Source organism: Orcinus orca, chromosome 1 (genome assembly GCF_937001465.1).
Source record: "Orcinus orca chromosome 1, mOrcOrc1.1, whole genome shotgun sequence".
Taxonomy (NCBI): Eukaryota; Metazoa; Chordata; class Mammalia; order Artiodactyla; family Delphinidae; genus Orcinus; species Orcinus orca.
Window position 1 is genome coordinate 19,823,247 of NC_064559.1, and position 72,089 is coordinate 19,895,335.

At 37.3% G+C, this 72,089-nt stretch overlaps 1 non-coding gene across 1 annotated transcript; it reads left to right on the top strand.

The window, feature by feature from the left end:
• The first annotated feature begins 26,091 nt into the window (after window positions 1-26,091).
• Window positions 26,092-26,197, top strand: LOC117198044 (U6 spliceosomal RNA). The gene has a single exon (XR_004478970.1). It is a non-coding gene; the product is annotated as a U6 spliceosomal RNA (small nuclear RNA).
• The last annotated feature ends 45,892 nt before the right edge of the window (window positions 26,198-72,089 follow it).

Below are 72,089 nucleotides of genomic sequence, written 5' to 3' on the forward strand. Positions count from 1 at the left end.
TTTATTGAGAGGTTAACTTTTGAGTGGAGGCTTAGAGAGGTGCGAAATGAATTTTGAAGTATTTGTGAAAAGACCACTCCAGGCAAAGGGAATAGCAAACAATAATCCTGAAGAAATATCACGAGTGGTGAATAACTACGCAAAGGCCATGGGCCTGGGGCAGAGTGAGCAAAGAGGCACATTGTAGGTGACATGGTCAGAGAGGTAATAGGGAGGCCAGATCAGGTAGGATATTATAGGGTATCAAGATGGTGGGAAGTTTAAGAACTTTTAAGAGAGGAGAGACATGATATGGCTTATATTTAAAAGGAACACTCTGGTTCGTGTGTTTGAAAAGACTATGGGGGTAAATATATGGGGATCATGAATGTATTTATAGCCGTTGAACTTGTGGGTCCACCAAGGGAGTAGGTATAACTATAAAGGGGACAGGGTCTGGGAAAGGAATAACCTTTGGATATTCTAATATACTCAGGCAGATGAGGGAGACAGCAACAGAGCCTTGGAAGGAATGGCCATTAAGCAGGAGGAAAACCAAGAAAAGGGTTATCTCATATAAAGAACGTGATCAAGAAGGCTCAGGGCATCAGCTGTGTTAAATGCCTACAATAAGTCAGATGAGGGCTGAGAATCATCCCTAAACTTAACAAAACAGAGGTTATAGGTGATCATGAACTAGTGAATCAGTGGACTAGTAAGGAAAGAATAAGCACAGACAATTCTCAAGGAGTTTTGTCACTAAAAAATAAACAAAACATAGATAAGAATGATAGATGAAGGGTGACGTAAGGTTTACAAAAAGTGTTTCTTATTAGAAAAATTTCAGCATATTTGCATGTTGATAAGACAGTTGGTAAAAAGTAAAAAAATAACAATGCAGGTGCAGAGAGCTCTTGAGAGAGAGTCAGGGAGAGTGCATGAGATGAGAGTTTGGCTTCAGATGGGAATGGGGGCAGTTTATAGGAATTAGAAACACAAGTGTAGAGATAGATTGGAAGGTGTCCTGGGAGTATGGAGGTTTCCTTCTGATAGTTTTTAATTTTCAGGGAAATATGAAAAGGGTCTTCATCTGAAAATGAAGATGGATAAGAGATAGGGAGGTTCACAGAAACAGAAGGTATAAAGTATTATCGAAGACAGTGAGAAGTTAATAAATCAGGCAGATGTAGGGCTAAGGAATTATTGGAATCAAGGTAGTGGAGAATGAGGATGTATGCTGGAAAGTTAGGAGATAGAGAGTGGAATGCATGAAATTGACTTTAATGAGGAGGATCCTTTATTTTTTTAAATTGAAGTATAGGGGACTTCTCTGGTGGCGCAGTGGGTAAGACTCCATGCTCCCAATGCAGGGGGCCTGGGTTTGATGCCTGGTCAGGGAACTAGATCCCACGTGCATGCTGCAACTAAGAGCCTGCATGCCACAGGGAAGATCCCATGTGCTGCAACTAAGCCCCGGAGCAGCCTAAATAAATAAATAAATGTTTTGAAGTATAGTTAATTTACAATGTTGTGTTAGTTTCAGGTGTACAGCAAAGTGATTCTGTTTATATATATATCTCAATATTATATATATATTTCTTCCTTTTCAGATTTTTTTTCCCTTATGGGTTATTACAAGATATTGAAAATAGTTCCCTGTGCTATACAGTAAGTCCTTGTTGGTTATCTATTTTATATACAGTATTATGTATATGTTAATCCCAAACTCCTAATTTATCCCTTCCCCCCTTTTCCCCGTTAATAACCATAAGTTTGTTTTCTATGTCTGTGAGTCTATTTCTGTTTTGTAAATAAGCTCATTTGTATCATTTTTTTAGATTCCATATGTAAGTAATATCTTATGATATTTGCCTTTCTGTCTGGCTTAGTGTGATAATCTCTAGGTCCATACATACTGCTGCAGATGGCATTATTTCATTCTTTTTAATGGATGTGTAATATTCCACTGTGTATGTATGTGTATATGTATATATGTGTCTGTGTATATACATATATACCACGTCTTTATCCATTCATCTGTTGATGGACATTTAGGTTGCTTCCATGTCTTGGCTATTGTAAATAGTGCTGCAGTGAACATTGGGGTGCATGTATCTTTTCAAATTATGGTTTTCTCCAGATACAGGCCCAGGAGTGGGATTGCTGGGTCATATGGTAGTTCTACTTTGAGTTTTTAAAGGAACCTCCACTCTGTTCTCTATAGTGGTTGTAGCAATTTACATTCCCACCAACAGTGTAGGAGGGTTCCTTTTTCTGCACACTCTCTCCAGCATTTATTATACGTAGACTTTTTTTTTTTTACACAGATTGCTTTATTTTTTATTGGTTGATTTACAATGTTAATTTCTGCTGTAAGAAAAGTGATTCAGTTATACATATATATATATATTCATTTTTTAAATATTCTTTCCCATTATGGTTTATCATAGATTATTGATTATAGTTCTCTGTGCTATATAGTAGGACCTTGTTGTTTATTCATTTATAAAAGCTTACATCTGCTAACGCCAACCTCCCACTCCATCCCTCTCCCAACCCCCTCCCCCTTGGCAACCAATAGTCTGTTCTCTATGTCCGTGATTCTGTTGGTTTCATAGATAGGTTCATTTGTGTCATATTTTAGATTCCACATATGTGAAATCATATGGTATTTGTCTTTCTCTTTCTGACTTACTTCACTTAGTATGATAATCTCTAGGTCCATCCATGTTGCTGCAAATGGCATTTCTTTGTTCTTTTTTATGGCTGAGTAATATTCCACTGTGTATATGAACCATGTCTTCTTTATCTATTCATCTGTCAATGGACATTTAGGTTGTTTCCATGTCTTGGCTATTATGAATTGTGCTGCTATGAACATAGAGGTGCATGAATCTTTTTTTTTAAATAGATCTTTATTGGAGTATAATTGCTTCACAATACTGTGTAAGTTTCTGTTGCACAACAAAGTGAATCAGACATATACATACACATGTCCCCGTATCCACTCACTCTTGAGCCTCCCTCCCATCCTCCCTATCCCACCCCTCTAGGTGGTCACAAAGCACCGAGCTGATCTCCCTGTGCTATCCTGCTGCATCCCACCAGCCAACTATTTTACATTCAGTAGTGTATATATGTTGATGCTACTCTCACTTCGCCCCAGCCTCGCCCTCCCACCCCATGTCCTCAAATCCATTCTCTATGTCTACCTCTTTATTCCTGCCCTGCAACTAGGTTCATCAGTACCTTTTTTTGTTCTTAGTTTCCATATATATGCATTAGCATACAGTATTTATTTTTCTCTTTCTGACTTGCTTCACTCTGTATGACAGACTCTAGGTCCATCCACCTCACTACAAATAACTCAGTTTTGTTTCTTTTTATGGCTGAGTAATATTCCATTGTATATATGTGCCACGTCTTCTTTATCCATTAATCTGTCAGTGGACACTTTGGTTGCTTCCATGTCCTGCCTGCTGTAAATAGTGCTGCAGTGAACATTGTGGTACATGTCTCCTTTTGAATTATGGTTTTCTCAGAATCCTTGCATCCCTGGGAGAAATCCCACTTGATAATGGTGTATGATCCTTTTAATGTATTGTTAGATTCTGTTTGCTAGTGTTCAGGATTTTTGCATCTATGTTCATCAGTGATATTGGTATATAATTTTCTTTCTCTTTTTTTTTTTTTTGCGGTACACGGGCCTCTCACTGTTGTGGCCTCTCCCGTTGCAGAGCACAGGCTCCGGACGCGCAGGCTCAGCGGCCATGGCTCACGGGCCCAGCCGCTCCGCGGCATGTGGGATCTTCCCAGACCAGGGCACGAACCCGTGTCCCCTGCATCGGCAGGCAGACTCTCAACCACTGTGCCACCAGGGAAGCCCCTATAATTTTCTTTTTTTGTGTGATATCTTTTTCTAGTTTTGGTATCAGGGTGATGGTGGCTTCGTAGAATGAATTTGGGAGTGTTTCTCTCTCTGAAATTTTTTGGAAGAGTTTGAGAAGGATGGGTGTTAGCTCTTCTCTAAATGTTTGATAGAATTTACCTGTGAAGCCCTCTGTTCCTGGACTTTTGTTTGTTGGAAGATTTTTAATTACAGTTTCAATTTCATTACTTGTAATAGGTCTGTTTATATTTTCTAATTCTTCCTGGTTCAGTCTTGGAAAATTGTACCTTTCTGAGAATTTGTCCATTTCTTCGTGGCTGTCCATTTTACTGGAATATAGTTGTTTGTAGTAGTCTCTTATAATCTTTTGTATTTCTGCAGTGTCAGTTGTGAGTTCTCCTTTTTTTCATTTCTAATTTTATTGATGTGCATCCTCTCCCTTTTTTTCTTGATGAGTTTGGCTAAGGGTTTATCAATTTTGTTTATCTTCCCAAAGAACCAGCTTTTAGTTTTATTGATCTTTGCTATTTTCTTCATTTCTATTTCATTTATTTCTGCTCTGATCTTTATGATTTCTTTCCTTCTACTGACTTTGAGTTTTCTTTGTTCTTCTTTCTCTGATTGTTTTAAGTGTAGGGTTAGATTGTTTATTTGAGATTTTCCTTGTTTCTTGAGGTGAGATTGAATTGCTATAAAATTCCCTCTTAGAACTGCTTTTGCTGCGTCCCATAGGTTTTGGGTCATCGGGTTTTCATTGTCATTTGTTTCTATGTATTTTTAATTTCTTCTTTGATTTCTTCAGTGATCTCTTGGTTATTTAGTAGCACACTGTTTAGTTTACATGTATTTGTGTTTTTTACATTTTTTTTCCTGTAATTGATTTCCAATCTCATAGTGTTGTGGTCAGAAAAGATGCTTGATATGATTATAATATTCTTAAATTTTCCAAGCCTTGATTTGTGACCCAAGATGTGATCTATCCTGGAGAATGTTCCATGTGCACTTGAGAAGAAAGTGTATTCTGCCACTTTTGGGTGGAATGTTCTATAAATATCAATTAGATCTATCTGGTCTATAGTGTCATTTAAAGCTTGTGTTTCCTTATTTATTTTCTGTTTGGATGATATGTCCATTGGTGTAAGTGGGGTGTTAAAGTACCCTACTATTTATGTGTTACTGTGGATTTCTCCTTTCATGGTTGTTAGCATTTGCCTTATGTATTGAGGTGCTCCTATGTTGGGTGCATATTCATTTATAATTGTTATATCTTCTTCTTGGATTGATCCTTTGATCATTATGTAGTGTCCCTCCTTATGTAAAACTGTTACTGTTTGCCGATGACATGATACTGTACATAGAAAATCCTAAAGATGGCACCAGAAAATTACTAGAACTAATTGATGAATTTGGTAAAGTTGCAGGATACAGTATTAATGCACAGAAATCTCTAGCATTCCTATACACCAACAACGAAAAATCAGAAAGAGAAATTAAGGAAACACTCCCATTTACCATTGCAACAAAAAGAATAACATACCTAGGAATAAACCTGCCTAAGTTGGGAGAGTGGGATTGACATATATACACTAATATGTATAAAATAGATAGCTAATAACATGCTGTATAAAAAATAAAATAAAATTCAAAAATGCAATAAAAAAGAAAACCTGCCTAAGGAGGTGAAAGACTTGTACTCAGAAAACTATAAAACACTGATGAAAGAAATCAAAGATGACATAAACAGATGGAGAAATATACCATGTTGTTGAATTGGAAGAATCAATATTGTGAAAATGACTGTACTACTGAAAGCACTCTACAGATTCAATGCAATCCCTATCAAACTACTAATGGCATTCTTCACAGAATTAGAACAAAAATTTTACAGTTTGTATGGAAACACAAAAGACCCCGAATAGCCAAAGCAATCTTTTTTTTTTGCGGTACATGGGCCTCTCACTGTTGTGGCCTCTCCCATTGCGGAGCACAGACTCTGGACATGCAGGCTTAACGGCCATGGCTCACAGGCCCAGCCGCTCCGTGGCATGTGGGATCTTCCCGGACCGGGGCACGAACCCATGTCCCCTGCATTGGCAGGCAGACTCTCAACCACTGCGCCACCAGGGAAGCCCTACCAAAGCAATCTTGAGAAAGAAAAACAGAGCTGGAGGAATCAGGTGTCCTGACTTCAAACTATACCACACAGATACAGTCATCAAGAGAGTATGGTACTGACACAGAAACAGAAATATAGATCAATGGTATAGGATAGAATGCTCAGAGATAAACCCATGCACATATGGGCACCTAATTTACAACAAAGGAGGCAAGAACATACAATGGAGAAAAGACAGTCTCTTCAATAAGTGGTGCTGGGAAAACTGGACAGCTACACGTAAAAGAATGAAATTAGAACACTACCTAACACCATACACAAAAATAAACTCCAGATCGATTACAGACTTAAATGCAAGACTGGACACTATAAAACTCTTAGAGGAAAACATAGGAAAAACAGTCTTTCACATAAACCACAGCAAGATCTTTTTTGATCCACCTCCTAGAGTAACGGAAATAAAAACAAAAATAAAGAAATGGGACTTAATGAAACTTAAAAGCTTTTGCACAGCAAAGGAAACCATAAATAAGACAAAAGGATAACCCTCAGAATGGGAGAAAATATTTGCAAATGAAACAACAAAGAATTAATCTCCAAAATATACAAACAGCTCATGGAGCTCAATACCAAAAAAACAACCCACTCCAAAAATGGGCAGAAAACCTAAATAGACATTTCATCAAGGAAGACATACACATGGCCAAGAGGCATGTGAAAAGATGCTCAACATCACTAATTATTAGAGAAATGCAAATCAGAACTACAGTGAGGTGTCACCTCACACCGGTCAGAATGAGCATTATCAAAAAATGTAGAAACAATAAGTGCTAGAAAGGGTGTGCTGAAAGGGAACCCTCCTGCACTGTTGGTGGGAATGTAAGTTGATACAACCACTATAGAGAATGGTATGGAAGTTCCTTAAAATCTAAAAATAGGGTTTCCCTGGTTGCACAGTGGTTAAGAATCTGCCTGCCAATGCAGGGGACACGGGTTAAAGCCCGGGGTCGGGAAGATCCCACATGCTGTGCAGCAAGTAAGCTGTGTGCCACAACTACTGAGCCTGCACTCTAGAGCCCACGAGCCACAACTACTGAAGCCCGTGTCCCACAGCTACTGAAGCCCGCGCACCTAGAGCCTGTGCTCTGCAACAAGAGAAGCCACCACAGTGTGAAGCCTGCGCACTGCAACGAAGAGTAGCCCCCGCTCACCGCAACTAGAGAAAGCATGCACGCAGCAATGAAGACCCAACGCAGCCCCCCAAAAAAACCCCTAAAAATAGAACTACCACATATATCTTTTTGAATTATAGTTTTGTCTGGATATGTGCCCAGGAGTGGGATTGCTGGATCATATGGTTATTCTGTTTTTAGTTTTCTGAAGAATCTCCATACTGTTTTCCACAGTGGCTGCACCAACTTACATTCCCACCAACAGTGTAGGGGGGTTCCCTTTTCTCTGTACCCTCTCCAGCATTTATTATTTGTAGACTTTTTAATGATGGCCATTCTGACTGGTGTGAAGTGGTACCTAATTGTAGTTTTGAGGCGATACCTCATTGTAGTTTTGATTTGCATTTCTCTCATAATTAGCAGTGTTGAGCATCTTTTCATGTACCTATTGGCCGTATTTCTTCTTTGGAGAAATATATATTTAGGTCTTCTGCCCATTTTTCTATAGGGTTGTTTGTTTTTTGTTGTTGTTGAGTTGTATGAACTGCTTATATATTTTGGAAATTAAGCCCTTGTTAGTCACATCATTTGCAAATATTTTCTCCCATTCTGTAGCTTGTCTTTTTGTTTTGTTTATGGTTTCCTTTGCGATACAAAAGCTTGTAAGTTTCATTAGGTCCCATTTGTTTATTTTTGTTTTTATTTCTATTGCCTTGGGAGACTGACCTAAGTAAACAATGCTATGATTTATGTCCGAGAATGTTTTGCCTATGATCTCTTCTAGGAGTTTTATGGTGTCATGTCTTACATTTAAGTCTTCAAGCCATTATGAGTTTATTTTTGTGTATTATGAGAGGGTGTGTTCTAACCTCACTGACTTACATGTGGCTGTCCAGCTTTCCCAACACCACTTGCTGAAGAGACTGTCTTTTTCCCATTGTATATTCTTGCCTCCTTTGTCGAAGACTAATTGACTGTGGGTGTGTGGGTTTATTTTTAGACTCTATTCTGTTCTGTTGATCCATACATCTGTTTTTGCGCCAATGTCGTATTGTTTTGACTACTGTAGCTTTGTGGTATTTCCTGAAGTCTGGGAGGATTATGCCTCCTGCTTTGTTCTTTTTCCTCAGGATTGGTTTGGTAATTCTGGGTCTTTTATGGTTCCATATAAATTTTAGGGTTATTTGTTCTAGTTTTGTTTAGAATGTCATGAGTAATTTGATAGGGATAGCATTAAATCTGTAGACTGCTTTGGGTAGTATGGCCATTTTAACAATATTAATTCTTCCAATCCAAGAGCAGGGGATATCTTTCTGTTTCTTGAGTTGTCTTCAATTTCTATTATTAATGTTTTACAGTTCTCAGCATATAAAGCTTTCACGTCCTTGGTCAGGTTTATTCCTAAGTATTTTATTTTGGGGGGTGCAATTTTAAAAGATAATGTTTTTTTACATTTCCTTTCTGATATTTCATTGTTGGTGTAAAGAAATGCAACCAATTTCTGTATGTTAATCTCGTATCCGGCTACCTTGCTGAATTCATTTATCAGTTCTAGTAGTTTTTGTGTAGAGTCATCAGGGCTTTCTATATATAGTATCATATCATCTGCATATAATGACAATTTTAACTCTTCCTTTCCAATTTGGATACCTTTTATTTCTTTTTCTTTTCTTTTTGCTGTAGCTGGGACTTCTAATAATATGTTGAATAGAAGAGGTGAGTGTGGGCATCCTTGTCTTCTTCCAGAGTTTAGTGGGAAGGCTTTCAGCTTTTTACCATTTAGTATTATATTGGCTATGGGTTTGTCATAAATAGCTTTTATTATATTGGGATATGTTCCCTCTATACCCACTTAGGTAAGAGTTTTTTTTTTTTTATCATGAATGGATGTTGAATTTTGTCAAATGCTTTTTCTGCATCTTTTGAGAAGATCCTGTGGTTTTTGTCTTTTCTTTTGTTTATGTGGTGTATCACTTTGATTGATTTGCCTATGTTGAATCATCCTTGTGAACTTGGGATGAATCCTACTTGGTCTGGTGTATGATCTTTTTTATGTATATTCATCAAAGATATTGGCTGCAATTTTTATTTTTTGGTGGTATCTTTGGCTGGCTTTTGGTATCAGGGTGATGGTGGCTTCATAGAAGGTCTTTAGGTTGTTCCCTCCTCTTCAATTTTTGAAAGAGTTTGAGAAGAATCAGTATAAGTTCTTCTTTGTATGTTTTATAGAATTTGCCTGTGGAGCCATCTGGTCCTGGACTTTTGTTTGTAGGGATTTTTTAAATTATAGAGTCTATTTCACTTCTAGTGATTGGTCTGTTCAAATTATCTATTTCTTCTTGATTTAGTTTTGGTGGGCTGTATGTTTCTAGAAACTTGTCCATTTCTTCTAGGTTGTCCAATTTTTTAGCATATAATTGTTCATAATTCCCTTATGGGTTTTTTTGTGTTTCTGCAGTATCAGTTATGTATCTTTTTTCATTTTGTTTATTTGGGTTCTCTGTCTTTTCTTCTTGGTGTATTTGTAGACTCTTTGATAATGGCCATTCTGACCAGTGTGAGGTGAGGCTAGAGTATAACCATGAGTGTGATGGGTAGAGATACTGTGAATAATAAGGTAATCATTGGAGTGGAGGTCGAAGTATTCAGAGACAGGGGTTCTGGAAAAATTATCTATATGATGATTGAAAACTTACCAAAGTTATGAGAGTGATTGTGGAGATTAAATTAGAAGCTACAGTCTTGAAGGAACAAAGGGAGTGAACTGAAGTCTGCAGAGGACTGCAACAAGGAAGGATAGTGGGTGAGATAATCTAATGGTTAGAGCTTCAAACCTCCAGTTTTTAAAGGGAAAACCACCTCCAGGCCTAGTAGGATAAGGGGTGTAGAAGAGAAAACAGCCTCTGATTGAGAGAGCTGCAAGGGAAGCCCTGTCTTCAGGGAAGAGCCAGGTATTAGGAGAAGTGAATACTCACAGAAGCAATAGAAGATCTGGGAGATTTTTCTAATAATGACCTGTAAGATCCAGAGTGCACAGTGAAAGGGTTTGGGGATCAGGAGATAAAAATCTGATAAGAGATGAGGGTTACTGGGGACAATTGTATTTCTGGTGACGACTGATACAGTCAGGAATTGATTTGAGTGTGTGATGAAATCAGTGTTCAGAGTCTTTAAGGGAGGTTGCATGGAAGAGGCTGTGAATATTGATGGGGTAAACAGGAAAGGGGGGAATGGGGGTGCAGACTGCACAAAGGCACGGATATGAAGACATGGGGATCTTTGGAAACCATTTCAGAGGCTCTGTACCCCAGCTACAACCACAGTGCATAGCTCATTTCAAGATCATTGTTCTTTCCATTACCCTGTGCTGAATTGTAATGGGTAACATTGGGAGCCTTGACACTTCTCAGAAGCCAATGCAGGTATGGAAGTTGGAAGAAGAGCAGTCTTAGCAGGGGCACTTGAGCTTTGGGGGTCTCCTCTTCACTCCTGCTTTTGAAGGCATGGAAGTTTAGAGAGCGGATGGGGCAATGATACTAAGACAAGTGAAGTCCCGGAGCCATTTCTTTTCATTATTTTCCCAGCTGTTCCCTATTGTACACATTATCTTCATCCTCTCCTCTGTTTCCATTGTATCACTTCCTTTTTAGTTTTTACTTACATTATTTTCTCTATCTGTAATGATATCTATCCACTTCTGAAAACCTGACTTTCTCTATCACACTTTTCTTCATGTCCTGTCAGTATCAGTTTTTCTCTTCTGCCTTTCTACAGTATTGTATGGCATTATCACCCTCCCAGAGATCACCAGGAAGCGTGGTTTATTTGAAAGGAAAGGAAACAAGAAGGTAGAAGAGAATTAGAAATTCCAGTGATGTTAGGGATTTCCCTTATGAGACTCATTTCTCTTATCAGTATTTAATTACAGTTTTGCTGAGAATCTTAGTAGATGTTGCACACATAGGACACAGCTGAGGTTTATCAACTAGCAAGCACATAGGCATTCTTATCTGTTGTCTTGTGAGCTTTTCCCCTCTGACCCAGGCACTCTGCATTATCAGTACATAATACTTTCTCACTTTGCAGCTGCACACCTGCATTATGGCTATGCTCTTATCTTGAGATGAGCTATCAGAATAGGTATCACTGTGTGTCACTGCATATAGTATTTTATTTATACCTCTGTGATCTCCATGAAGGTGGGGATACAAATCTTCTTCATACACTCTGTATAATTACACCCAATACATTCCCCATGTATTTGATAAATATTCATGAATGAATGAATAAATGAATGAATGCTGATTTTTAAAAGATTGGTAAAATTGTTACATAAAAGAGTGAACATATCTTAAGAACAATGTAGGTAACTGAAATATTTTTATATTGGTGAAATTTCTGAACTCCAGAGATAAAGCTGAAATTCTAAATGAGTCCAGAAAGAAAAACAGCAATAACTGTTACGTAACATAGTATAAAAATCAGAGACATCAGATTTCCCATTACTAAAATGGGTTCTTACAAACTCATTAAAAAGACTTTAAAATTATTAAAAATATTTTAAAGCTAGAGTTCTATATCCTGCCAGTGCTGTTTGTAGTGATTTCCTGTCAACTGAGTATAAAAGTATAAATAAAGAAATGGAAGGAAAAGAATATGTCCAGGCTAATCACAAACAAATATATTGGACTATTCTTCAAATAAAAGGAAAGATTCTCAAACTATTAGACAGACAAAGTAACAATAAAATATCATTTTGTACCATTTGAGATAAGATACAGAGCTTTTCTCAAACATTGATAGAGAAAATGTACATGTTTTTTAATTTTTTTTTTTGGAAAGCAAGATGAAAATATCTCAAAATGTTTAAAATACATAAACCTTTCAAGGATTAAGAATATACATACAAGGATATAAATTGAAAGATTCTTGATAGGAACATAAAATGGGAAAAAATAGTGGCTGAATAAATGATCGTATACCTATACTGTTGTAGAATCATTAAAAAATGAATCAAATTTTTATACTAGTAGACTTGGAGGGATTTTCATGAGGCGTATTAAATAAGAAATGCAAGATGAAAAAGTTTATAATATAATGGATTTTTATAAGGGGGAAAGTAAAACATATGCACTTGTATGTGTACATATGCATATGAATAAGATGTACCTTTCTATATATTGCTACATACAAGTAGTGGCTTGTAGTTGCTTTTGTATTTGTATATAAACTTTGAAAGACTATAGGGGAATAAACACCATTTTGTTACACTTAATGAATAAATTGATTAATAGATTTAGGCAAGGGACATCAGTGGTTACTAAAATTATTAGATGGAAGACTAATGGTAAACTGGATATTTTCAGGGCACTGAAGCATCACTCCACAAATAGCTGCCTGTCCTTAAGGGGGAAAAATATAACATTATAGAGGAAAGTTAAGGCCGTCACAGCTCTAGTGTGATCATTTTAGAAATGCTATTAGGATAACCAAGCATTAGGTACATAATGATATGATGCTATAGATTAGAAGAATATGTGATATTCTTTTTTTTTAAAAAAATTAATTTTAAATTGCACATTTTAAAATTAAAAGTTCACAGCTTGATTAATATGAACTTGATTAATGTTCCCAAAGTTGAACAGTCATGTATAACAAACATCTAGAAACAAAATAGACCACTGTCTGCCCCACAGAATCTGCCCCCTCTCTCCAGTGTTGCCAATTCCGTAGTTCCTCCTCCCCTAAATTATCACCCTTCTGGCTTCCACCACCAACTATAAAGTCAGATTTCCATATGTGTTTAACCTGAATCTTATTTATCTTATAGGTCTAAATTCCCTTCTAAAGAGAACTTCTCTAAGTTCTAAAAAATGGAAGAACATGCTAAATGACAACATGAGTTAACTATCTAACAACTCCAGAAAGTGGTACCTTCTAAAGGACAACTTGCCATATCTCTGCAGTCACAGCTGGAAGTGGAGAAAAGGAAACAATTGTTAAAAATTTAAAAAGACATAAAAATGACAGTACATTGAATTCATGGTCTTGATTGGATCCCAACTAAAACCAGCTGTAAAATACTATTAAGACAATGGGGGAAATTTGAATTTGGATTGGGTATTTATGATAGTAAGGAACTATTTTTAACTTTGTGGGTTGTGAAAATTACAGTTTGGCCATGTAATTTTTTTGTTACACATTGAAATAGGGATGAAATGTTATGATATCTATAATATGTTTTAAAATATTTAAGAAAATATAGAGGAATAAGTATAACAAACTGTAACCGTTGCCCAATCTAGACTAGATTATAGGTATATGAGTCTTTACCATATTATTCTCTCTTCTTTATTATGTGATTGAAAATTTCTATACTGTAACATTTAGAAAAGACACATCGGGGCACCCATATATCACATAGATTATATCTACTGTAGAATGAGAAGGTATAATTTAAGTAGTGACTCCAGATTTGCCTGCATTATATATTTAAAACATTGTATGTGTTAATCAGAGACATTTTCTTCTTCACCTGACTTTATATGTCTATTTTATTGATGTTGTTAACAGTCTAAACTTTCTAGAGTTTAATCCAAATTTCCTTACAAAGGATTTCACACTAATAGATATATTTGAACTTGTTTCAATTTCAGTATTACTGGAACCACTTAATAGGTTTTTCCTTCAAACTTCAATTTTCTTGTGCTCTGTAGAAAACCAATATGAAGTTAAGAAGGGCTTGTTAGGTAAAATTATAAGGGTTAAATCTTCCTTATTTTTTTTATAGTGGTGCTAAGTAGACTTCTTACTCTTTAATTTCAAAATGGAAGTTTTTGAAAAGATTGCTTTATATCTGAATCTTTTTTGCGGTACACGGGCCTCTCACTGTTGTGGCCTCTCCCGTTGTGGAGCACAGGCTCCGGATGTGCAGGCTCAGCGGCCATGGCCCAGCCGCTCCACGGCATGTGGGATCCTCCTGGACTGGGGCACGAACCCGTGTTCCCTGCATCGGCAGGTGGACTCTCAACCACTGCACCACCAGGGAAGCCCTGAATCTTTCTTTTATTACACAGGTTCTTTTTCATGTTTAAAATGGCATTTTAACAGAAAAATATCTCCTTTAACAAGAATGTCTAACAAAAAATATGATTAAATACCAAATATAATTACAAACAATAAAGCCAAAAACTGGTAAAGGCCAGAAGCACTGTCAGCTTAATTTATGCTGTACTTTCAAATGTCTAGGATATTACTGAACTAGATCTGAGATTACTGTAAAATCTGTACTTTGATAGTGTAGGTCATCTGTGGACTGTAGATGGTATAAATGTTATTTAGTTGTTTCCTTATAGTAAAATCCTTAAAGTGAAAGCACATTTAGGGCTTTATTATGATGATTTTCATAATCTGTTGGGCCTCCAGTCTAAGTTAAACTAAATATTCTTGATAGTTCACTAGTTAATACAGTATATATACTGAGCTTTCTGTTATAAAAATATTACAAAGATTTTATATAGATCCGTAGCTCAGTTTGAACTAGAGAAATGAAATGATTTAAAAGATATAGTTAAGCAATTTGGTATCTTAGATCATTTCAGCTCAGTTAGAACCAATTCATACTTACAGAATAAGTACCATTTATTGATTTGTTTATTTAAAGATACACATAGTTCCCTTGAAATTTCCATGATCTTAATTGCACCCAGTGACTTTTATTTGGTTGCCTGTTACAGAGAGGTCTCATTGACCTGGTGCTTGTTCTTCTCAGCAAGTGGTGAATTTCAATTAACTCTTTCTCTGCAAAAAAGGAGGAAATTGGTTTCTCTGCACTTCTATATCTGGGATCAAAAAAGAAGTCCTGGCACTTACAAAGCCTACTGACAAAATTATGTTTTAATTTTCTCTCAATGTTTCATTCAGAATCTGTATTCATGGATTTATTTAAATATAAGAATCAATTTATGTGATAATGTGACAAATTATTGATGATAAAAATGCATATATTATGAAACATTTCATCCCAGGTAATAGAATCAAATGTAGTCCTGCGATGGCTATAATAGAACATTGCTATGAATCATTTTCCTAGACCTTGGTTTGCACAGTTTGCTACAAAGATTTCATTAACAATGAATGTGTTTTCCATGTAGAATCATAAGTTATGTGCAACCAAGTATTTTCTTTGTTTTGTTTGGATTTAGAAAAATGCCATTAAGAAAAGATCATAGAACCTCTTCTTCCACGCATAAAAGCAATAGATGATTTTGGTGAAAGAATTCATTCCATTCTACATTTTGTTGATACTACTAGGTAGTAAGAGTTTCTGTTTAGTGCTATAGTGCATAATGTAATGAAATGATATTCCTGCCTACAAGAAACTACAGTCTAATACAGAAATATTAGAATTAGTCTGAAAATAACAAGAAGCCATGCTAAGACGAGAACAAGATTAGTGCCCTAAGACATATAAAAAGAAATAGTTTCAGACTTAAAAGAGAACAAAAGTATAAACTGTTCCTTCTTGATGAGGATACATGTAGCTGTAGAAAACCTGTAGTTTTAAATGGAAGCCGCTACAGAGGCCAAGACTGTACTAAAAGTACTCTGAGAAATTTATACCTAAAATAGCTCAGAATTTTAAACTAAGTTTGGCACCTGAGAATGAAAAATAAGATATATAAGAAAAATGTAGTTCTTTATAGCCCTAGACCTTTATGACAGTGCAAAAAGAATAGTCTCGCAGTAAGGCATTAACCCTAATTAATACTAATTAATTGCTTAACATATATAAAAAGAGAGGGGTGGGATAACCTGCCAAAATCCTTAAACAGTCAAAGAGCTAGAGTTCAAAGCTACTTCCAGCCTTTGTCTTGCCGAATGGCAAGGGAGGAAAATAATGGTCAATAAATAAGTATGCTTTCCTTTTGGAGTCAAGGGAAACTAGCTCTTCTTTTTTTCTGTCATGGCAAACTATTCCAATCCTACCTAAACTCCAATAGTTTGGCTTCCTTTTTATAGTAGTACAGTATAAATGTATATTTAGTTAAATGGACATGATCAGCATTGAGTGAAATACAACTAGTTGACATTATGACTTACGGATATATCTTTTGAAATTAATTATTTCAAATAGGTTTCTAAGAGCTGGATATAATCTGGAATCATTGAAAAAAAGAAGTGTTGGGATTTCTAATCTTGAGTACCAGCCTCCAAACTTGGTTCTTAAAGTAGTTCTTTTAAAAAAAATTTATTTTATATTGGAGCATAGTTGATTAACAATGTTGTGTTAGTTTCAGCAAATCAATCAGTTACACATATACATGGACCTATTATTTTTCAAATTCTCTTCCCATTTAGGTTATTACAGAATATTGAGCAGAGTTCCCTGTGCTATACTGTAGATCCTTGTTGGTTTTCTATTTTAAATACAGTAGTGTGTATATGTCAGTTACAAACTCTGAATTTATCCCTCCCTACCACCTTTCCCCTTTGGTAACCATAAGTTTGTTTTCTAAGTCTGTGAGTCTGTTTCTGTTTTGTAAATAAGGTCATTTGTTATTTTTTTAAGATTCTGTATATAAGCAATATCATATTTGTCTTTCTCTTTCTGACTTACTTCATTTAGTATGAAAATCTCCAGGTCCATTCATGTTGCTGCAAATGGCATTATTTCATTCTTTTTAATGCCTGAGTAATAACACATTGTATATATGGACCACATATTTTTAAAATTTTTATTGGAGTATAGTTGATTTACAATCTTGTGTTACTTTCTGCTGTCAGCAAAGTGAATCAGTTATACATATACATATATCCAGTCTTTTTTAGATTATTTTCCCATATAGGTCATTACAGTGTATTGAGCTCCCTGTGCTATATAGTAGGTCCTTATTAGTTGTTTGTTTTATATATAGTAGTGTGTATATGTCAATCCCAATCTCCCAATTTATCCCTCTCCCCCTTTCCCCCCTGGTAACGATAAGATTGTTTTCTACATATGTAACTCCATTTCTGTTTTGTAAATAAGTTCACTTGTCTCATTTTTTTTAGATTCCACATATAAGCAATATCATATATTTGTCTTTGTCTGACTTACTTCACTCAGTATTACAATCTCTAGGTCTATCCATGTTGCTGCAAATAGCATTATTTTGGTCTTTTTTATGGCTGAATAATATTCCACTGTATATATGTACCACATCTTCTTTATTCATACCTATGTCGATGGACATTTAGGTTACTTCCAAGTCCTGGCTGTTGTAAATAGTGCTGCAGTGAACATTGGAGTGCATGTGTCTTTTTGAATTATGTTTTTCTCCAGATATAAGCCCAGTAGTGGGATTGCTTGATCATATAGTAGTTCTGTTTTTACATTTTTAAGGAACCTCCATAGTGTTCTCTCTAGTGGCTGTATCAATTTACATTCCCACCAACAGTGTAGGAGGGTTCCCTTTTCTCTACACCCTCCCCAGCATTTATTGTTTGTAGACTTTTTGATGATGGCCATTCTGACTGGTGTAAAGTGATATCTTATTGTAGTTTTAATAATTTGTGATGTTGAGCATCTGTTCATGTGTCTCTTGGCCATCTGTATGTCTTCTTTGGAGAAATGTCTATTTAGATCTTCTGCCCATTTTTTGATTGGGTTGTTTGATTTTTTGATACTGAGCTGCATGAGCTGTTTGTAATTTTTAGAGATTAATTCCTTATCTGTTACATCATTTATAAATACTTTCTCCCATTCTGTGAATTGTCTTTTCATTTTGTTTATGGTTTCCTTTGCTGTGCAAAAGCTTTTGAGTTTCATTAGGTCCCATTTGTTTATTTTTGTTTTTATTTTCATTACTCTAGGATGTGGATTGAAAAAGGTCTTGCTGCAATTTATGTCAGAGAGTGTTCTGCCTATGTTTTCCTCTAAGGGTTTTATAATATAAGGCCTTACATTTAGGCCTTTAATCCATTTTGAATTTATTTTTGTGTATGGCATTAAAGAATGTTCTAATTTCATTCTATGTATCTGTCCATTTCTCCCAGCACCATTTATTGAAGAGACTGTCTTTTCTCCATAGTATAGTCTTTCCTCCTTTGTCATAGATTTATTGACCAATCCAGATGCATGGGTTTATTTCTGGGCTTTCTATCCTGTTCTATTGATCTATATTTCTGTTTTTGTTTGCCAGTATCATACTGTTTTGATGACTGTAGCGTTGTAGTACAATCTGAAGTCAGGGAGGCTGATTCCTTCAGCTCCATTTGTCTTCCTCAAGATTGCTTTAGTTATTCGAGGTCTTTTGTGTCTCCATACAAATTAAAAGTTTCTAGTTTGTGAAAAATGCCATTGGTAATTGGATAGGGATTGCATTGAATCTATAGATTGCCTTGGGTAGCATAATCATTTTAATAATACTGATTCTTCCAATCCACGAACATGGTGTATCTTTCCATCTGTTTGTGTCATCTTCAGTTTCTTTCATCAGCGTCTTATAGTTTTGTGTGTACAAGTCTTTTGCCTCCTTAGGTAGGTTTATTCCTAGGAATTTTATTCTTTTTGATGTAATAGTAAATGGGATTGTTTCTTTAATTTCTCTTTCTGATCTTCTGTTGTTAATGTATGCTAGAGATTTCTCTGCATTAATTTTGTATCCTGCAACTTTGCCAGATTCTAGTAGTTTTCTGGTGGCATCTTTAGGATTTTCTATGTATAGTATCATGTCACCTGCAAACAGTGACCATTCTTAAAGTATTTCTTTAAGGGCCTGAACCAACATTAATTGTCCTGAGAAGGACATTGAGATCTGTCTTGACCTTGTAAAGTCAGGAAACATAATATGTGCCAAATCTGGAGATTCTGTTCTCTTATATTGCCCAGATTATATATATATGTGTATATATTTTTTTGTGGTACGCGGGCCTCTCACTGTTGTGGCCTCTCCCGTTGCGGAGCACAGGCTCCGGACGTGCAGGCTCAGCGGCTATGGCTCATGGGCCCAGCCGCTCCGCAGCATGTGGGATCTTCCCGGACCGGGGTACAAACCCGTGTCCCCTGCATCGGCAGGCGGACTCTCAACCACTGCGCCACCAGGGAAGCCCCCAGATAATATTTTTGGCCTTGATTTGTTAACTTGTGGTATAAAATACTCAAGAAATCTGTACCTAGGAAGATTTGCTCAACTAAAAATTCCCTCTACCTTAGAGAAAAATGAAAGTATATTTGATTTAGTTGTTTTTTCCTCAGCTCTGTAGAAGATAACATCTGATATATAAATAAAATTTGTGAAGACATTACTGTGGATGGTTAGGATTTTTCTAATATGTTTAAACTGAAACTAGAACCTTTTCAAGCAGTTCAAGATGAAAATTTGTGCATTTATGATGCAATCAATGAGATCTTTTCAGCTCAACTCATGCCAGGAGATATTTCTTCATACTTGGTGGACAAGTTTTGCTTTGCCATGATTAATTTTTTAGCTCATGTTTATGTTTAAAATTAGTTAATTATAAAGGAAATGCATGTGATGCACAAGTAACTGAGGCCCATTCTGGGAGATAAAAGATGAATTCATTCATTCACTTATTCATTCATTCATTTTGGATTTTTTCCATATATTCAGTAATATGTGAATAATCATATATGAATTCTTAATAAGTTTCAGGCACTTTCCTAAGTTCTGGTCTTACAATATTGAATAAAAAGAAAGTGGTCTCAGATCTCATGGATTTAGAAGCTTTGATAAATGAATAAAGTTGAATGAATTAATGATATAAATTCATATTATTTTTTCTATATGAAAATATTAGGGACCAACAGTATTAAATAGAATATGGTGAATGGTTGAGAATTTCATCTGTTGCATTTTAAAACTAACATTGTTCTCTAAAAGTGAAAGAATGTTACGTAACCAAAGCATAGTGAGTCTTTTTGTTAGTTAACACAGCTTGTGATGGACTAACCCAGTTAGAGGCCCAAGAGTACTGTTAAATTTAAGAACTAAGATTCCAGCTGCCAATACTCTGTCAAGAATCCAGATGGTGCTTTTGGAAGAACACATTTTCAGTAATTTGGCATCATTTAATTCCATCATTAGTGAAGCAAGATCTTCATAAATTGAGTGGATTGTGTTATACCAAGAGTTTAAATATATTTATTTTTACCACATTGAAACTATACAAAATAGGAATATGTATACTTAAGATGAAATAACTTTCTAAGAAAAGTTAATATGTGTTCGTCTTGAAACTACTTCCTTTGAAACTCATTGAAATGTCGTGAAGGCAAACGTTTCATCATATTGATCATTGTGTCCCAAATTTTGAGCTTCTTTTTTAGTTGTTTAACATAGCCAAATACTTTTTCAGGTGCGTGATCCAGTCCTAGGAATATGGAAACACTGATTGTATCAGTACAATTTGGGGTGAGGTTAGCATAGTCCTGTTGTGATCCTATCCAAGCATCACACATTGATCTCCCTCTTCTATTCTCTTTGAAATGCCTGAAGCTCTGATGTAATTCCAGCTGAAATTTTTACTCCTCTCAAGCTGCCTTGATGTTCACAATGTTCTTCAGAATGTCAAAGGGCTCCCACATACCCCTAGCTGCCCGTTTTTCTTTACTGTTTATTCAATGATTTTATTGAAGGATTCCAGACTCTATAAACTTAATTTTCACATTCACTGTGATACTTTTTTTTTTTCTTCCTGTGGGTCCGTGTTACTAGTTGAACAACTTTTACCATCCATTATGGATCTAAACAGTTCTCTAAGAAGTATGTAAATAAATGGCTTGGAAGAAGCCATAACCAGACCACGGTGTACTCAACCAATGCCAGAGAGCACAGTAGGGCACTAAGAAGTACAGATGACTGGCAGAATGTGTTATAACACTGTTGTAGTTTCCACAGGGAGCCGACTCTGAGACGGAGATTAGTCTGCAGGTGTTTTATTAGGGAACATTTCTGGGATCAACACCAAGGGAAAGAAGGGAAGGAAGCAGGAGTGGGCTAAGGGAAAAATTGTCATGAACTCTTGATGCAGGCTTCAGCCGGCTCCGCAAAGAGCTTGTGAAACGGGAAGCACCTTTTAGAATTGTACCCAGTTGGGGCAAGGGCCCCAGGGGTTCATATCCCCATGTCTGACCAGTCATTGGATGTGACTTGACTGTTCTCAGATGGCTTACAGCTGAAGCCTTTCTTTCAGCAGCACTCCCCACAGTCCTCAGTCCTAAGGGAAGATCTGTGATGCCTGGAGGTATCTGTTCCAAATACTCCTTGGCCAATATTATCCAGTGAAATATTCCACGCTACCACTCACTGACTGAGAGCCTGCAATAGTGCTCAGAGAATGAGGAGAAATAAGTATCAGTGTTCTTTCACGGATTTGTTTCATACGCACAGATACCTACATGCATATAAATATATATTTGTATATTTTTATATAAAAATCATTTTAGTATATTGTTTAACTGTCACTTTTAGTTGTGAATTATATATTCAAATGAACTTATAACTTCATAATCTTGGATGAACAGCACATATTAAATGGCTGCAAGCACTTCATTACTAGTCTTGTGAAACTTTAAAATATTTCTGCCTCTTTGTCATGCATTTTTCTTTTTCAAAAAAAATTTTTTTTAATTTTCTAAAATGATGTTGAAATTACCAAGCAGAAATTCTGTGACATTTCTATGGTATCAGACCTTAAAAGTGACATGCAATCCACCATGCCAATTTAACAATGGACTCCAGCAATCTTTCAGTCTGATACTTAGACCACCACTGGTCTCAATTAGTTCCAATTTAAGGGCAGTCATTCTTTTTTAACATGATCTGATCTAGTGAGGAATGAGCTGGACTAAGTACCAATTCACCTAAGATTGGCCAACAAATAGTAAACAGATGGTAACAGCTTTGACTGGATTTAGATTTAAATATGGGCTAGAAATCAAATAATGACTGTACCATAGAAATTTCTATGCTTTTATTGAATTCACTTAATATCTATTGCTTCCTAGGTACGTGTTCAAGATATGTTTTTTAGGTTTGGAAAATTATTAATGAAACTCTTATTAAAATGTCACCATTTTGTTTATATGTAGATACATATATATACATGAAGTTATATCATAAATATATACATACATAAATTGCTGAAAATAGTTTTAATTTAGATAAGCTAAAAATAATTTTAGAATATGAAACATATATTTGAAATTTTGCACAGTCGTCTTTTAAATTAGTAGTCGATATACATAATGTCATTTTGGTATGGATGAAATTAATGACGTTAGCTCATTTGGGCTCAGGATTCACTGAGTCTAAATAGAAACAATTTAACGTGGACACTAGAATGTTTCTCCATATGGGCAAGGACATTATCTTCCTGTCCATTGCTGTGCATTCAGCAAGCAGCCCAATGCTTGTTTAATTTTAAGCTCAAAAAATATTTGTCAAATAAGTGAATAGATGTATATTTAAGTGACATTTATTAAATCTGTCAATATACACTTTATATTTGTGTACATTCTTTTTAATAATACAAAATTTGCTGAATAATATTTAGCTCTAGGGTGTGGACAGAGGTGAGTGTATTAGGAGTATATATTCTCTTCCAGAACTTATTTATTGCTGGTCAAACTATAAAACTATCTTTTTGAAATGAATTTCTGTAAGTTATGGCACAAATAAGTGCACTCATTTCCTGGGTTTAAATTAATTTTGAAAATAAGTAGACATCTTTGCATCATTTAAAGGTACCATATTTCTTTAATATTTTAAATACTGTGTTACATGTTAAAGGACTCAACATAATGTCATTGGAGATGTTCTTCATAATTCTTTTAAAACATACTAAATGATATTCTATCTGCATCATTAGGTTACCGTACAACACTGTCCTTTGAGAATATGGTTTTGCTATCATTTCTAGTTGTAATTACTTCTCACAAAAACTGTACAGGCTTATTGAAATGACTTGATGTGTGAAGGTTGAGAAGACAATGCCTACGATCACTGTAAATATCTGCAGCTTGATCGCGCGGCATGCTTATTTCACATAGGCTCACCCTTACAAGGTGCCGTATTTCTGGGTACGATTTTTTAATCCTCTCCAGCATTTATAGTTTCTCTATAAAAGTCTGAAGTTTGAGATTTCTTGTAACTCAAAGTTTCTCAGCCTCGACACGTTTGACATTTTGGACCAGATAATTATTTGCTTTATGGGGGTATGCTGCATTGTAGGATGTTTAGAAACACCTATTTTCTCCATTTACTGGATGCCAATAGCAACTTCCACCTCAGTTGTGAAAATCAAGTGTCTCCAGATATTGCCAAATGTCATGTGAAGGCAAAATCACCCCTGGTTGAAAACTACTGCGTGACTTTCTCTTCAGTGCATGCATGAGTGTGTGTACAGTAGGATTTTCAGGGGAATGTTAGTGTTTCCAAATTTTGCCAGGCTAAAAACTAAGAATGAAATGTCAAATGCCGCTCAGTCTAAAGAGAGGTGCCCTGGAGCTACCCAAGATGGGGACCAGGCACCTTGCCCGAGGGCTTTCTTAGAGGCAGAACTAGCTCTGCTTTCCCACACGTCACCCTAGTCATCCTCTCCCCATATACTGGTCGATAGGAAAAGAGAATAATCAGATGGGTGATTCCTGCACAGATGGGAATGCAGAGCTTCTGAAAAGCTTGCTCACTCAGGAAACTGCTGGGGGGGGACTCCATGAGAGCTTCTGAAGCATCTGCCTGTGCACTGGGAGGGAGTTATATTAGAAGGTAGGATAAAGAGTCAAGTGGCTTGACCAGTCACTTACTGATTCTGATGTCTGACTTAACACATAAGAGTTATTTGAAGATTCTTATCTCGTGTTTTTGTTTCTTTGCTAGTTTGTTTTTGGGTGTGTTTGTGTGTATTTTCATTTCTTTTGTGCAAATACCAGAGAGTAAACTTTCTAGATCAAGGAGTAATAGGTGTACATTTAACTTTAGAAGAAACCGGCAGAGCTTTTTCCAGCAGGCAGCAAAGCCTTCTCTTCATAAGACAGTTAACATCACCACGTTAGGCTTTGGTTTCTTTCTCCTCTCTGCCTTCAAACATGGGAGCAACTCGAGCCAGAATGATGGTAGAAGAATATCTGCATATTTAGAATCAGGTATAAGATTGGAAGTTTTAAATAGATCGGACCAAGTTTAATTGACAAAACTGACAAGAAATTAGTGAAATCCGTCACAAATAATACTATATACAGGAGATGAAGATATGACAAACCGCAGTATTGGGTAAAAATAAAATTCTTCTATATTTATGCCTCAAAGAGTTAGTTAAGACTATGGAATAAACGTGTTTCACACAGTACACACACACACACACACACACACACACACACACATGCTAGTGTATATGTGACAAAGCTCAAATTACAGTCAAAATTCAGCAGTGGAGCATTAAAATCTTTTTTTTTTTTAAACAGATCTTAGCTTAGCTTTGGAGCTGCCATTTCTTCTCATGAAGTAAAACACCAGAAACAAAACTCTACCTGATAAGCATGACTCTTTAAATTTAAAGCTCTGTCACTTTGGGGTTACAATTATTTTTAGGTAAAATTAATTCAAATTTAATATTCAAACCCAACCAACTTAAGACTAATTTTTTCTCTCTTCTTACTTCTTCTCTACCCAGAGTGAGGCAAATGAAGTGTTCAGGGCATCTGCATAGCCCTGATATCAGTGAAGGGGCATCGGGTCCATGGAGGCCATGGTCTGTGGTCATGCTTAGTTGTACAATCATGCTGAAAATTTTAGCGTCATCCTGCAGCCTCAGTCTATGTGCTGCTCAACTCTCCACAGCTGATACATTGCAGGTAAATGAGCTCTCAGGGAGCCCAGAACTGTTCCCTAATAGCCTCAACCAGTGCTTCGTAGTGTCACTGGTAGCTGAACTCAGCTCTGTCCTTCCCCTGGTTCCCTAACTTTAAGCTATTTATGCAGAACTTCTTATATATAGTCCAGCTTTGGGCAAAGTTTTAGTTTTTAACAATTTTAACTCAGGCCTTCATAGGCATGCTTTAAATTAGTTTGTTTAACAAATACCAGGTGACATTTTTCTTTTAGAGTTATTGCTAATGCTGATGGCAATTTTTCTCATATTGGATTGGCCAAAAAGCTCGTTCGGGTTTTTCCATAACATCTTTGAAAAACCCGAACGACCTTTTTGGCCAACCCAGTATTTGAGCTCCACTTGATAAATCCCTTATATATACAACTTCTTTACAAGTTTAACCATGTAGTCAAACAGACATTTTCAGGATCTGTTAATCATTAAAGTACCATTCCACCATTATTTGAAGTTCCCCACCAAGTTTTGTTATATCTGTTTTCCACTCAGCACCTAATTTTGCAATGCAACAGCATTTAGAAGATGAATTTTACAAAACTCAAGGTAAATGATACACATAAGTAAATACACTAAAGTAAGAAATTTATAACATTTATATATGAAAATTACAACACTATTAAAAGCAAAGCAATGTGTCCTTTATCATGCTGTTTGCCCTGAAAAAAAAAAAGATTTCTTAAAGAAATGAAAGGATTAGATATAGGAAGAGAGATCAGAAGGACATGATGACTGTAACTGTTTTATATTCTTAAAGCATTTATGACAATAAGGTATTCAATATATCATCAGCATTCCCAATGTTAATTATTCATAAAAACAACTTTGGCATCCATCCAACTGTAAATGTAATTAATTTGCTTCTGTCCTTCAAATACAAAATAAAATCCATGTTGTAATTTTTTCCTCAAGAAAAAAAAATTGAATTTTAATTTTTTCAGAGAATTCTAATTTTTTCTACTAAGGTATTTGTCAAATATAACCCATAAATATTAAGAATATTTTTTGTTAATTTTTCAATCATTGACTAATAATATCTTATCCTTGTGCTTGCTTCAGCAGCACATATACTAAAATTGGAACAATGCCGAGAAGATTAGCATGGCCTTGTGCAAGAATAATAGTCTATCCTTTTAAGGAAAAAACTTCATGGAAATTAAAATTGGATAAGATGTGTTAGAAAATACTGGATTATTTAAAAATTATAAGTACATATTTCAGTTAGCTCTGTTGCCTAATTTTTTTTGCTTCTTATAGTACAGAGGCATACCTCAAAGATATTGTGGGCTTAGTTCCAGACCATTGTAATAAAGTGAATATTGCAATAAAGTCAGTCATATATATTTTTTGGTTCCCAGTGCATATAAAAGTTATGTTTACACTATGCTGTTGTCTGTTGTATGCAATAGCATTATATCTAAAAAACCAATGTACGTACCTTAATTAAAAAACATTTATTGCTAAAAAAATGCTAACCATCTGAGCCTTCAGCGGTTCCTCATAGTACATCAAAGATCACTAATCACAGATCACCATAACAAATAGAATAATAATGAAAGGGTGAAATATTGAGAGAATTACCAAATGTGACCCAGAGACAGTGAGTAAATACTGTTGGGTAAATGGCACCGATAGACTGAATCAACACAGGGTTGCCACAAACCTTCAATTTGTAAACTGCAATATCTGTGAAGCACAGTAAAGCAAAGTGCAATAAAACGAGGTATGCCTGTAATGTTCTGCTCCATAATTTTGGTTATTCATAAGCACTGATGAGAGCATTGCTGTCTTATTTATATCAGTGTTTGCTATACAGTTGTTTTGACTTTTGTATTTGCTTAAAATTTTTTACACAAAAATATTTGAAAACTATTTTGTTCACATTGTGGAAATATTCTGGATCTCATTTTTGCTGTGTAATGGTATTACCATTAACTTAGCAGCTTGAAACAGCACAAGTTTATTTTCCCAATGTCAGTGGTCAAGAATCTAGGTATGATTTAGTTGAGTTTTCTGTTTTAAGGTCTTACAAGTCTGTTATCAAGGACATGCTGGTTAGGGCAGTGGTGTCATCTGAGGTTCAGTTGAGGAAGGATGCACTTCCAAGTTCATATGGCTGTTGGCAAGATTCAGTTCCTTAAGGTCTGTCATCCTGAGATCTTTAGTCACCTGCTTGCTGTTGGCTGGAAGCCACATTCAGTTCCTTATCACTTGGACCTTTCCATAGAGCAGCTGAAATGCCAGCAAGGGTGAGAGTGAGCAGAGACAGTTTTCTAATAAGACAGAAGTTGTGAGTTATGATCTTAATCTATATTTCTCTTTTTGCACCATTTCTGTACTGTTTTGATTAGTGTAGCTTTGTATTATAAAGTCAGGGAGCCTGATTACTCCAGCTCCGTTTTTCTTTCTCAGAATTGCTTTGGCTATTCGGGGTCTTTAGTGTTTCCATACAAATTTTAAAATTTTATGTTCTAGTTCTGTGAAAAATGCCATTGGTAATTTGATAGGGATTGCATTGAATCTGTAGATTGCCTTGGGTAGTATAGTCATTTTGACAATATTGATTCTTCCAATCTAAGAATATGGTGTATCTCTCTGTCTGTGACATCTCATCACCTTTGCCATATTCTCTGATTAGAAGCAAGTCATGGTTCCCACCCACACTTAAAGACAGGAGATTGCACAGGGCATGAATACTAGGAGATGAGGAAAATGGGAAGCCATTTTACAATCTGTCTTTCAAGCCAATTAACAATTAATTTTCATTGATTTTCGAGAACAGACTTACTGCATAACCGTTTGAAGTAATTTCATAAGTTATGTTTATGTGCAACTTCAGCTCCCAGAGTACACATGGTATGTAGTCCTTGAATATTCACTGGTATGGTCTGTGGGTAAGTTCACCTGTAGGAAATGCATTATTTCATCTATTTTCTGGTTAAAGGGGATGAGACATAACTTGGTTTGACTAATGATTATGTGTCATGTATTGGCATAGGGATCTTAATTAGGTCTTATTTAATCAGTATGGATATTGCAAAATTTATTTTATATCTGGCTAGAAGGAATCAAATTCATGCATATGTACATGCATAAGTAAACAAAATATAAATAGCTGCCCTCCTTTGGCAATAAAAATGTTGGGTAGGATGAAAGAAAAGAGAAGGGACTAAAAACAGACATATAAACAACAACAAAGAAAAACATAAAACTTGTAAACAAGTGAGATATTTGAGGGCTCATGGCCTTTTAAGACTAAGGATTCTAATCTCCCATCATTTTGTGCATCTCATACATATGTTTTATATGGTGTTCATGATTAAATTACAAAAGACTTCATAAGTTTACCTTTAAATTTATTGGAGATGTTCAGCAAATGAAATTTGTGGGAAATGAGAAAAGGCGGAATGACTTTAAAATCTGGCAAGAAGAAGAAGAGAGAGTAACTTGTGTGTGGCAAGATTCCAGGAACTTTGAGGCAGAAGTAATAAAGGCTGCCCAAAATTCTTGGAAATTACAAGAAAGCCTTGGGCATTTCACAGAGGGCATCTAAAAGATGAAGGGTAACTTTGATGACTCAAGCTCAAATTTACAATGATTCTATGGGGGGGAATATTTGAATCTCTCTCTTATAATGAAACATAATCTCAAGGAAGATAATGATTTACCTAAGATGCCCCCATTAGTGATTACAGGAGTAGGACTCATACTTGGGTGAGTCTAACTACATCAAATGTACCTTCCACTGCAATCTGGATGGATGCCACAGGTGGAGGGAACTAGAAACAGCTGTAACAGTTCAAGGAAGGTTGTATCGTAATCTCGTATCATTGTGTGTGTGTGTACATGGTGTGTGACTCAAACAATGAAAAGATAAATGGTAGTCAGTAATCAAACAGTAAATATTTTTGAGGACCAAGCCTTACAGGGCAGTGAAGTTATAATAACTTAGTAGGTACATCCATTTAAAAATAATTACTATAAAACCTAAGTGTGAAAAAGTGACAAAACTCAAACAGTTCAAACAAAGGCTGCTTTTGGCATGTGATGTAAGGCTATAATATTAGAATGGAGGCTTTACAAATAATTGTATTCAAATATTTAAAATAGAATTAAATTTAAGACTAAAGGACGTAACTCTTATTACATAGGCAAGTCATGACTGTTATAGACATTTTTCATCCCGGACAAATTGTAAAATACTATAATGCATTTCTCTTTAGCTCTGTTAAAATTTTTTGGCAAATGATACGTAGCTATTAATAAAGAATTTTAGTAGCTATTAATAAAGAAGAATTTTATAGAAATCTGACTTCCCAAAATAAATGTGTGCTTGTAAAAATCAGAACTCGGAACACCATTTGAGCAATTAAAGGAAATGACTTATTAATTCAGAAGAAAAACTTGCATAGATGTGAACTGGTGTGTGGAGAATAATTAAATGGTAATTTCAAAAGGTTAATGTAGTGATTTACTTGTCCTGATTTTTTAATTTAGGTAATAGTGCAGATTTTTGCAATATGGCCAACTAATGCATGATTTATGTTTCAGTACATATGGGAATTGTACATCTGTGCTAAGGTGTTTTGTATGTTACTCTACAATTATTTGATATCAGTATTTTTACATACTGCATGCCAAATTGTATTAGCATTTAGGTTTCAAAAGTTTTAAACTATTCTGAGTGCAACAATACAATCAATTATATATAAAGGTGACTGATGAATGTCCTTGTAAAAGAGCAAGCAGTGAATTTATTGTGCTCTATAGTGTTGTAACAGATATTTAATTTTCCTTATTTACCACGCAAAGTCCCACTTTATTTTGGGCACAATTTCTCAGGCAAATTTTGTTCATTTCTTTTATTTTACATTTTCTTCTTTTTCCAGATTGACAATAGTATTAATCAGGTTCCTAGAAAAAAAAACTTTATTTACCATATTAAACTATAAAATTTCACAACTAAAATTTATAATGTGTTGCTATATTATAATTACAGTATATATTTGAATTCCTCTTATGCTATTGTTATTACCCTACAGTTGAGACTGGTAAGTACCTTTTAGTTTATACACTGTACTTGTAAAAGGTAGACATGCATAGTGTTTAAATTTGTATACTGGTATATGTTGTATAAGTACAATGTGATTTGGAAATCAATTTGCATTTGAAGACCTTTTGCTAAAAAATAGTATTTGAGAACCAGTTTTATTACTTTTATAAGGAATGCATTTTTAAGTGTTCTTAAAGCATTTATCTGATAAAATGCACTAGATAATATTCTTTTTGAAAATTCTAGAATGTTATTGGAGAGTATCTTAAATCATGTTAACTGTATTGACCAATATATTTGGCAATTTAATAGCTTAAATTTTTAATGTAATGTTTAATGATGGTTGTGTTACTGACCAGGGTTCTTGGCATCCTTAATAGAAACAGATAAGAGGCCAGATGAGAAACTCAGGCAAGGCTCTACTGGGATTCGTGCTGCAGCATGAGGGAGGAAAAACAAACAACAGGTTTCCTTGCTCTCTCCCTGGTGCGGAGGGGAAGGGGACCAGCTGGTTCCTTATATGGGATGAGGGTAGGGGGCGGGTCCAGAGGTCAAGCTGGAGGAGTGGCTTAGGTGGTCTGCCCTCTCCCTTGGTGGTGCTGTGTGCAGGGGGCATGCGCAGTACCCTGCTTTTGCTCCCAGTTCCTCAGAAGTGGCAGTTGGGTTTTTGGTCTTTTTGTATCTTGTTTGTAATTTGCTCCAACTGTGGATGTATGCAGTTATTTTTAGTCCCTTATAGTGTCTGTATTTTGTTGCTGGAGATGTTTGTTCAGGTGCAGGCACTTCAGCAAAGGGTCCCAGGTCCCAGCCTGTCTCATTCCCCCTTGAGGGATTCTACACACCTTTTTCTTAAGGGGCCAAAGGTCTCTTCTGAAATTTCTTCATGCTGGACATGGGCTGCAGACCCTAGCCTACCCTAGAGGTGTAGACGTCCCTTACTGACTGTTCCAAGGAACTGTAGCTACCTGGGCCACCTCCTCTGGAATGGGTTGAATTCTTTGAACCATGAGTCTTATTTGAAACTGTTGGAACCTAGAAGACACAAACTTAACCAAAAGATTAAACAAACAAGGGCCCAAAAGGAGAAGAACAATACCACTAAAGGGCCTAGAAAGGGAAGCAACCAGGTTAACTTAGGGCTTCCTTTACTGCTGACCAGACAGTGGAAGCGATATCACCCCTGCTAAAATTGTGAAGCCATTCTGCTTGGGTGTGTATTTCCTTAATATTAACTTCTACCTGTCCTGTCGCATTGATCCAGGTGCAGCAGAAAGTATTAGTTATCACACAAACTCCACCTTGTTCTCCCAGAAGGTAATCAAGAGCTAGATGATTGTCAAGAACTACATTAGCCAAAGGAAAAAGAGGTCTTAAGTCATGTTAAGGCTTGTCCTGTTTCATCATATAACCAAGCTGTCTGGTGAGATTTCTCGCTGTTGCTTTATGATAGGTAAAGCCTCCCCAGAGCTGCTAGTCCTACGGCCAGCCCTGCCCCTGTTAGGATCATTTCTCGTGCTCTCTGGGTTCAGTGGTTTGCTGGAATGGTCCTGTTATAGGTAAAAATACCTCTTATCCCTATTGTCCCTATAGTGCACCCTCCTATGAAATGGACAATGCATTTACAGGCTATATAGCTCGGCTGGAAAAGGACAGGGCCTGGCCATAATTCCATAACCTATGATGGTTTGGGTGTCTGAAGAGGAAAATAAACCCTTCAGGGGTGCAGACCTGAATGTCTGTCTCGTGGTTGTTAAGAGTGGACACTTCTTGAAGGATATAAGTGTTGTTAGTACTACAATTAGGGAACAGCAGACCATTAAGCTGATAATTAAGTGTGTAAAGCTCTACAACATTTTTTTTTTAACATCTTTATTGGGGTATAATTGCTTTACAATGGTGTGTTAGTTTCTGCTTTATAACAAAGTGAATCAGTCATACATAAACATATGTTCCCATATGTCTTCCCTCTTGCGTCTTCCTCCCTCCCACCCTCCCTATCCCACCCCTCCAGGCTGTCACAAAGCACCGAGCCAATATCCATCCCTGTGCCATGCGGCTGCTTCCCACTAGCTATCTACCTTACTACGTTTGTTAGTGTGTATATGTCCATGACTGACTCTCGCCCTGTCACAGCTCACCCTTTCCCCTCCCCATAACCTCAAGTCCGTTCTCTAGGAGGTCTGCATCTTTATTCCTGGCTTACCCCTAGGTTCTTCATGACATTTTTTTTTCTTAAATTCCATATATATGTGTTAGCATACGGTATTTGTCTTTTTCTTTCTGACTTACTTCACTCAGTATGACAGACTCTAGGTCTATCCACCTCATTACAAATAGCTCAATTTCGTTTCTTTTTATGGCTGAGTAATATTCCATTGTATATATGTGCCACATCTTCTTTATCCATTCATCCGATGATGGGCACTTAGGTTGTTTCCATCTCCGGGCTATTGTAAATAGAGCTGCAATGAACATTTTGGTACATGACTCTTTTTGAATTTTGGTTTTCTCAGGGTATATGCCCAGTAGTGGGATTGCTGGGTCATATGGTAGTTCTATTTGTAGTTTTTTAAGGAACCTGCATACTGTTCTCCATAGTGGCTGTACCAATTCACATTCTCACCAGCAGTGCAAGAGTGTTCCCTTTTCTCCACACCCTCTCCAGCATTTATTGTTTCTAGATTTTTTGATGATGGCCATTCTGACTGGTGTGAGATATCTCATTGTAGTTTTGATTTGCATTTCTCTAATGATTAACGATGTTGAGCATTCTTTCATGTGTTTGTTGGCAGTCTGTATATCTTCTTTGGAGAAATGTCTATTTAGGTCTTCTGCCCATTTTTGGATTGGGTTGTTTGTTTTATTGATATTGAGCTGCATGAGCTGCTTGTAAATTTTGGAGATTAATCCTTTGTCAGTTGCTTCATTTGCAAATATTTTCTCCCATTCTGAGGGTTGTCTTTTGGTCTTGTTTATGGTTTCCTTTGCTGTGCAAAAGCTTTTAAGTTTCATTAGGTCCCATTTGTTTCTTTTTGTTTTTATTTCCATTACTCTAGGAGGTGGGTCAAAAAGGATCTTGCTGTGGTTTTTGTCAAAGAGTGTTTTTCCTATGTTTTCCCCTAAGAGTTTTATAGTGTCCAGTCTTACATTTAGGTCTTTAATCCATTTGGAGTTTATTTTTGTGTATGGTGTTAGGTAGTATTCTAATTTCATTCTTTTACATGTAGCTGTCCAGTTTTCCCAGCACCACTTATTGAAGAGGCTGTCCTTTCTCCACTGTACATTCCTGCCACCTTTATCAAAGATAAGGTGTCCATATGTGCGTGGGTTTATCTCTGGGCTTTCTATCCTGTTCCATTGATCTATCTTTCTGTTTTTGTGCCAGTACCATACCGTCTTGATAACTGTAGCTTTGTAGTATAGTCTGAAGTCAGGGAGCCTGATTCCTCCAGTTCCTTTTTTCGTTCTCAAGATTGCTTTGGCTATTCGGGGTCTTTTGTGTTTCCATACAAATTGCAAAATTTTTTGTTCTAGTTCTGTGAAAAATGCCAGTGGTAGTTTGATAGGGATTGCATTGAATCTATAGATTGCTTTGGGTAGTAGAGTCATTTTCACAATGTTGATTCTTCCAATCCAAGAACATGGTATATCTCTCCATCTATTTGTATCATCTTTAATTTCTTTCATCAGTGTCTTATAATTTTCTGCATACAGGTCTTTTGTCTCCTTAGGTAGGTTTATTCCTAGATATTTTATTCTTTTTGTTGCAATGGTAAATGGGGGTGTTTTCTTGATTTCACTTTCAGATTTTTCATCATTAGTGTATAGGAATGCCAGAGATTTCTGTGCATTAATTTTGTATCCTGCCTCTTTACCAGATTCATTGATTAGCTCTAGTAGTTTTCTGGTAGCATCTTTAGGATTCTCTATGTATAGGATCATGTCATCTGCAAACAGTGACAGCTTTACTTCTTCTTTTCCAATTTGGATTCCTTTTATTTCCTTTTCTTCTCTGATTGCTGTGGCTAAAACTTCCAAAACTATGTTGAATAAGAGTGGTGAGAGTGGGCAACCTTGTCTTGTTCCTGATCTTAGTGGAAATGCTTTCAGTTGTTCACCATTGAGGATGATGTTTACTGTGGGCTTGTCATATATGGCCTTTATTATGTTGAGGAAAGTTCCCTCTATGCCTACTTTCTGCAGGGTTTTTATCATAAATTGGTGTTGAATTTTGTCAAAAGCTTTCTCTGCATCTATTGAGATGATCATATGGTTTTTCTCCTTCAATTTGTTAATATGGTTTATCACATTGATAGATTTGCGTATATTGAAGAATCCTTGCATTCCTGGAATAAATCCCACTTGATCATGGTGTATGATCCTTTTAATGTGCTGTTGGATTCTGTTTGCTAGTATTTTGTTGAGGATTTTTGCATCTATGTTCATCAGTGATATTCGCCTGTAGTTTTCTTTCTTTGTGACATCCTTGTCTGGTTTTGGTATCAAGGTGATGGTGGCCTCGTAGAAGGAGTTTGGGAGTGTTCCTCCCTCTGCTATATTTTGGAAGAGTTTGAGAAGGATAGGTGTTAGCTCTTCTCTAAATGTTTGATAGAATTCGCCTGCGAAGCCATCTGGTCCTGGGCTTTTCTTTGTTGGAAGATTTTTAATCACAGTTTCAATTTCAGTGCTTGTGATTGGTCTGTTCATATTTTCTATTTCTTCCTGATTCAGTCTTGGCAGGTTGTGCATTTCTAAGAATTTGTCCATTTCTTCCAGATTGTCCATTTTATTGGCATAGAGTTGCTTGTAGTAATCTCTCATGATCTCTTTTATTTCTGCAGTGTCAGTTGTTACCTCTCCTTTTTCATTTCTAATTCTATTGATTTGAGTCTTCTCCCTTTTTTTCTTGATGAGTCTGGCTAGTGGTTTATCTATTTTGTTTATCTTCTCAAAGAACCAGCTTTTAGTTTTATTGATCTTTGCTATTGTTTCCTTCATTTCTTTTTCATTTATTTCCTATCTGATTTTTATGATTTCTTTCCTTCTGCTAGCTTTGGGGTTTTTTTTGTTCTTCTTTCTCTAATTGCTTGAGGTGCAAGGTTAGGTTGTTTATTCGAGATGTTTCCTGCTTCTTAAGGTGGGCTTGTATTGCTATAAACTTCCCCCTTAGAACTGCTTTTGCTGCATCCCATAGGTTTTGGGTCGTTGTGTCTCCATTGTCATTTGTTTCTAGGTATTTTTTGATTTCCTCTTTGATTTCTTCAGTGATCACTTCATTACTAAGTAGTGTATTGTTTAGCCTCCATGTGTTTGTATTTTTTACAGATCTTTTCCTGTAATTGATATCTAGTCTCATGGCATTGTGGTCAGAAAAGATACTTGATACAATTTCAATTTTCTTAAATTTACCAAGGCTTGATTTGTGACCCAAGATATGATCTATCCTGGAGAATGTTCCATGAGCACTTGAGAAAAATGTGTATTCTGTTGTTTTTGGATGGAGTGTCCTATAAATATCAATTAAGTCCATCTTGTTTAATGTATCATTTAAAGCTTGTGTTTCCTTATTTATTTTCCTTTTGGATGATCTGTCCATTGGTGAAAGTGGGGTGTTTAAGTCCCCTACTATGAATGTGTTACTGTCGATTTCCCCTTTTATGGCTGTTAGTATTTGCTTTATGTATTGAGGTGCTCCTATGTTGGGTGCATGAATATTTACAATTGTTATATCTTCTTCTTGGATCGATCCCTTGATCATTATGTAGTGTCCTTCTTTGTCTCTTTTAATAGTCCTTATTTTAAAGTCTATTTTGTCTGATATGAGAATTGCTACTCCAGCTTTCTTTTGGTTTCCATTTGCATGGAATATCTTTTTCCATCCCCTTACTTTCAGTCTGTATGTGTCTCTAGGTCTGAAGTGGGTCTCTTGTAGACAACATATATAAGGGTCTTGTTTTTGTATCCATTCAGCTAATCTGTGTCTTTTGGTGGGAGCATTTAGTCCATTTACATTTAAGGTAATTATCGATATGTATGTTCCTATTCCCATTTTCTAAATTGTTTTGGGTTCGTTATTATAGGTCTTTTCCTTCTCGTGTTTCTTGCCTAGAGAAGATCCTTTAGCATTTGTTGTAAAGCTGGTTTGGTGGTGCTGAACTCTCTCAGCTTTTGCTTGTCTGTAAAGGTTTTAATTTCTCCATCAAATCTGAATGAGATCCTTGCTGGGTAGAGTAGTCTTGGCTGCAGGTTTTTCTCCTTCATCACTTTCAGTATGTCCTGCCACTCCCTTCTGGCTTGTAGGGTTTCTGCTGAGAGATCAGCTGTTAACCTTATGGGGATTCCCTTGTGTGTTATTTGTTGTTTTTCCCTTGCTGCTTTTAATATGCTTTCTTTGTATTTAATTTTTGACAGTTTGATTAATATGTGTCTTGGCGTATTTCTCCTTGTATTTATCCTGTATGGGACTCTCTGTGCTTCCTGGACTTGATTAACTATTTCCTTTCCCATATTAGGGAAGTTTTCAACTATAATCTCTTCAACTATTTTCTCAGTCCCTTTTTCTCTTCTTCTTCTGGAACCCCTATAATTTGAATGTTGGTGTGTTTAATGTTGTCCCAGAGGTCTCTGAGACTGTCCTCAGTTCTTTTCATTCTTTTTTCTTTATTCTGCTCTGCAGTAGTTATTTCCACTATTTTATCTTCCAGGTCACTTATCTGTTCTTCTGCCTCAGTTATTCTGCTATTGATCCCATCTAGAGTACTTTTAATTTCATTTATTGTGTTGTTCATCGTTGCTTGTTTCATCTTTATTTCTTCTAGGTCCTTGTTAACTGTTTCTTGCATTTTGTCCATTCTATGTCCAAGATTTCGGATCATCCTTACTGTCATTATTCTGAATTCTTTTTCAGGTAGACTGGCTATTTCCTCTTCATTTGTTAGGTCTGGTGCATTTTTATCTTGCTCCTTCATCTGCTGTGTGTTTTTCTGTCTTCTCATTTTGCTTATCTTACTGTGTTTGGGGTCTCCTTTTTGCAGACTGCAGGTTCGTAGTTCCTGCTGTTTTTGATGTCTGTCTCCAGTGGCTAAGGTTGGTTCAGTGGGTTGTGTAGGCTTCCTGGTGGAGGGGACTAGTGCCTGTGTTGTGGTGGATGAGGCTGGATCTTGTCTCTCTAGTGGGCAGGTTCACGTCTGGTGGTGTGTTTTGGGGTGTCTGTGGCCTTATTATGATTTTAGGCAGCCTCTCTGCTAATGGGTGGGGTTGTGTTCCTGTTTTGCTAGTTGTTTGGCATAGGTTATCCAGCACTGTGGCTTGCTGGTCGTTGAGTGAAGCTGGGTGCTGGTGTTAAGATGGAGGTCTCTGGGAGATTTTCACCACTTGATATTATGTGGAGCTGGGAGGTCTCTTGTTGTCCAGTGTCCTGAAGTTGGCTCTCCTACCTCAGAGGCAGAGCCCTGACTCCTGGCTGGAGCACCAAGAGCCTTTCATCCACACAGCTCAGAATAAAAGGGAGAAAAAGTAGAGGGAATTAGTAGAAGTATGAGGAAAGAAAGAAGGAAAGGAAGGGAGGAAGGAAGGAGGGAAAGAAGGAAAAAAGACAGAAAGAAGATACAGTAAAAATAAAATAAAGTATAATAAAGTTATTGAATTAAAAAATTCTTATTTAGGAAAAAAAAGGGACGGATAGAACCTTAGGACAAATGTTGGAAGCAAAGCTATACAGACAAAATCTTTCTTACACAGAAGCATACACATACACCCTCACTAAAAGAGGTAAAGGGGGAAAAATCATAAATCTTGCTGTCAGAGACCACCTCCTCAATTTCGGATGATTCGTTGTCTAAAGGAGGGAAGGAAGGAAAGAAAGAAAGAACGAAGGTAAAGTATAATAACGTTATTAAAGTTAAAATTAAGAAAAAAAATTTAAAAAAAACCCATGGACAGATAGAACCCTAGGACAAATGGTGGAAGCAAGACTATACAGACAAGATCTCACACAGAAGCATACACATACACATTCACAAAAAGAGGAAAAGGGAAAAAATCATAGATCTTGCTCCTAAAGTCCACTTCCTTAATTTGGGATGATTGGTTGTCTATTCACGTATTCCACAGAAGCAGGGTATATCAAGTTGATTGTGGAGCTTTAATCCGCTGCTTCTGAGGCTGCTGGGAGAGATTTCCCTTTCTCTTTGTTCTCACCGCTCACGGGCTCAGCTTTGGATTTGGCCCTGCCTCTGCGTGTAGGTTGCTGGAGGGCGTCTGTGTTTTGCTCAGACAGGACAGGGTTAAAGGAGCCGCTGATTCGGGGGCTCTGGCGCACTCAGGCCGGCGGGGAGGGAGGGGCACGGAGTGCGGGGCGGGCCTGCGGTGGCAAAGTCCGGTGTGACTTTGCACCAGCCTGAGGCCCGCCGTGCGTTCTCCAGGGGAAATTGTCCCTGGATCCCGGGAACCTGGCAGTGGCGAGCTGCACAGGCTCCGCGGAAGAGGGGTGTGGAGAGTGACCTGTGCTCGCACACAGACAGGCCCCTTGGTGGCGGCAGCAGCAGCCTTAGCGTCTCCCGCCCGTCTCTGGAGTTCCTTTAAGCAGCGTTCTTAAACCCCTCTCCTCACGCACAAGGAAACAAAGAGGGAAGAAAAAGTCTCTTGCCTCTTCGGCAGGTGCAGACTTCTCCCCGGACTCCCTCCTGGCTAGCCGTGGCGCACTAACCCCTGCAGGCTATGTTCTAGCCGCCAACCCCAGTCCTCTCCCTGCGCTCTGTCCGAAACCGAAACCCGAGCCTCAGAGCCTCAGCTCGCAGCCCCGCCCGCCCCGGCGGATGAGCAGACAAGCCTCTCGGGCTGGTGAGTGCCAGTCGGCACCGATCCTCTGTGCGGGAATCTCTCCGCTTTGCCCTCCGCACCCGTTGCTGTGCACTCCTCCGCGGCTTCGAAGCTCCCCCCACTCTACCTCCCGCAGTCTCCGCCCGCGAAGGGGCTTCCTCCTAGTGTGTGGAAATTTTTCCTCTTTAACAGCTCCCTCCCACTGGTGCAGGTGCCGTCCCTATTCTTTTGTCTCTGTTTTTTGTTTTTTTTTCTTTTGCCCTACCCAGGTACGTGGGGAGTTTCTTGCCTTTTGGGAGGTCTGAGGTCTTCTGCCAGCGTTCAGTAGGTGTTCTGTAGGAGTTGTTCCACGTGTAGATGTATTTCTGGTGTATCTGTGGGGAGGAAGGTGATCTCCGCGTCTTACTCTTCCGCCATCTTCAAGGTCCCCCCTCTACAACATTTTTAACAAGATGCTCATGTATGATCCTGCTGACACCATCAGAGGGTCACACTCCATAGGCCAGATCACTGTTTGCCTGGAATTCCACAGGTGGGTTGAACTGGATTGACTAGGTAGATGGGACATTTCCTTCCCACCACTCACATTCCCCTTCCATGTTGTTGAGGGAGACTGGGCCATAGTTTGAAACAGGGCACCAGTGGGTAAGGTTGTAGGTACAGTTTTTATCCCTATATAAGACGCAGGATATCAGGTGTCATTATATCTTGGGGGGTTCTCAGGGCATGTGAAATAAATGCTATTTGTGCAATTTAACAGTGTGCCCACACCTCAGGTCCAGTTGTATGGGGGTAGTTGCATTAAAGCATTGGAATCGCACCCTGGAAAGTTCAAGTGTGACTAGCAGAGGTCGAGGGGGTGGCAGTTGTCCCTGATTTAGATCATTAATTACCACTGGACCCAGCCGGTTCAGGGGAAATGCAAGAGGACCAGTAGCCAGCTGGGGGTGTTGATGGCATATCCAGCATTCTTTTAAATGTTCCCCTTTAGATACAATTCTGGAAATACTGATAAGTGTATTTTCTTGCCACTGTCCCCTAGTTACAGGGACTAGTAAGGTGGATAAAGTCAATGGGAGGAGCATTACTGTGGGACAGTGTTTCCCTTAAACCCAGCATGGACAAAGGAGCTCCTTCCCTGGTGGCAGTGGCTGAACAAACTGGTGGAATGCAAGCAAGAGTACAATAGCAAGAATGGCAAAAGTCCAACCCACCACATCATTTTACTTACCTGTCGATGGTACCTGTATCCTGAATAGGTATCTCAGATTCTTCTACTGGCTCACGGGTGTATTCTTCTCTTGTGACCTGCAGGGTCTTTGGAGGTAAAAGCTTTTAATCTGGTTAAATGTATCCAACTAGATATATCCCTTGCAGTTTGACACCAAGGGGGTGGGGTGGCTAAAATTACTTTACAGGGGCCCTTCCATTTTGGCAATAATTCACCTTTGGGGGACCCCTTTTTCCAGGTTTTAAGAATAACTTGATCCCCAGGGTTTACATGGGAAAGATAAGCTTCAGAAACAATCTTAGAGTGTCATTTTATTCACTCAAAGTTATACAGGAAGGGGCTATCTGGGGAGTGAGTCTTAGTAAATACAAAACTCAACAGTATTTGATATCCACTGAAACAATCGTTTTCTCTCTAAAATACCCTATTTACCAAATATATCCAAATTAAGATTAATTTGTTTGCAAATTAAGCCTGATTTCAATAAACTTGGCTTGCTTACTTATGTAAGTGTAATTTATCACATAGGTCCTTTAAATTGGCTGTGTTAGCAATTTTTATAAGGAATCTTAGACTGAAGTTTTAAAAGGCTGCTCAGGGCCAGGAAAGCAATGCCAAGGGCTTACCTAATTCTGCTTTACAGATTTGGATGAATTCCTCTCTTTGAGGTGTCTGAAAAACACCTTGAGATTCCTGCACTCGTTAGGAGGTGGCCTTTCTTATTTACCCAATAAAGCTGCTGGGAATATGAGTTTCCAATTTCTGGAGGGATCAAGTAGAGGGAAAAAATAAATGTTTCAATTCTACTTAGGGATGTAAGTTTATGAACCTGCTTTAAATTATAATTAGCTTGAAAGGGTTTCCTTATATCTGGAAAATGCAGATTAAAAGGCAGTAATATTTTAGAAGACCTACCTAAATAGACATTTCTCCAAAGAAGACCTACAGATGGCCAAGAAGCACATGAAAAGCTGCTCAACATCACTAATTATTAGAGAAATGCAAATCAAAACTACAATGAGGTACCAACTCACACCAATTAGAATGGGCGTCATCAGAAAATCTTCAAACAACCAGTGCAGAAGAGGGTGTGGAGAAAAGGGAACCCTCTTGCACTGTTGGTGGGAATGTAAATTGATATAGCCACTGTGGAGAACAGTATGGAGGTTCCTTAAAAAACTAAAAATAGAATTACCATATGACCCAGCAATCCCACTACTGGGCATATACCCAGAGAAAACCATAATTCAAAAAGACACATGCACTCCAATGTTCATTGCAGCACTATTTACAATAGCCAGGTCATGGAAGCAACCTAAATGCCCTCCGACAGACAAATGGATAAAGAAAATGTGGTACATATATACAATGGAATATTAGCCATAAAAAGGAACGAAATTGGGTCATTTGTTGAGACGTGGATGGATCTAGAGGCTGTCATACAGAGTGAAGTTAAGTCAGAAAGTGAAAAACAAATATCGTATATTAACGCATAGATGTGGAACCTAGAAAAATGGTACAGATGAACTGGTTTGCAGGGCAGAAATTGAGACACAGATGTAGAGAACAAACATGGACACCAAGGGGGGAAAGCGGCAGGGGGGTGGGGGTGGGATGAATTGGGTGATTGGGATTGACATGTATATATTGATGTGTATAAAATTGATGACTAATAACCTGCTGTATAAAAAATAAAATTCAAAAAGCAGTAATATTTTAGACAAAAGTGAAAAATTATAACCATATCCACCACTTTAATAAACTCATGTAATTAACAGCTTTAGAAAGCCATCAGGTTTACCCAGTTCAGTGGTGTGATATAAAGTTACCAAAAACCTGTACTTGTCAAAAAACCCTTTCTATGAATCTTCCTGGAGATGAAGCATTTTTACAAAGCATCAGCTTCTCTCTCTATGAATGACAAAAGACTAAAGGGGCACAGTTAAACACCTGATCACAAAGCAATTGACAAACTTGACTATAATAACTAGAATCATGACTGGTAACATTTTATCAGGACACACCAGATTTTAAGGAAATCCATAAAATTTTTAAAATACCTATATTAATAACATTCACCCATATGATACAACCTAAGAAGATTTAGTGCTCATTTGACAATGATTCCCATGTAATTTAACATACCAAATGAACCCAGTTAGTTTAGGATTTCTCTTTGGGATGGTCCAGGGTCTCTCTGAAGCACCCCAAAGTTAGCAGAAGGTCAACATTTTAATTAGAATTTGACATTTGGGAAGTCTGTCAAAAATATCAAAAAAATGTAAAACACCTGATCAGATAGGATCATATGTCTCTGTGAAACAATTCTGATTCATTTAACCAAAGTGACAATAAAAGATTTCAAGGGCAAATAGGGACAGTTTATTTAAAGGCAAAGAAATTTGCATAATCTGCTGTCAGAAGCAGCATTCGAAACTCTGTTCTCTCAAGAGAGAGAAACCAGCTCACAGCACTTCAGCCTCAGATTCCAGGTGCAGTCATCTTAAATTGAGGTGTTGCGAGCAGCTTTTCTGCACAGTGTCCACCAAAGTGTGGTGTCAACGCAGCAGTTCCATGCTGGGAACTCTAATCTGACATGTTAGGTGCAAGACCTCTGCACCCTAAGTGTACTATACACAAGGGCAAGTGAGTCCACTACATTACAGAAAGAGAACAATCTGGAGCCCAGAGGGTGGAGACAGGATGGCAGAGTATAAGGACTTGAGCTCACCTCCTCTCATGAAAACATCAAAACCACAACTAAGTGCTGAACAAACATCAACAAAAAAGAAAAAAGATATTCTACATCCAAAGACAAAGAAAAAGCCACAGTGAGATGGTAGAAGCGGCACATTCATGATACAATTAAATCCCATATCTGCTGGGTGGGTGACCCACAAACTGGAAGATAACTATATCACAGACGTTCTCCCAAAGGAGAGTTCTGAGCCCCACATCAGGCTTCCTAGTCTGGGGGTCTGGCATCAGAAGGAGGAGCTCCCCAGAGTATTTGGCTTTGAAGGCCAGCGGGGCTTGACTGCAGGAACTCCACTCTTGGAGGGCACACACAAGGTCTCGTGTACCAGGACCCAGGGGAATAAACAGTGACTTCATAGGAGCCTGGGCCAGACCTACCTGGTGGTCTTGGAGGGTCCCTGTAGAGGTGGGGTTGGGGGGATGTGGCTCACTGTGGGGACAAGGAGACTGGTGGTGGAGGTAATGGGGAGTACTCATTGGTATGCACTCTCCTGGAGGTGGCCATTTTGACACCAAGACCAGGGCCTACCCAACAGCCTGTAGTCTCCAGTTCTGGGATGTGTCAGGCCAAACAACCAACAGGGCAGGAATATAGTCCCATCCATGCCTGCCTAATGTTTTCCTTAGCCTAGAGCCGACTCTAAACACACCCCTTGAGATGGCCCTGCCCACCAGAGGAAAAAGACCCAGCTCCACCCACCAGTGGGCAGACACCAGTCCCTCCAGCCATAACTCACCATAATAAAGGCCATACATGACAGACTCACAACTAACATCATACTCAATGGTGAAAAGCTGAAAGCATTCCTTCTAAGATCAGGAACAAGACAAGGATGTCCACTCCCACCACTTTTACTCAACATAGTTTTAGAAGCCCTAGCCATGGCAATCAGAGAAGAAATAGAAATAAAATGAATCCAAATTGGAAAAGAAGGAGTAAAACCATCACTGTTTGTAGATGGCATGATACTATATATACAAAATACTAAGGATGCTACCAGGAAACTACTAGTGCTTATCAATGAATTTGGTAGAGTTGCAGGATACAAAATTAATACACAGAAATCTCTTACGTTCCTGTACACTAACAATGAAAGACCAGAAAGAGAAATTCAGGAAACAATCCCTTTTATCATCACATCAAAAAGAATAAAATACCTAGGACTAGTCCTACCTAACGAGGCAAAACACCTGTACTCCAAAAACTATCAGACACTGATGGAGGAAATCGAAGATGACACAAATGGATGGAAAGATAGACCATGTTCTTGGATCAGAAGTGTCAATACTGTCAAAATGACTAGACTCCTCAAGGCCATGTACAGATTCAGTGCAATCCCTATCAAATTACTGATGGAATTTTTCACAGAACTAAAACAAAAAAAAATTAAATTTGTATGGAAACACAAAAGACTCTGAATAGCCAAAGCAATCCTGAGAAAGAAAAACAGAGCTGGAGGAATCAGGCTCCCTGACTTCAGACTACACTACAAAGCTACAGTAATCAAAACAGTATGAAACTGGTGCAAAAAGAGAAATATTGAGCAATGGAACAGGATAGACAGCCCCAAAATAAAGCCATGCCCCCTGGGGTCAATTAATTTATGACAAAGGAGGCAAGAATATACAATGGAGAAAAGACAATCTCTTCAACAAGTGGGGCTTGGCAAACTGGACAGCTACATGTAAAAGAATGAAATTAGAACATTCTCTAACACCATACACAAAAATAAACACAAAATGGATCAAAGACCTACATGTAAGGCCGGACACTATGAACCTCTTAGAGGAAAACGTAGGCAGATCACTCTCTGACATAAATTGCAGTGATATCTTTTTGGAACCACCTCCTAGAGTAATGAAATAAAAACAAACATGGGACCTAATTAACCTTAAGAGCTTCTGCACAGCAAAGGAAACCATAAACAAAACAAAAAGACAACCTGCAGAATGGGAGAAAATATTTGCAAACAAAGCAACAGACAAGGGATTAATCTCCGAAATTATACAAATAGCTCATGCAGCTCTATATCAAACAAACCAATCAAAAAAAATGGGCAGAAGATCTAAATAGACACTTCCCCAAAGAAGACATACAGATGGACAAGAAGCACATGAAAAGATGTTCAACATAACTAGTTGTCTAACGCAAACCAAAACTACAGTGAGGTACCACCTCACACCAGTCAGAAAGGCCATCATCAAAAAGTCTACAAACAATAAATGCTGGAGAGGGTGTGGAGAAAAGGGAACCCTCCTACACTGTTGGTGGGAATGTAAGTTGATACAACCACTATGGAGAACAGAATGGAGCTTCCTTACAAAAGTAAAAACAGAACGACTATATGACCCAGGAATCCCACTCCTGGGCATATATCCAAAGAAAACCATAATTTGAAAAGACACCTGCACCCCATTTTCACTGCAGCACTACTTACAATAGCCAAGACACGGAAGCAACCTAAATGTCCATCGACAGATGAAAGGATAAAGAAGAAGTGGTACATATATACAATGGAATATTACTCAGCCATACAAAGAATGAATTAATGCCAATTGCAGCAACATGGATGGACCTGGAGATTATCATACTAAGTGAAGTAAGTGAGACAGAGAAAGACAAATATCATTTGATATCACTCATATGTGTAATCTAATTTTTTTAAAAAAATGATACAAATGAACATTTACAAAAACAGAAACAGACTTACACATATCTCAAAAACAAACTTATGGTTACCAAAGGGGAAACTTGGGGTGTTGGGAGGGATAAATGAGATCTTGGGATTAACATACACACACGACTATATAAAAGATAGATAACCAGCAAGGACCTACTGTATAGCACAGGGAACTCTACTCAATATTCTGTGATAATCTATATGAGAAAAGAATCTGAAAAAGAATGAGTATGTGTATATGTATAACTGAATCACTTTGCTGTACACCAGAAACTAACACAACATCATAAATCAACTCCAATAAAATTTAAAAAAAACCCAGCACTTGTAAGAAGAGGAGAGTACAAATACAGGATATTGGAAATGCATTTAAAATTAAGAGATCAGCAACTAAAACAATCTTGTAAACATGTATATAGACTGCTATATCAAAACTTCATGGTAACTGCAAACCAAAAATCTGTAATATATAAATACAAAAACAGATAAAGGAATCCAAGCTATTCCTTTCTAAAGATACTATACTAAAGATAGTTATCCAATCACAGTAGAACAAAGGAGGACGAGAAGAAAAAGCTACAAAACAAGTACAAAACAATCAACAAAATTGCAATAAGAACATACATATTGGTAATTACCTTAAATGTGAATGGATGAAATACTTCAACCAAAAGACACAGACTGGCTGAATGGATACAAAAACAAGACCCACACAGATGCTGTCTACAAGAGACCCACTTCAGATCGAGGGACACATGCAGACTGAAAGTGAGGGGATGAAAAAATTTATTCCATGCTATTTGAAATCAAAAGAAAGCTGGAATAGCAGTACTCATATCAGGCAAAACGGAGGTTAAAATAAAGATTGTTACAAGAGGCAAAGCCACTACACATAATTATCAAGGGACAATCTAAGAAGAAGATATATCAATTGTAAATATATATGCACGCAACATTGTAGTATTTGCCTTATATATTGAGGTGCTAACAGCCATTAAAGGAGAAATCAACAGTAACACAATAATAGTGGGGGACTTTAACACCCCACTTACACCAATAGACAGATTATCCAGAGAGAAAAGCAGTAAGGAAACACAGGCCTCAAATAACACATTAGAAAAGGTGGACTAAATTGTTATTTATAGAGCATTCCATCCGAAAGCAGCAGAATACATTCTTTTCAAGTGCACATGGAACATTCTCCAGGATACACCTGATACTGGGCCATAAAGCAAGCCTTGGTAAGTTTAAGAAAACTGAAATCATATCAAGCACCTTTTCAGACCACTACACTATGAGATTAGAAATCAACTACAGGAAAAAAAAAAAGTAAAAGTCACAAACACATGGATGCTAAGCAATATGCTACTAAACAACAATTAGATAATCAACAAGGACTTACTGTATAGCACAGGGAACTCTACTCAGTACTCTGTAATAACTTATATGTGAAAAGAATCTGGAAAAGAATAGATATATGTAAATGTTTAACTGAATCACTTTGATGTACACTTGAAACTAAGACAACATTATAAGTCAACTATACTCCAATATAAAATAAAAATTTAAAACGAGAATCCAAATTTATTCTTCCATCAACCTTCTTTAAATCATTTATGTAATTAAATTTAATCCAACCTTAGAGAATCCTATCCATGTACAAATTTATTTTCTCAGTGTTCCATTTCCATAAACCTCTCCTACAACTTTTGGTATCCAAATTATTTTGTCCCGTTTTTTTGTTTTGTTTTGTGTTTGTTTTTCATTTAGAAGCAACCAGGTCTAGGACAAAACTGCCTTTTGTTTTCCTTTCACAAAATACATTTCAATTCCTGATACTTTTTAAATTTTTTAACTGAAAATATGTTTTCCATTTTCCTTGCATACTGAAATGTTTCCCTTATAATTTTTAACCTTAAAGGCTTAATATCTAATAAAAACCAAGAAGCAAGTCCTTGTAAACTGTTTGTCGCATCAACATTCATTTTTTGGAATATCCTATAACCTCTAGAAACATACATCTTCTTAATGCATAATTTATTTCCTCAATGTGGCACATGCCATGTGTCCAATAAACCCAAATATCTTTACTTTTCCTCTGATAAGAAGACAAAAGTAGGTAGAATTATATCTGCTTAGCAATTAATGTCCCAGTATTTTATCTTACTTGAAATAACCTGGATATTCCTTGAATTCCTATCATTTAAGTTATTTTCAAGTTACCAAAATTTGGAGAGACTGTTTTAGATGGATTTCGAAAACATAATTATTCCTAGAGTTTACCAAAAAGCTCTTATCTCAGTTACATTTACTTAAAAGTTTAATATTATTTTCCTTGTTGACAAATTTTATAATAGAAACAATATGCACTTACTGACTTGCAGTAACCCTAGGTACAATAAAAGTTTTATAGTTAATGTTGAGGACTCTAAATACAGGTCTGTATTAATTAAACCCACAAGCTTAAGCTAGCTCTAATACTAGATATTAATTCAATACTGCATATTTCCCAGGTCACGTGAACCTGAAATGTATTCTGACAAGTTTCTTTTATATTTCTGAGAATGGGCTCAATTTCCTTTAAGCCAATTAATTACAGTTCATTTACATAAAGACAGCTGCCAGAACCAGAGATCTCACAGTTTTCCTGCCTGAGTTTAAAAAGGCCTTTTTGTTTTTGGTTTTTTTTTTTTCCAGTCTTGGGGACTACAGATGGTTCAGATAGTTCCTGACAGCCAGGGCAGAACAGTTACATTGGAAATGCAAGCTCCTCTTTTGTTGTTGTTGCTCTTCTTTAAAGTCCTACTAAGTAACCCAAGGCTGGAGTCTCGGGCAATGTGGGCTGTTTGCATTTCAAGGCTGAAGTGCTCCGTTGTGCCCACAGTATCAGCAGAGACTTGCAGGAGCAGTTGGACAGACAAAACTACCCACAGAATGGGAGAAAATATTTGCAAATGAAGCAACTGACAAAGGATTAATCTCCAAAATTTATAAGCAGCTCATGCAGCTCAATAACAGAAAAACAACCCAATCCAAAAATGGGCAGAAGACCTAAATAGACATTTCTCCAAAGAAGATATACAGACTGCCAACAAACACATGAAAGAATGCTCAACATTGTTAATCATTAGAGAAATGCAAATCAAAACTACAATGAGATATCATCTCACACCAGTCAGAATGGCCATCATCAAAAAATCTAGAAACAATAAATGCTGGAGAGGGTGTGGAGAAAAGGGAACCCTCTTGCACTGCTGGTGGGAATGTGAATTGGTACAGCCGCTATGGAGAACAGTATGGAGGTTCCTTAAAATACTACGAATAGAACTACCATATGACCCAGCAATCCCACTACTGGGCATATACCCTGAGAAAATCATTAATTCAAAAAGAGTCATGTACCAAAATGTTCACTACAGCTCTATTTACAATAGCCCGGAGATGGAAACAACCTAAGTGTCCATCATCGGATGAATGGATAAAGAAGATGTGGCACATATATACAATGGAATATTACTTAGCCATAAAAAGAAACGAAATTGAGCTACTTGTAATGAGGTGGATGGATCTAGAGTCTGTCATACAGAGTGAAGTAAGTCAGAAAGAGAAAGACAAATCCCGTATGCTAACACATATATATGGAATTTAAGAAAAAAAAATGTCATGAAGAACCTAGGGGTAAGGCAGGAATAAAGACACAGACCTACTAGAGAATGGACTTGAGGATATGGGGAGTGGGAAGGGTAAGCTGTGACAAAGCGAGAGAGTGGCATGGACATATACACACTACCAAACGTGAGGTAGATAGCTAGTGGGAAGCAGCCGCATAGCACAGGGAGATCAGCTCGGTGCTTTGTGACCACCTAGAGGGGTGGGATAGGGAGGGTGGGAGGGAGGGAGACGCAAGAGGGAGGAGATATGGGAACATATGTATATGTATAACTGATTCACTTTGTTATAAAGCAGAAACTAACACACCATTGTAAGGCAATTATACTCCAATAAAATGTAAAAACAAACCAAAAAAACCCTATGAAACAAAGATCCTTTTAAATTCACTGTCTCAACATGTACCAAGGACAGAAACTTAAAGACACCAACAAGGAGTCCTCAGAGTGAAAGAGAGAGGAGTATAGGGGTGAGGACCAAGGGAGAGGTAAAGGGAGTGGGGACAGAAAAGATTGAAAAAGAGAAAGACACAATGAGAGAGATTGCCATTTCAATCCATCCCCTGCAGGTGTCTATTCAGGCACGAAACCCGCATGCTTCCAGAAAGGGCCAGTGAAGGAGGGCGCACCCTGTCTACTGCCCACCAGGGTGATCAAGCCTGGAAACCAGCCAGTTGTATGTCGTCTGTGGGATTCTAACCCACAGTTGGGACTCTCACCCATGCTTACACCAGTGTATAGAAATATGCCACTTCAGCTCACTCCCAGGGGGACTTCCGTTGGCAGCAGGAAAATAAAGTTGAGTATATTGGTATGATTGGACTTCCAGTCACTACACAATATGAGGTTTGAACCTCTATCACTCTCAGAAATCTCCCATCAGGGAGAGCCCACTGGACCGAGATCTACACGTGGTATGAGGCAAGCCTTTCCCACCTCTGTCTATCACCTGTCAAGGTGAGCCATTGCCGGCCAGAGGGAGCAGGTCTCACAAGGTGAGAGGAGTGATGCTATAGCTGCCTGACGTTCACTCTCTTGGAAGGATAGGACAGAAGTAGGAGAGGACAGAGAGAGGAGAAGTAAAGAGATGTAAGGAGAGGGAAAGTGTTGCCTGAATGAAGGTACTGAGTCCCTTAGGGGCCAGGAGGGCAGACTTATCAAATATGGTGATGCTGAAACAAGAGGTTCAGGTAGCCACTTGTCACCCATGGAGAAGCTGCATTCAGTGGTCACAGAGGTGCCCAGGTCCTCTCCCGGGAAGGGATCAATGTCCCTTCATGGTTGCTACAAAGTATATAACCAACCAGGGTTCTTGGCCTCCTTAATCAATAGAAATTGACAAGAAGCCAGACAAGAAATTCAGGCAAGGCTTTACTGGGGCCCCTGCTGCAGCATGAAGGAGCAAAAACAAGTAACACGTTCTCTTGCTTGCTCCTGGAGGGGGGGGCGAGCTGGTCCCTTATATGGGGTGAGGATAGGTGTGGGTCCAAGGGTCAAGCTCGAGGGGTGGCTTAGGTGTTCTGCCTACCACCTTGGTGGTGCTGTGTTCAGGGTGCATGTGTAGTACCCTGCTTTTGCTTCCAGCTCCTCAGAAGTGGCAGTTGGGTTTTTGGTCTTTTTGTATCTTGTTCATAATTTGCCCCAACTGCACATTCAGGCAGTTATTTTTAGTCCCTTATAGTTTCCTTGTATTTTGTTGCTGAGGGAGATATCTGTCCATGTGCAAGCACTGCAGCAAAGGGTCTCAGGTCCCAGCCTGCCTCAGTTCTGAGAAAGAGAACAAACATTAAAAAAAAGGCAGAAGCAAGTTTATGTTCACTTCAAAACTGTATGTTTTAAAACAAAATACTGCAGTGTGTTTTCACCAGGGAGCACTTGTGTTCCCTATTTCATTTAAGTAATGAAGAGAAGAGTTGCCATCTGGCCATTTCAAATGTATGGAGTTTGTGCTTCTATATATAAATGACAGCATATGGAAAAGGAGACTTGCAATTTAGTACATATTCCTAGAAAAACTTAATTTATTCTTTTCAAAATGTGTACTATCTGCCTCAACTAACACATTACCTCTAACTTCTAAAAAAATTAAGGGGAATATGAAGTCATTTTCCCCTCAATAGTTCGGGAATATACTTTTCAAAATTTACCTTATTAGATAGTTTCTTTTTAAAATAATGAAATATGTATTTGTAACCTCTCCTGCCCAAGACCTACTGATATTAAATTACAATTTTGAAAAGTATTATTATAGGAGTATGAAGAGAATAGTAGAAGCAAGTTTTCAACAGATTTTTAAAAGCAGAGACAGAGGTGGGGAAAATGATTTAATAGGGCAAAAGAAGCAACAACTAAAATACAGGAAGAGAGAATGTTGAGAGTACAGACCATTCACCCTGCAGAAACCTAAAAAACAAACAAACAAAAAACCTTGACCTTAGAACTGATAGGCAGGATAAGGCAAAAAACTGGAGAATACATTGAAATGTATGGAACAGCCATTTCCCCTTTCAACTCCACACATAGGTCCCTATACACAGGCCAAATAATAGGGATTTATTCTTTAGAGGAATCAGATTGGAGGGAGAAAGTTTGAAAACCTGAAGAGTCAGATCTTCCTTCTCACCCCAGATATAGAACACTTATATCCTTCTTAGTCTGCCAAGCAAACTCCACACCTCAATAAGCAAATTTGAAAAAAAAAAAAAACAGGTATAACGTAACAAACAATGGAAAAAATGTTAAGCCCTCAATGTAACACAAAATTACATTCATTAAAAAAGCAATGGCAAAATATTGTACCAAAGGGCCTATAACTGTAAAAGAAATAAACTCCTTTAAATTATAAGCATGGTAGCTAATTTCTAGAACATAAAAACTAGGTTAGAAAATGCACAGGGAACTATACTCAACATTTTGTAATAACTTATAAGGGAAAGGAATCTAAAAAGAGTATGTATATGTATTCTTATATATATTCAGTTATATAAATATATATGTAAATATATATATAACTGAATCACTTTGCTGTACACCTGAAACTAACACATTATAAATCAACTATACTTCAGTTTAAAAAAAAGAAAACAGAATAAAATCACATTATTATTAATAATAATATTATAATATTAATATTATAATATTTATATTTAATATAATATAATATTTATAATATATAATATATATAATATATTTATATTTAAATATATATTTAAATAAATAAATTATATTTATAATATATAAATATAATATGATTAATATTTTATTAATAATAAAATCACATTATTAATAATATTAGTATTTTATTAATAATAAAATCACATCACAATAATAAAATTACTGAAAAAGTAAAAGAAATTGAAATTAGGAAAAATATTCAAAACATTAATCTGGAGGATCCAACATTTCTAGCAATTTCAGATAGAGGAAGTGTTGGGGAAACCTTTTTAAACAAAATAATACAAGATTTTAGATTATTCCTGAATGATAGTGTTTCCAGATTAAAAGTATTTATCAAATGCCCAGAAGAGTGAATTAAAGGAGACCTACTTAGTGTAAGGACACACTATTCCATAATTCAGAATGTGATAGATAATAGTCAAGAGGGAGAAAGAAACAATAATTACAAATATATATTAGTGAAGATCAAAATGATATTAGCCTTTTTCTCAACAATACTGAAAAGTAAAAACAATTAGAAAAATATCATTAAAGGAATGCATTTCAATCTAGAATTCCATTTCTATCCAGACTACCAATCCAGTGTGAGGAGAAAATGATACAAAACGACTAGAACAATTATCCCTTATACTTCATCTCCAGGGAAACTACTGGAGAATGTCAGACCAACACTGAACTAGGGCTTTATTCTGGGTAACACCACTTCCTGCTCTCTGAAAACCTTTAATTTGATGCTTTCTTTTTCTCTGTCCAACTGTTTCTCATCCTGCACCAATACTTATTGTAAAATGCCTTGACTCCATAGACAAATTTGATTCAGAGACTGTGTCCCCAGGATTGTTCAGTAAAGAAAGTGCTTGGATCAACCATCTGGTGAAATTCTTTACTCTTGGTGGGTGTCAGAGTCATATATTCACAGTGGACATGCATCAAATTAAAAAGAAAAAGTGCCACTTACATAATCCAAGTACCCATACCCTGATTCCATGATCACTGGAAAGTCTTCTGACAAAAATGTAGTTTTGTCTATGACTTGCAGAAACATGGATATTGCAGTCAGATTTATAATAATATATTTCTTAATAAGTTAATAAAATTGAAGTACTTGTCTGTAAAAATATACATGAATAAAGATAAACTGTCATGAACCAGTGATAATTTATTCCAACTATTATTTTCTCAATTTTTACTTAAAATTTTTTCAGATAAATGGTTTAAACTCATTGGATTTACATTTTTATCATCCACTATTCACTAACTCCATAGAGTGTATCAATACATAATACATTAGTTTGAGTAGGTTTCTTTTAGAGATCTAAATTAGCTTTTAGAGTCAAATATACCCATTCCTTTTTTAAAGTAAGTTTCAGGGGTACAGCATTAAAAGTCAACATCTGTATACACTACAAAGTAATCACCATCACAAGTCTAGTTACCATCTACCATCATACATTTTACCCCCTTCACCCATTTTGCTCAGTCCCAACCCTCTTCCCTCTGGTGATCACTAATTGGTTCTCTGTATCTATGAATTTGTTTTGTTTGTTCACTTGTTTTTGTTTTTAAATTTCACATGAGTGAAATCATATGGTGTTTTTCTTTCTCTGACTTATTTCATTTGCATATAGCCACAAGATCCATCCATGTTGTTCAAAATAGCAGAATTTTACTCTTGTTATGGCTGACTAGTATTCCATTGTATATTTTAACCACATTTTCTTTAACCATTCATGCATAGGTGGATGCTTAGGTTTTTTCCATATCTTGGCTATTCTAAATAATGCTGCAATGGACATAAGGGTGCATATATCTTTTCAAATTAGTGTTTTTTTTGTATTTTTCAGATAAATACCCAGAAGTGAAATAGCTGGGTCATATGGTAGACCTGAATGTAAGACCTGAAGTCATAAAATTCCTAGAAGAAAACATAGGTGTTACCTCATTAACATTGGTCTTAGCAATGTTTTGTGGATCTGATTCCAAAGGCAAGGGAAACAAAAGCAAAAATAAGTACATAGGACTATATCAAACTAAAAAGCTTCTGTACAGGAAAGGAAACCAGTATCAAAATGAAAAGTCAACCTACTGAATGGGAGAAGATATTTCCAAATCATATATTCGATAAAGGGTTAATATCCAAAGTATATAGAGAACTCAAAGTGAACAACAACAACAAAACAACCCACTTAAAACATGGGCAGATGATCTGAATAGACATTTTTTCCAAAGAAAATATACAGATGATCAACAGGCACATGAAAATATTTTCAATATCACTAATTATTAGGGAAATGCAAATCAAAACCACAGTGAGATATCACCTCACACCTGTTAGAATGGTTATCATCAAAAAAAAGAAATAAAAAATGTTGGTGAGGATGTGAGGAAAAGGGAATGCTGGTGCACTGTTGGTGGGAATGTAAATTGGTACAGCCACTATGGAAAACAGTATGGAGTTTCCTCAAAAAATTAAGAATAGAACTACTGGGAGATGAATCAAGATGGAAGAGTAGTAGGATGTGAAACTCACCTCTTTGCACAAATATATCAAAAATACATCTACATGTGGAATGATTCTTACAGAATATCTACTGAACACTGGCAGATCTCAGACTTCTGAAAGGGCAAGAAAATCTCCATGTAACTGAGTAGAACAAAAGAAAAAAGAGAGAAAGAAATTGGGACAGGACTGGTGCCCTTGGGAAAGAGCTGTGAAAGGAAAGGTTCCCTCAAAGTCCCCTTACCAGCACGGAGGTCAGCCAAGATAAGGGGGAGCTTCAGAGCCTCAGAGGAGAGTGCAGCAACCGGTTTGTGGCAGCCAGAACAGAGAGAAACCTGCAGAGATGGTCCACCCTGTGCTCCCCAGCCTGAGACATGTGTCCACTGGAACAGGTGGGGTCTGGGTGCTGAAGCTCGGGCTTTGGAGATCAGACCCAGGGAGAGGACTGGGGTTGCTGGGGGAAACAGCCTGAAGGGGGTAGAGTCTAGTGCAACCACAATGCAGGGTGTATGGGGAGGAAGCCTGGCTGGCCTCAGAGGCCAGGCACAATTGTTTGGAGGGTGTGGAGGGGAGGGGCAGGACCTGCCACTGCAGCCGTTTTTCCTCTGTGTACTCTCAGGCAACAGGACACCACCCACACGAGCTTCTGGAGCAGGTGCCAGCTGCCGCTGTGAACTCCAGGAGCAGTTGCGAGCCACTGCTGCTGCTCTTCTGAGATCCAGGCTCCAGGAGCGGTCGAGAGCCACCCTTGCAGGCTCCAGGAGTGGTCGTGAGCTGCCTCCACTGCTGTCACAGGCTCCAGGGGTGCACACGAGCTGCCACTGCCACAGAGAGCCCTGGGAGAGGGCACCAGCTGCCACAGCTGCACACCCTCTCTCTACCAAGGGGATAATGGCCAGTACACACTGAGGAAAAAGGCAGCAGGCATCCATACTAAAAACAGCACTTGCAACAAAAATATTAAACCCACACATGCTACACAAGGATGCTGCCACATATAGCCCTCAAAAACCACAGTAGATAATTGTTTCTCCTAAACTCACAGAGTAAGGGAAATATAAGTAAAATGAAAAAGCAAGGGAACCACTCCCAGTTAAAAGACCAGGAGAATTCCCCTGAAAGAACAAACAATGAAACAGACCTCTTCAGTCTAATAGGCACTGATTTCAAAAAGAAGATAATGAAAATACTGAAGGAATTAAGAAAGGCTATCAGCAGAAATGCAGAGTACTGTAAAAGGGAACTAGAAATTATTAAGAGGAGACAAGACAAATTAGAAAATCCATTTGCCAAGATGAAAGCTGAACTAAACGCAATGAATAGCAGAATGAATAATGCAGAAGAATGAATAAGTGATCTGGAAGATAGAATAATGGAAATCACCCAATCAGAACAGCAGACAGAAAGTCAAATGAAAAAAAAAATGAAAGCAATATAAGATTTGTGGGATAATATAAAGCATGCCAATCTACACAACAAAGGGATCCCAGAAGGGGAAGAAAGAGAAAAGGGGATCAAAAATGTATTTGAAGAAATTATGGCTGAAAACTTCCCAAAACCAAAGGAAACAGAAATCCAGGTACAGGAAGCACAGAGGGTACCAAATAAGGTGAACCCCAAACAGACCTACACCAAAACATATTATAATTAAAATGGCAAAAATTAAAGAGGATTCTGAAGGCAGCAAGAGAGAAAGAGTTAATTACAAGGGAACCCCCATAAGAATATCAGCTGATTTCTCTACAGAAACATTACAGGCCAGAAGAGAGTGGCAAGATATATTCAGATTCTAAAAGGGAAAAACATGCAACCTAGAATATTCTACACAGCAAGATTATCATTTAGAATAGAAGGAGAGACAAAGAATTTCCCAGACAAGCAAAAACTAAAAAAATTAGAGCAATACTAAAACTATCCTAAAAGAATATTGAAAGATCTCTAAACAGAAATGAAGCAAGAATCTATAGGAAAGAGAAAAATCATAATTGGAAAGTAAATCACTTAAATAAGCCAGTACACAGATTTTTTCAAAAAACCAAAACATTTTTGTGAAAACGATGATAACCACGATGAACAACAAAATAATAAACATGAAGATGTGAAAGAAGACATCAAAATCATAAAATGTGGGGGAGGAGAGCAAGAAGACGTAGATGATTATTATTATTATTATTTAGAATGTGTTTAACCCTGTATGACTATCAGTCTAAAGCAAGTAGATATAGGAAGGGGTTAACATACTTGATAAACAGGGTAACCACAAATCAAAAACATAAGATTCACAAAAAACAAAAAGAAAACACAAGCATAAAATAAAAGGAAATCACCAAACCACAAAATGAAAAACAGGTATAAAGAAGAAACACAGAATCAACTGGAAAATAAGGTTTAAATGGCAATAAGTACATGTCTATCAATAATTACCTTAAATGTCAATAGACTAAATGCTCCAATCAAAAGACACAGAGTGGCGGATTGGATAAAAAAATACAAGAGCCTATAATATGCTACCTACAAAGACCCACTTTAGGGCAGAAGACATATAGATTGAAAGTGAGGGGATGTAAAAAGATATTTCATGCAAATGGAAATGACAAGAAAACGGGATCGCAATACTCAGACAAAATAGACTTTAAAACAAAAGCCATAAAGTAAAGGACACTATATAATGATAAAAGGATCAATACAAAAAGATGATTTTACACTTGTCAACATATATGCACCTAATACAGGAGCACGCAAATATATAAAACAAATACTAATAGACAAAAAGGGAGAAATTGACAGGAATACAGTAATAGTAGGGGAGTTTAACACCCCACTCACATCAATGGAGAGAGTTTCTAGACAGAAAATCAATAAGGCAATAGAGATTCTAAATGATAAAATAGAACAGTTAGACTTAATTGATATTTTCAGGATGTTACATCCAAAAAACCAGAATATACATTCAAGTCCACGTGGAACATTCTCTAAGATTGACCACATACCAGGGCACAAAGCAAGACTCAAATTTAAGAGTATAGAAGTTGTCTCAGCACAGTCAAGATGGCAGCATGGGAAGATGCGGAGTTTGCATCTCCCTACAACTAGGCCACCTACCAGATGCTGGAGGGGGACCTTGATGCCCAGTAGACGGGAGGAACCCCCAAGCAACCGGGTAGGACATGGGGGGACTGAGTGGGGAGGAGAAGTGGAGGATGGACATGACCAGCACCACTGAGGGGTGGCTGGGAGGCGGGTAGGGGTTCCTCTGCCCAATCGGCCCAGGAAGCCAGGCTGGGTCCTACACTCTCAGAGGCCCCCTCTGGGCCACGTTGGTCCTAGGCTTGTATGAGGCAGGGAGGAGGGGGGGAAGGAGAGTAGAGGTGGATGGTGGGAGGGGAACCCACTAGGACCCCATGATTGGGGAAGGCGCGGAGGGCTTTGCTCCTCCACCTCGGGCCTGGGAAGCCTACTGGGCTGCCAGGTCAGGTCACCCACCCTCCAAAGCCCCCTCTGGGCCCCATGGATCCTGGGGGTGTAGGTGGGAAGCTGGGGAAGAACAGGAGAGGCAGGTGGGAGGGGCCCACTAGGAGAGGAGGAGCTGGAGAGGATCAGAGGGCATTTGCCCCTGCCCTCTGAGACCAGAGGCATGCCTGGGCCCCTTCGGTTCCATTGAACCTAATCCCCACCCCCCACCCCCTCAGGGCCTTTTCCAGTCCCGTGGGTCCTAAGCATAGGCCCCACCCACCACCTAAACCCCGCCCCTGCTTAAGCCCTGACCCCCACAGCCAAGGCCTTTTCCACCTTTTTTTCCTCCTCTTTTTTACTATTGTGGTTCTGTTTTATCTTCCAGTTGTTGTTTCATGTATATTTTTATTTTTATATCTTTTCTAACATATCTGTTAGTTTAAAAGTCTGATTTTATTTTTTACTCTTTGTTATTGTTCTGCTTTTCGTCTTTTTTTCTTTCTTTTTTGCCACCTTGTGTGGCTTGTGGGATCTTCGTTCATGAGCTGGAGGTTGGGCCGAAGCTCCTGCAGTGGGAGTTCTGAGTCAGAACCACTGGATTAACAGAGAACCTCAGAACTCAGGGAATATTCATCATAGTGAGGTCTCCCAGAGGTCCTCATCTAGGCACCAAGACCCTGCCCTACGCAACAGCCTACAGACTCCAGTGATGGAAGCCTCAAGCCAAACAACCAGTAAGACAGGAACAAAATCCTACCCATCAAAAAAAAAGGAAAAAAAAAAAAAGACAACAAAAAAATATGTCACAGATGAAGGAGCAAGGTAAAAACCTGCAAGACCAAATAAATGAAGAGGAAATAGGCAATCTACATGAAAAAGAAGTCAGAGTAATGATAGTAAAGATGATCCATAATCTCGGAAGTAGAATGGAGGTACAGAATGAGAAAATACAAGAAATGTTTAACAAAGATCTAGAAGAACTAAAGAACAAACAGAGATGAACAACACAATAACTGAAATTTAATATGCTCTAGAAGGAATCAAAAACAGAATAACTGAGGCAGAAAAATGAATAAGTGAGCTGGAAGAAAAATGGTGGAAATAACTGCTGAGGAGCAGGATAAAGAAAAAAGAATAAAAAGAATTGAAGTCAATCTCAGAGACCTCTGGGACAACACTAAACGCACCAACATTTGAATTATAGGGGTCCCAGAAGAATAGGAGAAAAAGAAAGGGTCTGAGAAACTATTTCAAGAGATTACAGTGGAAAAGTTCCCTAATACGGTAAAGGAAATAGTCACCCAAGTCCAGGAAGTGAAGAGAATCCCATACAGGATAAACCACAGGGGAAACACACCAAGACACATATTAATCAAACTAACAACGATTAAGTTCAAAGAAAAATATCAAAAGCAGCAAGGGAAAAGCAAAAAATAACACACAAAGGAATCCCCATAAGGTTATCAATTGATTTTTCAGCAGAAACTCTGCAGGCCAGAAGGGAATGGCAGGATTTACTTAAAGTGATGAAAGAGAAAAACCTACAACCAAGATTACTTTACAAGCAAGGATCTCATTCAGATTCAATGGAGAAATCAAAAGCCTTTCAAACAAGCATAAGCTAAGAGAATTCAATACTACCTAACCAGCTTTACAACAAATGCTAAAGGAACTTCTCTAGGTGGGAAACACAAGAGAAGAAAAAGACCCACAAAAACAAACCCCAAACAATTAAGCAAATGTTAATAGGAACACACACATCAGTAATTACTTTGAATGTCAATGCCCCAACCAAAAGACACAGACTGGCTGAATGGATACAAAAACAAGACCCATATATATGCTGTCTACAAGAGACCCACTTCAGACCTAGGGACACACCCAGACTGAAAGTGATGGGATGGAAAAAAGCATTCCATGCAAATTGAAATCAAAAGAAAGCTGGAGTAGCAATACTTGTATCAGATAAAATAGACTTTAAAATAAAGAAGGTTACAAGAGAAAGGAAGGACACTACATAATGATGAAGGGATCAATCCAAGAAGAAGATATAACAATCATAAATGTTTATCCACCCAACATAGGAGCACCTCAATATATAAGGCAAATACTAACAACCATGAAAGGGGAAATTGACAGTAACACAATAATACTAGGGGACTTTAACACCCCACTTACACCAATGGACAGATCATTGAAACAGAAAGTAAATAAGGAAACATAAGCTTTAAATGATACAATAGACCAGAGAGATTTGATATTTATAGGACATTCCATCCGTAAACAGCACATTACACTTTCTTCTCAGGTGTACACGGAACATTCTCCAGGATAGATCATATCTTGGGTCACAAATCAAGCCTCGGAAAATTTAAGAAAATTAAGATCATACCAAGCATCTTTTCTGACCACAATGCTATGAGATTGGAAATCAATTACAGGAAAAAAAAAAAAAAAAAAACTGTAAAAAACACAAATACATGGAGGCTAAACAGTACACTACTAAATAACCAAGAGATCACTGAAGAAATCAAAGAAAAAATTCAAAAAATACATAGAAACAAATGACAATGAAAACACAACAACCCAAAATCTATGGGATGAAGCAAAAGCAGTTCTAAGAGGAAAATTTATAGCAATTCAATCTCACCTCAAGAAACAAAAATCTCAAATAAACAACCTAACACTACATGTAAAGCAACTAGAAAAAGAAGAACAAAGAAAACCAAAAGTCAGTAGAAAGAAAACAATCAGAAAGATCAGAGCATAAATAAATGAAATAGAAACAAAGAAAACAATAGCAAAGATCAATAAAACTAAAAGTTGGTTTCTTCAGAAGATAAACAAAATTGATAAACCCTAGGCCAGACTAATCAAGAAAAAAAGGGAGAGGACGCAAATCAATAAAATTAGAAATGAAAAAGGAGAAATCACAACTGACACTGCATAAGTGCAATGGGTTATAAGAGACTACTACAAACAACTATATGCCAATAAAATGGACAACCATGAAGAAATGGACAAAATCTTGGAAAGGTAAAATTTTCCAAGACTGAACCAGGAAGAATTAGAAAATATAAACAGACCTATCACAAGTAATGAAATTGAAACTGTAACTAAAAATCGTCCAGCAAACAAGAGTCCAGGACCACATGGCTTCACAGGTGAATTCTATCAAAATTTAGAGAAGAGTTAACACCAATCCTTCTCAAACTCTTGCAAAAAATTGCAGAGGGAGGAACACTCCCAAATTCGTTCTACAAAGCCACCATCACTCTGATACCAAAACCAGAAAAAGATATCACAAAAAAGAAAATTATAGACCAATATCACTGATGAACATAGATTCAGAAATCCTGAACAAATACTAGCAAACAGAATCCAACAACATATTAAAAGGATCATATCACCATGATCAAGTGGGATTTATCCCAGGGATTCAAGGATTCTCCAGTATATGCAAATCAATCAATGTGATATACCATATTAACAAATTAAGGAATAAAAACCGTATGATCATCTCAATAGATGCAGAAAAAGCGTTTGACAAAATTCAACATCCATTTATGGTAAAAACTCTCCAGAAAATGGGCATAGAGGGAATCTACATCAACATAATAAAGGCCATACATGACAAACCCAAAGCAAACATCATACACAATGGTGAAAAACGGAAAGCATTTCCACTAAGATTAGGAATAAGACAAGGATGTCCACTCTTGCCACTCTTATTCAACATAGTTTTGGAAGTCCTAGCCATGGTAATCAGAGAAGAAAAAGAGATAAAAGGAAGCCAAATTGGAAAAGAAGACGTAAACTGTCAGTGTTTGCAGATGACATGATACTATAACATAGAAAATCCTAAAGATGCAACCAGGAAACTACTAGAATTAATCAATGAATATGGTAAGGTTGCAGGATACAAAATAAATGCACAGAAATCTCTGGCATTCCCACACTTTTCGTTGTCCCATACTGACAATGAAAAATCAGAAAGAGAAATTAAGCAAACAATCCCATTTACCATCACAACAAAAAGAATAAAATACTTACGAATAAACCTACCTAAGGAGGCGAAAGACTTCTACTCAGAAAACTATAAAACACTGATGAAAGAAATCAAAGATGATGTAAACAGATGGAGAGAAATATACCATGTTCTTGGATTGGAAGAGTCAATATTGTGAAAATCACAATACTACCCAAAGCAATCTACAGATTGCATGCAATCACTATCAAACTACCAGTGGCATTATTCACAGAATTAGAACAAAAAATTGTACAATTCATATGAAAACACAAAAGACCCCGAATAGCCAAAGCCATGTTGAAAAAGAAAAATGGAGCTGGAGGAATCAGGCTCCCTGACTTCAGACTATACTACAAAGCTACAGTAATCAAGACAGTATGGTACTGGCACCAAAACAGAAATATAGATCAATGGAACAGGATAGAAATCCCAGAGATAAACCCATGCACATATGGTCACCTTATCTTTGACAAAGGAGGCAAGAATATACAATGGAGGAAAGACAGCCTCTTCAATAAGTGGTGCTGTGAAAAATGGACAGATACATGTAAAAGAATGAAATTAGGACACACCCTAACACCATGCACAAAAACAAACTCAAAATGGAGTTAAGACCTAAATGTAAGACCAGACACTATAAAACTCTTAGAGGAAAACATAGGGAAAACACGGTTTGACATAAACCACAGCAAGATCCTTTTTGACCCACCTCCTAGAGAAATGGAAATAAAAACAAAAATAAACAAATGTGATCTAATTAAACTTAAAAGCTTTTGCACAGCAAAGAAAACCGTAAACAAGACGGAAAAAACAACACTCAGAATGGGAGAAAATATTTTCAAATGAAGCAACGGACAATGGATTAATCTCCAAAATATACAAACAGCTCATGGAGCTCAATGTCAAAAGCACAAACGACCCAATTAAAAAGAGTGTAAGACCTAAGTAGACATTTCACCAAAGAAGACATACAGATGGCCATGAGGCACATGAAAAGATGATCAATATCACTAATTATTAGAAAAATGCAAATCAAAACTACAATGAGGTATCACCTCACAATGATCAGAATGGCCATTATCAAAAAAATCAACAAAGAGTAAATGCCGGAGAGGGTTTGATGCAAAGGGAACCCTCCTGCACTGTTGGTGGGAATGTAAATTGATACAGCCACTATGGAGAACAGTATGGAGTTTCCTTAAAAAACTAAAAATAGAACTACCATATGACCCAGCAGTCCAAATACTGGGCATATACCCTGAGAAAACCATAATTCAAAAGGAGACATGTACCACAATGTTCGTTTCAGCCCTATTTACAATAGCTAGGACATGGAAGAAACCTTAATGTCCATCAACAGATGAATGGATAAAGAAGATGTGGCACATATATACAATGGAATATTACTCAGCCATAAAAAGAAACAATATTGAGTTATTTGTAGTGAGGTGGATGGACCTAGAGTCTGTCATACAGTGAAGTAAGTCAGAAAGAGAAAAACAAATACCGTATTATAACACATACATATGGAATCTAAAAAAAATGGTACTGATGAACTAGTGGCAGCACAGGAATAAACATACAGACAGAGAGAATGGACTTGAGGACGTGGGGTTGGGGAGGGGAAGCTGGGGCGATATGAGAGTAGCATTGACATCCATACACTATCAAATATAAAATAGATAGTGGGAAGCAGTAGCATAGCACAGAGATATCAGCTCAGTGCTTTGTGAAGACTGAGGGGTGGGATATGGAGGGTGGGAGGGAGGCTCAAGAGGGAGGGGATATATGTATGCATAAGGCTGATTCACTCTGTTGTACAACAGAAACTAACATAGCATTGTGAAGCAATTATACTCCAATAAAGATGTATTTAAAAAAATTGTCTCAAGCATCTTTTCTGAACACAATGGCATGAAACTAGAAATCAACCACAGAAAAAGAAATGAGGAAAAAAAAATTACATAGAGACTAAACAACATGCTACTAAAAGACCAATGGGTTAACATTGAACTCAAAGAGGAAATTTAAAAATACCTTGAGACAAATGACAATGAAAACACAACCATATAAAATCTATAGGATGCAGCAAAAGCAGTTCTTAGAGGGAATTTCATAATGATACAGGCCTTCCTCTGAAAACAAGAAAAATCTCAAATAAATCACCTAAACTACCACTTAAAAAATTAAAGAAAACATACAAAACCTGAATTCAGCAGAAGGAAGGAAATACTAAAGGTCAGAGACAAAACAGAGATTTAAAAAACAGTATAAAAAAATCAAAAAGACCTAGAGCTGGTTCTCTGAAAGGGTAAACAAAATTGACAAACTTATGGCCAGTCTCACCAAGAAGAGAAGAGAGAGGACCCAAGTAAACAAAATAAGAAATGAAAAAGCAGACTTAACAACTGATACTGCAGAAATACAAAACACTATATGTGAGTACTATGAACAATCATATGCCAACAAATTTGACAACCTAGAAGAAATGGAAAAGTTTCTAGAAACACACAGCCCACCAAAATTGAATCAAGAAGAAATAGATAATTTGAACAAAGCACTAGAAGTGCAATAGAATCTGTAATAAACAAAAAACAAAACAAAAAAACCCTCTTTACAAACAAAAGTCCAGGACCAGATGGCTTCACAGGCGAATTCTACCAAACATACAAAGAAGAAATTTTACCGACCCTTTTCAAACTCTTCCAAAAGATTGAAGAGGAGGGAACATCCCCAAAGACATTGTATGAGGCCACCATCAGCCTGGTATGAAAACCAGAGAAAGATACCACCAAAAAAGAAAATTACAGGCCAATATAGGTATAGATGCAAAAATTCTCAAAAAAATATTAGCCAACCGAATCTTACAACACATGAAGAATATCTTACACCACGACCAGTTTGATTCATCCCAAGTTCACAAGGATGGTTCAACATAAGCAAATCAATGTGACACACCATATCAACAAAAGACAAAAACCACATGATCATCTCAATATATGCAAAAAAAGCATTTGACAAAATCCAACACCGATTCATGATAAAAACTCTTACCAAGGTGGGTATAGAGGTAACATATCTCAACATAATAAAAGCTATTTATGACAAACACACAGCCAATGTAATAATAGTGAAAAGCTGAAAGCCTTCCCACTAAAATCTGGAACAAGAAAGAATGGCCACTCTCACCTCTTCTATTCAACATAGTATTGGATGTCCTAGCCACAGCAGTCAGACAGGAAAAAGAAATAAAAGGTATCCAAATTGGAAGGGAAGAGGTAAAATTGTCATTATGCCGATGACATGATACTATATACAGAAAACCCTAAGGACTCCACACAAAAATGCCTAGAACTGATAAACAAATTCGGCAAGGTAGCAGGATAGAAAATTAAAATACAGAATTCAGTTGCATTTCTTTACACTAACAATGAAATATTAGAAAGAGAAAGTAAAAAAAAAAAAAAAAACCTTTTAAAATCTCACCTCCCAAAATAAAATACTTAGGAATAAACCTGACCAAGGAAATGAAAGACTTATACATGGAGAACTATAAAACATTAATAAAGTAAATTGAAGGTGATTCAAAGAAATGGAAAGGTATCCCATGCTCTTGGATTGGAAGAATTAATATTGTTAAAATTGCCATACTACCCCCCAAAGCAATCTACAGGTTTATTGTGATCCCTATCAAATTTCCTATGACATTTTTCACAGAACTAGAACAAATAATTCTAAAATGTATATGGATCCATAAAAGACCCAGAGTTGCCAAAGAAATCCTGAGGAAAAAAGAACAAAGCAGGAGGCATAACCCTCCCAGCCTTCAAACAATACTACAAAGCTACAATAATCAAACCAGCATGGTATTGGCACAAACACAGACATATGGATCAATGGAAGAGAATAGAGAGCCCAGAAATCAACCCACACACCTATGGTGAATTAATCTTCAACAAAGTATTCAAGAATATACAAGGGAAAAAGACAGTCTCTTCAGCAAGGGGTGTTGAGAAAGTTGGATAGCTGCATGTAAATCATTGAAGCTAGAATACACCCTCTCACCATACACAAAAATAAACTCAAAATGTTTTAAAGACTTAAACATAAGACATGACACCATAAAACTTGTAGAAGAGAGCATTGACAAAACATTCTCTGACATAAATCACAGCAATGTTTTCTTAGGTCAGTCTCCCAAGGCAATAGAAATAAAAACAGAAATAAACAAATGGGACCTAATCAAACTTACAAGATTTTGGACAGCAAAGAAAACAAAAAGACAACCTACAGAATGGGAGAAAATATTTGCAAATGATGCAACCAAGAAGGGCTTAATTTCCAAAATATACAAACAGGTCATACAATTCAACAACAACAGAAAAACAAATAACCCAATCAAAAAATGGGCAGAAGACCTAAATATATATTTCTCCAAAGAAGACATACAGATGGCCAATAGGTACATGAAAAGATGCTCAACATGTCTAATTATTAGAGAAATGCAAATCAAAACTATGAGGGACCACCTTACACTGGTCAGAATGGCCATCATCAAAAAGTCTAGAAACAATAAATGTTGGTAAGGGTGTGGATAAAAGAGAACCCTCCTGCACTATTAGGGGGAATGTAATCTAGTGCAGCCACTGGGGAAAACAGTATGGAGATTCCTCAGAAAACTAAAAATAGAATTACCATATTATCTAGCAATCCCACTCTTGGGCATACATCCAGACAAAACTATAATTGAAAAAGATACATGCACCCCTATGTTCACAGCAGCACTATTCACAATAGCCAAGACATGGAAGCAACCTAAATGTCTATCAACAGATGAATGGATAAAGATGTTGTGGGCTTCCCTGGTGGTGTAGTGGTTGGGAATCTGCCTGCCAATGTAGGGGACATGGGTTCGATCCCTGGTCCTGGAGGATCCCACATGCTATGGAGCAACTAAGCCCATGCATCACAACTGCTGAGCCTGCACTCTGGAGCCTGCAAGCCACAACTACTGAAGCCCGTGCACTTAGAGCCCATGCTCCGCAACAGGAGAAGCCACCGCAATGAGAAGCCTGCGCACCACAACAAAGAGTAGCCCCCGCTAGCCGCAGCTAAAGGAAGCCCACGCACAGCAACTGAAGCAGCAAAAAAAAACAAAAAACAAAGATGTTGTACATATATACAATGGAATACTACTCAGCCATAAAAAATAATGAAATAATACCACTGGCAACAACACAGATGCAACTAGAGATTATCATACTATGTGAAGTCAGAAAGAGAAAGACAAATACCATATGATACCACTTATATGTAGAATCTAAAGTATGACACAAATGAACCTGTCTACAAAACAGAAACAGACTTATGGACACAGAGAACAGACTGGTGGTTGCCAGGAGGGAGGGGGTTAGGGGAAGATGGAGTGGAAGGTTGGTGTTAGCAGATGTAAGTTGTTATATATAGAAGGAATAAGCAACAAGGTCCTACTGCATAGCACAGGGAACTATATTCAGTATCCTGTGATAAACCATAATGGAATATTAAAAGAAAAGAATGTATATATACATATAACTAAATCACTCTGCAGTACAGCAGAAATTAATATGACATTGTAAATCAACTATACTTCAATAAACAAAACAATAGAACTACCTCCTCTTTTCAAATAATTTATATACAATGAAGTTTGGTATGCACAACAGGCCAAACGTTATCTAGTGTTTTGTTTTTACCATCTAAATTTGATCCTACCAGCAGCAACCCTCACTGTAGTTCTGACTTTCTGAGTCTCTTAACTTACCCGGGTTCTTTCCAAAGCCTGAGAAGGGGCCCTAACACTGTGTTATATAATTACATATTTTGTTAAAGTTTGCAAAAGATATTTTATGACTGAAATTATACGGTATTTGTACTTTCTCTGTATGACTTATTTCACTTAGCATAATACCCTCAAGGTCTATCCATGTTGTCACAAATGGCAGATTTCATCTTTTTTATGGCTGAGTAGTATTCCATTGTATATGTTACCTCCCTAAAAAATAAATCTAAAATTTAAAAAAAAGGTATTTTAATTGCCATCTGATAAGATTATTCTTTTTGCTAACATGAATTTTCATCCATCAAAGCTAACCTGTGTGTCTGGTGGCAACAGAGTGAACTGGACATCCTAGTGACCCAGATAAGGGTAAGCTGAGTTGGGGATACATTTAGTTTGCAGGGACTTCCTTATACAGATAAGTTGTTAGTTAACTATTCTGAAGTAGAAATGGTTTCCAGATATACTCGTCCTGCCTGCTGTTCCAATTTATGCAGCATCGTGACAGGAAGACTATGGCACAGACACTGGGCTGAAGAGGTAGCCAGGGGGAAGTGTGAAAAACTGGATGGTGGTTTGTGGAAAATTATTCCAAATCTTATAGACCATATAAACACTTGATAATTCTTCCTGTATTTGACAATACCAATAATTTGAATATTACCAAGAGAAAATTATGAATTAAAAGAAAAACTAATTCATTGATAATAAAAAAAATGGATAAACCATTTCAGAAGACTGAATTGCCTATTTTCCATATAAAATATCACAAAATCTTGATTATGCTATGAAATAGTAAAAATAAAATTAGGAGTATGGGATAAATAAGGTAAAAAAATAAAAATATATGAAACTAAACACTGAAGGAGAAATACTAGAGGTAAGTGAGGCAGTTAATTTTTTCAACTGTATTATCTTTCTGAGGTGTGTGATGAAATATTTATCAGATTTTCAAAATTTATAATTTGATGAGTTCTCATTATAAATACACATATTTTGTACTTAATTCTTAATTTATAGTTTTGTATTTTTCTTAATTTATAGTTTTGTATTTTTCTTAAAAGAGGCCTCCAAATTTCTATAAGCTTAAGTCTCAGAAGATCTGGGCTCACCTCTGCCTACAAGTAAGTATAATTGTTATTATTATTACTATTATTATGTCTAGTTTAAGGATGAGAAGACTGAAGTCTTGGAGCGACAATGTAATTTCTCCCTCTTCACAGAGCAAGTGGTAGAACTAGGACTCAAACCAAGGTCTGTCTGAATACATGGTCTATCTCAATGTTTACAAAATGATGCCTCTCAAAATATTTGTGAGTCAGTCACACTAGGTCACACCAAGAATTTTTCTTCCCACCCCTTGATTTCTCCAATACTATGCAGTACGATTTAGTTCAGTTAACTATTACCAGTGAACTAGGTACACAAAAATAAACAAAATTTCATTAAGCCTTGTTTTCTAGGAGTGGGCATTCTTGTCAGGGAGAGAGAGAGATGAGGATGTTACTACATAACACAGTAAGTATCTGATATTCACAAGTTGCACTTGGAGAACCTTGGAAGTACACTTGATTCAATCTGAGTGAAGATTATGATGGGGTGGAGCTGGGTTAAGTAAAAGATTCACACGATATGTGACACCTGGACAGAATTTTAAAAGACAAATAGGATGAAGCCAGGTTAAGAAGAAAGGATGATGGTACTACACATTGTACTTGAAGAGCTGTGTGTGGAATTGTGTGCAAGCCTCTGTCCTTGTCTTTTGAAGCAAAAGGTTTTCCCTTTAGCCTCCCAGGCCTCCCCTCATTCTCAAAAGGCCGACTCAAGAGTTAATGTTTAGGGCATGTGAAGATGTACGAACAAAGAAGAGCTGTTGGGCTGTGGAGCTGGTCACAATTTAGACTATATATCTGCCACATGGCAAAATCACCTAACTCGCAGTTTCCTGAAAGATATAAAGGCCTGACACACATTCCTAAGTTGTTTTTATAGGAAGCCGACCCCCACCAGATGAAAACTGCTGACTTCAAGCACACAGACCCTAGACTGGTTGAAACCAGAAGGTTGATGATGCTTGAAACTTCACCTTGATGCCAACCAATCTGAGAATTGTGCATGAACTGATCATGCACCCTGCAGCCCCCTCCCTCTTTAAAACATCTTCCCTGAAAGCCATTGGGGAGTTTGGGTGTTTTGAGCATGAGCTACTTGTTCTCCTTGCTTGGCACCCTGCAATAAGTGCTGTACTTTCCTTCACCACAACCCGGTGTCAGTTGATTGGCTACAATGCATGCGAGCAAGCCAACGCAAGTTTGGTTCGGTAACTTACGTAGTTTCACATTGCTGGAGCATAATATTTAGAAGCCAGAAATTGCAGAAAATTATACTAGGAAAGTTCCAGAATTTCATATACTTTGTTAAGAAGCTTGAATTTTATCTTAAAATTAATCTGGAGTTTAAAAAAATATTTAAAGCAGAAGGATGATTTAGTTTGCATTGTGATTAGCTCCAACATGGTGGCATAGGTGTTCAAGATGAATTTGAGATGAACAGAAGACCCAGTCCAGTGAGGAGGGTGTGGCAGCAATCCAGGTGAGAATAAAAAGGTCTGAACTAAGGGTAATGAAGACTGATAAAAGAGGATGGATTTGATAGTAACTAAATGTGATAGTCAGTTGAGAACTATTTAAGACACCACGATGTCTCCTGTGGTTTGATGAATCATTGTTTGATGAAGCCAACATTTAAGGCAGAAAAATAGGAGGAAAATCAAAAAGGAAAGAGAAATTGCTGTTTCATTTTGGACTTCTCAAATGTGAAGTGACTTTGAGATAACCTATTAGAAATGTTAAGCATACAGCTCAAGGTGACCCTTGGATATAGTTAAAGGTTGGAGATTCATTAGTATGTTGGTAGCAGCTTAAACCATGATTACAGATGGATTCACCAAAGCAGCATATAAAGAGAAAACAATCTCTGAAAAAATAGGCCAGTCTTTTTGAATTATGGTTTTCCCTGGGTATATGCCCAGTAGTGGGATTGCTGGGTAATATGGTAATTCCAGTTTTAGTTTTTTAAGGAACCTCCATACTGTTCTCCGTAGTGGCTGTATCCATTTATATTCCCACCAACAGTGCAAGAGGGTTCCCTTTTCTCCACACCCTCTCCAGCATTTGTTGTGTGTAGATATTCTGATGATGCCCATTCTAACTGGTATGAGGTGATACCTCATTGTAGTTTTGATTTGCATTTCTCTAATAATTTGTGATATTGATCATCTTTTCATGTGCCTCATGGCCATCTGTATGTCTTCTTTGGTGAAATGTCTACTTAGGTCTTACACTCTTTTTAATTGGGTCGTTTGTGCTTTTGACATTGAGCTCCATGAGCTGTTTGTATATTTTGGAGATTAATCCATTGTCCGTTGCTTCATTTGAAAATATTTTCTCCCATTCTGAGTGTTGTTTTTTCCGTCTTGTTTACGGTTTTCTTTGCTGTGCAAAAGCTTTTAAGTTTAATTAGATCACATTTGTTTATTTTTGTTTTTATTTCCATTTCTCTAGGAGGTGGGTCAAAAAGGATCTTGCTGTGGTTTATGTCAAACAGTGTTTTCCCTATGTTTTCCTCTTAAGAGTTTTATAGTGTCCAGTATTACCTTTAGGTCTTTAATCCATTTTGAGCTTATTTTTGTGTATGGTGTTAGGGAGTGTTCTAATTTCATTTTTTTACATGTAGCTGTCCAGTTTTCCCAGCACCACTTATTGAAGAGACTGTCTTTTCTCCATTGTATAGCCTTGCCTCCAGTGGTCTCCTGCAGAACATGCTTAAATGAATGCATTTGTAATATGGAGCAAAA